A 72089-nucleotide genomic window follows, 5' to 3' on the forward strand; every position below is an offset into this window, starting at 1 on the left:
TCCTTCTCTTTGATGCCGACCCGTCAAAGAAATTAGACATTGACTTTCTATACGGGATTGGAGAAGCACAAAAATTTAAGAGGCATATTCCATTGGATTAAAAATAGAATATTTCTATACCTTTCTATTGTTGTTTCAAGTCGTTAAACACAGTAAACACGGAGAACGTAATCTTTATATAATCCATGATTTATGTTGATTGTAAATTTCGTTACTAGATAAATTTTTATAATAATATACCTCTAAAAATAAGACAATGTTATAATTATTACAATAATTGATGTAAAGATAAATTTGACAGATCCAACCCTCTCTACTAAGAATTGATTTGACCACTCAGGTCAATGAGATTCATCTCATGTTAGCCACAACATGTGAAAATACAATCACATTGCTTGCTAAGTCCAGATGCTCTTGCATTAATTGACGAAATGATGTGGCAACCCGCAACTAAAATAGTGTTTGATACCAATAGCATACTTTAGTGAGAAACTAAATCAATTGGAGAAGTTTTAAGTCAAGAATATTAGATTTTTAAAAGTTTGAATAAAAGTGTGGTGAACTCACTTCTTTCTATTCAATTCTAAAAGATTCTTAAAATTAATAATTTATTTGAAAATGACTATCTAAAAATCATGTAGAAAAGTGTAATTTATTTTACTATATAATTAACCTAAGGGGAAGCCATCTTATAATTGAATTTCATCCACACTAATATTTAATAATTTTTTCTCTCAACCATGTCATGATTTTGATTTTATTGCGTTGACACTATGGCACTGCTCTAGTGATAAGCCAACCTACAATGTTCCTTGCATTGTTACAAAGCCAGTCCATTTAAAACTACCTTCCGTACAAATCAAATCCATATACTATATGTCGCTCTCCCATCCACGTGGGAGAAGTCTCATTCTCTTAGCTCGCCACTCCATTAGGTAAATGTTGCAATTGCTATAGCATGTGTTGTCATTCAATTCAAGAAATTAAAAGTAAAAATTCTTCAAAATGTGCCATAGAAAAACTCATTGCCTATGCATTTCATTTTGAAATTAAAAATTCAAGGGAAAAATCATTAAAACAAGAAAACCCTCATTGTTAAAATCATTACTAAAAAGAGAAAGGGCATTTAGAAATTTAAAATCTCTTCTAAGAGTGAAATTTATTTATGGTAACATAACTGCAACTTATGGGCTTAATTGCTTGAATTTAAGTTGATAGGCAGAATAATTCAAGTAGAAAGCATCTTCATGCCTCCTTAATCCATGCATGACAGCTAAATTCCTCCTAAATACATGTTCATGCCATCATTCACTGTGTAAGATATTCAGGAAAGTACATTTGGAGTATGAGAAGTGGTTATATAGATAAAGACAATAAAATCTGCTCTAGTCTAAAAACCAGCTTGGATTACAATCATGTTTCTTCATGTATTTCTCATTTTTTGTGTAGTAGGGTCCATCGAAAGAATGAAACATGGGTGCTCCTTGGATGAGGAATTATTTTTTGCATCCAATGAGTATTCCCATTCGAAATTTATGTAAAACCTTATAGAGATAAGTTGAAGATACGAGTTGAAAAAGTATTTTTATTATTTTATTATTTTTTAATCTTTTTGTTTTTTAACTCCAAAAGTGGTGAATCATCCCCATGGTTGACACCACCGTATTGAATCCTATTGGTTATTATAAAGTTTATTTTGGTTGTACAATTTTCTTAGGAGGCCCATTTTAGACCTCAAAATTGCCATAATGTTTTATTTTTTAATGATTAAAAAATGTTTTTTTAATTATCTAATTTTGATTTATTTCATTTTTTTTTGAGTTTTAAAAATAATTCTTAAATTATGTTTTTTTGGAAATATGTATTTTTTCAATTAGATATATATATTTACTTTTTTAATGTTTCATTTTTTTTCTAATATTTGAATTTTTTTTTAACATTTGCAGGAAATTCTTCATCCTCCCCTTCATCAATGGTGGTCTCATAATCCTTGGGATTAGGACTAGGTGGAAACTTTGAATTTCTATTTAATGGAAATTCTTCATCCTCCCCTTCTTTAGTGGTGCCCTCATAATTGTTAGGATTAGGACTAAGTGGAAACTTTGAATCTTTGTTTATTGGAAATTAGTCATCCTCCCCCTCCCCTTCCTCAGTGGTGCTCTCACAATCCCTAGGATTAGGACTGTGTGGAAACTTTGAGTTTGGAAATCCTTCATCCCCCCAATCATCAAAGGTGCTCTCATAATCTTTAGGATTAGCACTAAGTGGAAAATTTGACTCTCTACTTACTAGAAATTCATCATCCTACCCTTCGTCAATGGTGCTCTCATGATCCTTAGGATTAGTTCTAAGTGGAATAATTGACTCTCTTTTCATAGGAAATTATTTCTACTGCCCTTCATCAATGTTGTTCTCATAATCCTTAGGATTAGGACCAAGTGGAAATTTTTTCTCTCTATTCATAGTGAAAGAATTCCTGTTATATTCATCAAAATGAATAGAGTTGTTGCATGATGAAGATGTCGATGCTAGAGAAAGTAGAACTTCACTATTAGAAGAATCCATGATCTTCAAAATTGACCCTAAAAAAAACCATCGTTGCAGTATACACACTCTTCATTTTTAGCATTGTTTTTGATGTTTTTTCGGGGTTTTTCGGCCAGAGTTCTCATTTTGAGTTTATAGTTCCCATTTCAAAGTTTACATTGTTCCCTGTACTTTTCTTTTCTTTTGTTTGCTAAATGCTTCACCTTCAAGATCCATCCTGAACCCGCAACTGATTTGTCCACTAGTCTTGGGAACACTTCCCAAACATTGTGCTTCACAATGGACTTGTACTCCTCCACCATTGCATTAACCCATACTAGTTTCTGTACTTATTCCTCGAAAGAGGATGGCTGAGTCTCTACTAGCCTAGTCATTAGAGCCATGTAGGTATTTTACCAATTTGGTGACCTTATCTTCCTCCGTTTATTTGAAGTAGCACCTACATTCACCCTCTCATTCTACATAAGTCTCTTAGCTTCCCCGATTCTCTTCCTACCTTCTCTGGTTGATTCTGCTTGAGTGGATGTCTCCACCTTCTACTCCTCAACTTTTGGTTTCTCCACATCATCTTGAGGCTCCTCCTTTGGAGCTAAAAGCTCCTCCTCTGGTGGGATCTGGAGCTCCCTCTCAAGAGAGCGCCACATGAATTTCCTCATCAAATTTGGCATTCCTTCAAACAACTGTTATTTTCAGGGATGTAAAATACAAATGGTAATTGTGGGGACATTTTGTGTAACCCAAAATTACCCCCAACTCTGTTGTAGGCTCTAACTTCTTCCTTGAATCTTTGGTGACATGGAAATAAACATAGGCTTCAGAGGTCCTGAAGTGTGACATATCAAGCTTCCTCCTCGAAAAATCCTACCTTGGTGTGATCATGTCAAGAATTTGATGAGGAATCTTGTTCTATAAATAGACCATTGTGTTGCATGCTTCAACCCATAATTGCAGAGGTAGTATTTGGTTATGCGACATCACCCATGTTGCTCCCATAATGTTGTGGTTCTTCCTCTCAGCAACCCCATTCTGTTGTGGGTTGTGGGGTGTTGTCAACTCTCATCAAATTCCTTCTTTTTGAATTTTTTTTCTAAACTCATTCGACACATACTCACCTCTGTTATCACTCCTAACAACCTTCACCTTCTTCCTCATTTCTTTATCCACCAGTTCCTTGAACTCTAAGAACATGGAGAAAGTCTCATCCTTCTTTCGCATGAAGAATATCCAACACTTTCATTAGAAGTAATCAATAAATATGACAAAATATTTGTGCCTGGAAGTAGAGGTTTTCGAGAAACTTCCATAGACATCAAAGTGGATCCTTTCAAGGACTGCATGTACTTTGGTGTCCCAATCATGGAAAGTGACTTTTTTGTACTTCCCTAATGTACACCCTTTGCATGTATCATGTTGCTCTAGTGCTCCTCTAGGGAGGCCTGTGGTATTCTGTTCCATGATATTCAAAGTGCCATGATTCAAATGGCCAAGTATTGTATGCCAAAGTTCACTGGCATCGTGACTCTACACCTTATCTTCCTTTGTGCTCAATGCAACACAATCCTCCATATCTAGATTGTAGAGGTTCTTCACACAAACCTCAATATTCTTCACCTATCCTATGGGTATGTGTCTCAGGAATTCCTTTCCTTTGTTGAAGTTCACATTGTAGCCATGGTCTTCCAAAACTACAAAAGATACAAGATTCTTCTTTAGACCCAGAAAAGACATCACTTCGTTAAGACTGATAAGGGAACCTGACTCCCTCTTAAAGGTGACTGCACAAATCCTGGTCGTGTTGTACCTTCCATGATATCGCATCTTCATGTGCACTTGGAGATCCTTCTCCTCACAATCACTTAAAAATCTGTGTTCCCTATCATGTGGAATGAGGCACCACATTCCAGGTACCATACACTTCCCATCATTGTGATGGCCATGCATGCAATGAGAGTAAAACCAACCTCGAATTGTGAAGCCAAACATTCACTTGTTGCTCCTCTTGAGGTATTCTTGTTTCTCTTCTTATGTGAACACTTCATGGAATAGCTCTCATTCATGGAACTTTGCATGTTTTTATTTGTAAATTAATAAATAATGGATACAAGACCTAATCGGTGTTGTAACACCTAATGAGAGAAGGGAATCACCCGCCTTGTTAAACATCAAATAATTTTTTGGTCCCTTATGTTCAGAGTTGCAACCATGACCGTACCTTTCATATTTACGAGGTATTTGATGGAATTTTAGTTTCGGTTGGGGAAGGTCAAGTCAAGTCTTGGTTTCCATTTTTGTTTTATAAGCATTGTCTTCATGTTTTTAATGAGTTTTGAAAGTTACATAGAGTTCTAGGCAGAAGAAAAGCCCCAGCCTTGGAAATTATGCTTTGCATGTATCCTTTTGTGTACTTCACTAAGGTAGACCCTTTGCATGTATCCTATTGCTCTAGTTCTCCTTTGGGGAGGCCTGTCGTAATCTATTCCATGTTCTTCAAAGTGCCATGATTCAAATGTCCAAGTATTTTATGCTAAAGTTCACTGGTATCGTGACTCTACACCTTCTCTGCCATTGTACTGAATGTAGCATAACCCTCCATATATATCTTGTAGAGGTTCATCACACAAACCTTAATATTCTTCACCTATCTTGTGGATATGTGTCTCAGGAATTCCTTTCCTTTATTGAGGATCACATTGTAGTCATTGTCTTCCAAAACTGCAATAGATACAAGATTCTTCTTTAGACCCAAAAAAACATCACATCCTTGAGACTGAGAGGGGAGCCCAACTCCCTCTAAAAAGTGACTGCACCAATCTTGGTCACACTGTACCTTCCATGATATCCCATCTCAATGTACCCTTAAAGATCCTTCTCCTCCAAATGACTGAAAAAATATTTGTTCCCTGTCATATGGAATGAGGCACCGCTTTCTAGGTACCATACGGTTCCCATAATTATGATGGCCATGGATGCAATTAGAGTAAAATCAAGCTCGAATTTTGAAGCCAAAACTTCACTTGTTTCTCCTCTTGAGGTCTTCTTTCTTGTCTTCTTATGTGGACACTTCGTGAAATAGTTCTCATTCATGGAACTTTTCATGCTTTTATTTGTAAATGAATAAATAATTGATGCAAGACCTAATTGGTGTTGTAACACCTAATGTGAGAAGGTAATGGCCCTTCTTGTTAAACCTAAGATAATTTTTTTGTCCCTTATGTTCAGAGTTGCAACCATGACCCGTACATTTAATATTACCAAGTGTTTGATAAAAGGGTAGTTCTGGTTGGGGAAGCTCAGGTCAAGTCACAGTTTTTGTTTTTGGTTTACAAGCATTTTCTTCATGTCTTTTATGAGTTCTGAAAGTTACATAGAGTTTTGGGCTGAAGAAAAACCCCACACTTGGAAATTATCCTTTGCATGTATCATTTTGTGTACTTCACTAAGGTACAGCCTTTGCATGTATCATGTTGCTCTAGTGCTCCTTTGGGGAGGCCTGTGGTAATCTATTCCATGTTCTTCAAAGTGCCATGATGCGAATGGCAAAGTATTTTATGACGAATTTCACTGGCATCACGACTCTACACCTTCTCCGCCTTTGTGCTTAATGCAACAAAACCCTCCATATCTTGCTTGTAGAGGTTCTTCACACAAACCTCAATATTCTTCACCTATCCTATGGATATTTCTCTCAGGAATTCCTTTCCTTTGTTGAATATCACATTTTAGCCATGGTCTTCCAAAACTGTAACAAATACAAGATTCTTCTTTAGACCCAAAAAAACATCACATCGTTGAGACTGATAGGGGAGTCTGACTCCCTCTGAAAAGTGACTGCACCAATCCCGTTCGCAATGTACCTTCCATGGTATCCCATCTTGATGTGCACTTGGAGATCCTTCTCCTCCAAATCACTAAAAAAAAAATTTCCCCGTGATATGGAATAAGGCACCGCTTTCCATGTACCATACACTTCCCATCATTATGATGGCCATGCATGCAAGGAGAGTAAAATCAAGCTCGAATTGTGAAGCCAAAGCTTCACCTATTGCTCCTCTTGAGGTCTTCTTGCTTGTATTCATGTGTACACCGATTTTACCAAGTTCTTCATGAAATTGTGTGAACCTACTCAGGTACGGTGGAATGGTCTCTTTCCTCTGCAACTTGATATTTTGAATTTCGTCCTTGAGTGCCAGTTTCCTATGGTCATTGCTATTCTGGAACAAATCTACTAGTTATTTTCACACTGCATGAAGAACCTATCTCCCATGGAGATTTGAGAAAACATGGTATCGTACTCCCTCCGATATGATTCTCCTCACCTTGGATACACACTTCTTCCATTCTACTAGATCCTTAGCATCAGATGTTGCTGGTTTTAGAATATCATTATCAATGAATTCATTCAACTGATTATCCTCTATTACTGCCTCCATACGGTACTTCCATGCAATGTAATTCGAGTTTCCCTCAACAGAATATTCAAGCCTTAGTCCATTGAAAGCCATCTTCTCAGTCCTAGAGCAAACCTACAAGATTGATCTTCAAATTTAAATCTCCTACAATGATAACTTCAAAATATCTGCTCTAGAGCGATTCCAGCTCTGATACCATTTAGAAATTAATGTGTAGATTCAATATTTCTCATCAATTTACTAAATCACAAGACTTGAAGCTACTCTACTTATCTGCAGAAGTTAATCCACCATATAGAACACAAATCATAAACATGCAAAAGGAAACATCACACACATGTATAGATATTTATCTAGGGGAAAGGAACTACTCAAAACCCCTTACTATCTATATTGCATTAATCATAGAATAGAGATGAAATATGTATGCTTACTCAATCTTGAGCACAACCTACAAGAGTATAGTCTATCCCTTTGCCTGACTAACTGACCCTAACCAACATTTAGCCAATTTTCAAGCCCCCTAAGCTCTTATTTCCTTGCGATGTTTCCTTGGAAAATTGGCCCCTATTATTTAGGAATTTCCCACTATTGAATTGTGCAATTCCCTAGGGTCCTTCATGTGACTGTATGCATTACCTGTATAGATGGGAATATGCTACAATTGATAGTACACTCCCTTGGAATCTACAACTCAAATAGGTAACTCAAATTCTCTACATGCAAAAATTATTTTGGGCTAATTGATCAGTTAACTGGTTGATCACTGAGTGTGGTTGAAGTTCCACTTCCATAATTTGACCTCCACTAGTTCTTATGATAGTTAGAACTAGTTAAACTAACAATAAATCAAATTAACTAAAATGCATCATTGCAAATTAGCAATCAAACATACTGAACTGAACTTAAGCTTCCCCGACTCGAATTACCTGAGCTAATTGAGTGACAAGTTCCATGTCATCTTAATTAACTACCTCCAAGATTTTTGTGGAAATAGAAATTCTAATTGTCTCTAGTTTGACCAAGGCAAAGTCAAACTGAGATTTTCTTATAGAAATATGTCTTTCGAATTAATCACATTATTAGGATTTGGTCTACGTTTTGAACCAACTAATGTGGTTTATCCTATGGATTTTCTTCATGCATTTTCAATAGAAAGTGAGTAACTATTACCATTTCTACACCAAAATTAATTAGATGAGTTTTTAATTATAAAACTTCAATGAAAGGAGTGTTATTTTTTCCATCTAAATTTATTTATAGGAATTAAAACTAACTAGTATAGGTCATTTCGATAACCTTTATAGGGAAGGAGACAAATCATGGCACATATTTGTCACAAAATTAATGAAATATCCATTCACTCCATCTCTATATCTCCTTTTTTCTCGCGTTATTTCTCTCTCCATTTCCCTCCCTCCCTCATTATCTCTCTCTCTCTCTCTCTCTCTCTCTCTCTCTCTCTCTCTCTCTCTCTCTCTCTCCCCATCACTATTTCTTGCTATACCTCTCCCTCCATCTCTCTTTCTATCTCTCTTCTTCCCTCTCTCTCCCAAAACTGTATCTATCTCTATATCCCTACCTATTTCTTCCCGACCTGTCTCTCTTTATCTCTCCCCTCCAACTCTCTCTCTTCACTTTTCTCCATCTCTCCCTTTCTCACCCCTCAAACCCATCTCATATTGCAAGTTATTAATAAATAAACAAAATATATTTTATTGTAAAATTTAATAAATACCCGATAAAATTATTGTTACCAAAATTTATGTCACGAGGATAATGTCATAGAGAAATCAGCATTTATTACTCATAATAAAATCAATTCATTAGAATGTCCTGATTTAGTGGAAAGAAATTCATATTTTCTTTTATGGTCGGTCGATTCGTAAATAAATAGATTGAAGTTTCACGTTTTGAATATATATATATATATATATATGGAAAATTGCGATTTGATATATATGTGAGATCATATCGTCTCAACCTAAAATTGTGTGTGCAACCTCATAGGGAGTTTTATTGATACATGATCTGAAATTGCTTAAACCACCCAAAAGTGTCTAGGTCGTACTTTTGATCATTCATTTCAACATAAAATTGTGCAATCTCAATCTCGTAGGGCAATCTGGTAGGACAGAAATTGTGCAATCTCTATATCATAGGGAAATCTGGTAGCGCAGAAACTGTGCAATCTTGATCTCATAAGGAAATCTAGTAGGGCAGGGTAGGGCATGATGGCATCAAGAGATGCAGACAGGAGGATGATCCAAGAGTCTATAGGAGATGGAGATGGAGATGGAGAGGGAGAGGGAGAGGGAGAGGGCTCCAATAGACAAGTTGTGGCACCATAAACTAATTCCACTAGGAATAAGAGAATTGAAATTAAGAAATGGAATGTTGTTGCACTCTGGGCATGGGGTATCATGTGCTCCCAACCTTGTTGCATTTATTTATTTAATTAAAACATAGTCATTTTACACCAGTCTTCAAACTATCTCTTAAACAAGAATCCTTCTCACTAAAAATTTCCAATTTAACTTGAATGATTTACTATTTTATTCTAACACAATTTTAATCTAATCATTTCTGCATGCAAACATCCAGGTCGATAATTGTGCAATGTGCAGAAACCACGTTATGGATCTCTATATGTTCTATTTATTTATTTAATTTAATAGTAGAAAATTGAGAAGATGGATTGTTTTTTGGAGATTTTTCAATCAGTTTGACAAAATTTTATGAAATGTGAAAAAAATATTATTATCTTTATTTTCATACATACATGTATAGAGTTTCAGGCAAATCAAGGAACTGAGACCACTGAAGAATGCACAGTTGCATCGGGTATGTTAAAAATATGTATTATTATTATTATTATTATTATTATCAAATGGATAGAGGCTAGAGTAGTTAGATACTGAAGAGTGCAGAGAATGATCGACTACAGTGCAGAAAGGCAGAGTCAGTAGAAGCACAAAGTTTTCAATTGACAAAGGCAATAACAGTTAGAGACTTTGATGATAGATGCATCATACTGATTCAGGTTGGATATTCTTTTTGTTTCTGGAGCTGCTGGAGCAACAACACTTGAGAGAAGTGTTGCATGCATAACATTCCAAAGGTTTAGGATCGAGATCGAGTTGAATTCCTTTCTTGTTAAGAGGGTGTGTTGAAAATAGCAACAAGAAATGATAAAAATAGAATCCTGAATATTCCAATTTTAATTTGTCCTTGAATTAAAATTGAGAATTCAAATTCAAATTTAGTCTCACCAGCTACCTGAAAAATAATTAATTAATTCATCTTGGATTAATTGGTTGGAGAAATTCAAGTTAGAAGTCTTTGTAAATTCACGCAACAATTATCCCTTAAATTAAGGAGATTATCACATAATTAAGGAGATAAGATTGAGTTATATTTGAGTTGTAATTAATTAGCTCAGTTTACTGAGTTAAGTCCAGTTAAATTAGTTCCAAATTGTTTGAGGAACTAATTATGAGTTATCAGTCAGTTGATGCATGCATGCACTCATAAAGTGTACTCCGGATAACTGAAGATTCCCTCATCATAAACTCATGCATGTCTATTCTGAGAAAGACCTAGTTGATCTAAATGTCAAGGAAAATGTACTATCAGTTGCATGTTTTCTCCTATAAAGGAAACTCATGCATGCAGAAGGACTAAGGTTCCTTGAGTATTGCACAGTTTTACTGTAATATTCCTAATTAGCCATGGCTAATTGGAATATTCAATTTTGTTCAATTTTTTTCCTTCTATAGTTATTTGTAAATAAAAGGTGAGGAAGGGGGGACATAACTCACTTTTAGAATAAAAAGTCACTTCCTAGTAGCACAACATTGTGACTTAAAGGGGAGCCAAGGGTGCCAAAAGGGGACGCAGAAATGGAGCCCACGCAGACACATGGAGGAACTGCGCAGGAGGAAAGGAACAGGTGGCAAGTGGGGAATCACACAGGAGGAGGTAAGCCTTGGGATTAAGAGAGGCAAAGGCCATAAAAGAGAAAGGATCCCCCTCATTTTGATCGTTCTGGTTATTAGCATTGGTGATAGTCATTTCGACTTAGAGCACATTGGCTATTTAGCTAGTCTGCAACATTGTTTAGTACATTGAGTGTCTCCGTTTAGATATCTCATCCTTAGCCCCGAGGGACTTCAAGTGCCTTCTTAGGCAAGGTATTTCCATTGGCATTCCAACAGTATTTTCATCAGCATTTCAGCAGTATTTTCATCAACGTCTTTGAGGAGTTGCACAGAACCCCAAGGGGGTGATTTTTTGGGGTTAGCCATTTCAGAAAAGCTTTCTGGGTTTTGTTGGGTTTCTTGAGTAGAGTACGAATCAAAAGTTTCGGCCTTTTATTAGAAGGGTAGCAGCTGCAAATACTCATTCGATTTCCACCAGCAGCAGGAGCACATTAGTTTTCCAGCAGCTGGGATGCAAATCAGTGTGAGGTCATTCCTTTGTTATTCTGAGTGTATTTCTTCACTTTCCTTGTGAAAGTCGAGGTGCCATCCTTCTGATCACCTCTATACTCATTCCTTTACTCAGTATAATAAAATGGCTTAGTATTCCTCACTGCATTTCATGTGTATCTATTTATATTTCATATGTTCATTATTATTGTTGCACTACTATTATATCTCTATCATTATATCTCTGTGATTTCCTCTGCTACTATACCACTTGTGCATTTTCCTGGTTGAGATTTTGATAGCGTTTGAGGAATATTCTGGGTTAGGGATATTACAGTGGTATCAGAGCTAGGTTCTGGCTCAGCCTGTGGAGCTAGCAATATATGACACCGGGGGAAAAACCCTATATCTATTACAGAAGTTAGAGATACAGAGACATTGGGCATAGGTTGGAGAACACTTACAGAGAGGGAGACTGTGCTCTGGTGGTGGACGTAGAATAGGAGCCTGTGGTGGACGTGGAGCAGGAGGATCCGATGGAATATGATGATGGGAAGAGATTTGTAGATACGCTCCTCAAATCCATGCAGGATCTATTGAGGCAGATTGAAGTGATGGGCCAGAGATTCACGGTAGTAGAGGCCACACAGCATGAGAGCCCATGATTTTTTTTGGTTGGTGAGGGATCGGGTGTATCCCACCATTTTCCAGAGCAGCGTGATACTGCGCAGTAGGTGGCATCACATGCCCCTACACGCTCTACCATGACCACTTTCTTAGGAGCTGACATGGGGGCCGTAGCCCAGCAGGAGGCAAAGCCTGGACATATGGGTGATTATTTTGTAGAATACTAGGCCTATGGGCAGGAGATCAGGGAAGCCCTGTCAGTTAGAGATTTTTTCTAGCTCCAACGGGATAGTAAACCCCATGACCATCACAGAGGGTACCGGCATTACCATGATGGTGACACCCACCGTGAAGCGAGTAGATTCCACTTGCCTATGTTTGATGGTTCACCAAACAGTTTGGCAAAGTCTTGGGTGGAGAAGCTGGACATTTATTTCCAGCTTAACCAGATGTCCGAGACAGAGGCCATCAAGGTGGTAACATTGCATTTGGACGGTGAGGCCCAGGATTGGTGGTTTCATGGGATGGTCACACTAGGGCACTCCACAGTGATGACATATGCCAAGTTTACCAAGAGACTGATGGAGCAATTTGGTCGGAGGGATCCAAAAAAGCATTTTGTTGAGCTAACAAGGGTCAAATAGGCAGGGAGCCCAGAGACCTACGTTGCAGATTTCTTGAAGGTCTCTATGATGGTGCCAGTCCTATCCATGGCACATAGGGTCTATATGTATTTTGAGGGGTTAGTAGAGCCACTTTATGGTTTAGTCCAATCAACTAGACCAGCCACACTCTAGGACGCTATCAGCAAGACCCGAGACTTACAGGATGTCTTACCTAGGACCCAAACACCTTACCCCTAGAGACAGACTTTCCAGTCTAATGGGAAGGATGTGAGGATTCCACCTCCAAAGGGGAATCCAGGATGAGTACAGCTTGAGGATGATGAAAGGAGGGAGGTGAAGAAGAAGAAGTTGTGCTTCACTTGTTAGGAGCCATGGGCACCAGGACATAAATGTGATGCTGGTAAAGCACATTTTATTGAGGTCTTCTCTGAGAGCAGTGGAGAGGAGGATGACGAGGATGATGTGGAGGCAGGAGATAGCCATGCCGTATAGGGTCCTTTGCCACAACCACCACCAGTAGTAGGTGGTGCATATTTTGCACCCACCGGAGGGGCCTTTGCAGCATTGCGAGGAGTTTCCAAGTATTTGACGCTACGCATACAAGGGACAGTACATGGCCAGAGAGTATCAGTTTTTGTTGACAGTGGGGTGACCCACAACTTCATTGATGCCCAGATGGTTGAGCAGAGAGGTATACAGACAGAGAGCTTCAATGGGTTTTCAGTCTTGGTCCTAGGAGATTCGACCATGATATGTGGTCATTATGTTTCAAAGCTTTCAGTGACAATGGGCACCTACACATCGAGTGACCACTTTTTCGTGGTCGATATTCCGTACACCAACATAATATTGGGTTTTCAATGGCTTATCACTCTAGGGAAGGTCACGAAAGATTGGAATACCCTAGAGATGGAGTGGGATGATGAGAAGAGAGGGAGGCATGAAAAGATACAGGGATAGCATACATATCTGCCTCAGATTGGTTCGGCTCATCGAATGCAGGTAGTCTTCTGAAAGGGAGACAAAGAGTGGGCAGTGGAGCTACGTGCATCAGAGGTAGGGACTACAGGATAGACGATACACCCAAAGATATAGTCTATCCTTGATTGGTATGCCATAGTGTTTGGGGAGATTACACGAGGGCAGCCACCCGATCGGTGGTTTGAGCACACCATCGAGCTGGAGCAAGGCATATAGGCCATAATTACCACCCCCTATAGGCACCCTAAGGCCTATCTTGATGAGATTGAGCGGGCTATCTAGGAGTTGTTGGCTCTTAGGCATATTTGACCAAGCACAAGTCCTTTTGCTTCTTCTGTCATGTTATGAAGAAGAAGGACAGTACATTGAGGATGTGCTTTAACTATAGGGTCCTGAATAAGAAGGCCCTAAAGAAAAAGTACCCCATACCCAAGATCGATGAGTTGATGGACAAGTTGAGAGGGGCACATTACTTCTCAAATATTGATTTGAGATCTGGGTGCCACCAGATTCGCATGAGGGAGCAGGACATTCCCAAGACTGGCTTCAGGTGTCACTATGGGAATTTTGAGTTCTTAGTGATGCCTTTTGGGCTAAATAACACCCCAGCTACATTTCAGTCCTGCATGAATCGCATCTTCTGTAGTCACTTGAGGAAGTTTGTGTTGGTATTCTTCGATGATATTCTCATTTACAGCAGGACTTGGGAGGAGCATCTCCAACACATTGAGACAATATTGTGTATCTTACAGGAGCAGCAGTTCTATCCCAAACTCTCCAAAAGTGAGTTTGGGTTGACAGAGATGTTGTATCTGGGACACATCATAGGGGTAGATGGAGTGAGGGTCCACGAGGAGAAGATTAGGCCATCAGAGAATGGCCAGAGTCGAGAAATGTGACGGAACTTCAAGGATTCACTGGCATTTGTACTTACTACCAGAAGTTCATCAAAGGTTTCTCACAGCTTGCTGCACCGCTAACATATTTGACGAGGAAGGGGGCTTTCTGTTGGTCAAATATAGCGCAGCAAGCCTTTGATAGGCTCAAGGAGGTTATGAGCAGCTGCCTAGTGCTTGCATTACCAGATTTCACACAGCCATTTGTTTTGGAGTGTGACATGTCGGGATAGGGGATCGACATAGTATTGATGCAGGGAGGACACCCTATAGCCTTTGAGAGTCGGAAGCTCCTTCCGCACGAGAGGTTGTATTCCATATACGACAAGGAGATGTTGGCCATCATGCATGCATTGGCTAAGTACGGGTAGTATTTGGTGGGTAAAAGGTTTAGAGTGAGGACTGATCACAACAACCTCAAGTTGTTTTTGGAGCAGAATAAGCTACAGGAGAGGTAGTAGAAGTGGATCAGTAAGATCCAAGCATATGACTTTGACATTGAGTATGTCAAGGGTAAGAACAACGTGGTAGCAGATGTCCTTTCACGTAAACCAGTCACATTGTCTCTTATGAGCTTGGATACAGATTGGAGGGCTCAACTCTTAGTAGAGTACTCCAAGGACAGGTTTTCATGTGAGGTTCTAGATGGGCAGGTGGCAGATGACACGTACAGGGTGGTCGATGAGATCATCTATTACAGGGACCAGATCTTCTTGACTGAGGGGTCGAAGCTCAAGAAGAAGATACTCCAGGCATCACATGATTCACCTTTGGCAGGACATCAGGGGTTTACCAAAACCTACAGGCCCATTAGAGAGAGGTTCTCATGGAAGGGCCTCAAGGAGGATGTACTCCAACACATCTGGGAGTGCAATGTTTGCCAGAGGAACAAAGGAGAGATGAGCCATCCTGTGGGTTTATTGCAACCTCTTCCCATTCCAGAGGGGAAATGGGAGAGTATTTCAATGGACTTCATCACACGGTTGCCCATGGTATAGGGAAAGGATTGTATCTTTGTTGTCGTTGATCGACTGACAGAGTACGCACACTTTTTTGCCATATCCGCACACTATACAACAACACAGATCACTGAGCTATTCTTCAGAGAGATCTTCAGGCTACACGGTCTTCCTAAGACCATCGTCAATGACAAGGACAACCATTTCATGGGTGGGTTTTGGCAGGACCTTTTCCGGTTGGTGCGGATAGAGTTGACACCGAGTACTAGTTATCACCTACAGATGGATGGGTAGAGAGAGATAGTTAACAAGTGGCTGGAGGGATACTTGCATAACTATGTCAGTGGGCAGTAGCGCGCATGGTTGAAATGGATGCATCTAGGGGAGTATTGCTACCATATTTCACATCACATGTCCATTGGTATGTCACCATTCTATGCCTTATATGGGTATCATCCTTTATCTTTTGTTGACATGATTTTTGGTGATAACAGGGCTCCTAGAGCCCAGATTTGGACCCAAGAGAGTCAGGATATCCTCCGAGCTCTCAAGGATAACATGGCTACAACACAGAACCAACAGAAGTTGTATGTCGATAGGGGTCGGGTGGAGAGGTTGTTCAAGGTAGGGGACATCATGGTCTACCTATGATTACAACCATACCAACAGTTGTCACTGAAGCAGAAGCGGGTTGAGAAGCTCAAGCCCCTCTTTTATTGGCCATACAGGGTGATACGCAGGATTGGACAGGTTGCATATGAGTTGGAGCTACCCTAAGGCAGCAAGATTCATAACATTTTTCATGTATGATGCCTGAAGAAGGCATTGGGGTAGCATGTGACAGTGACATATGAGCTACCACCCATGGATGATGAGGGACATTTGGTATTGCAGCTAGAGGCTATCATTGATACCAGGGAGAGGCAGCTGCAGAGGAGGACGGTCCGGGAATTCTTGGTGAGAAGGGTGATTGGGTAATGAAAATGGAAGTGAAAGACAATTAGAGAAGGATTATTGGGTAATTTTGATACTACAAACTTAGAAGCTATCAACACTCAAGAAAAAAATTGAATCATAAACTAGCTCCGGAATTTTACTTACAAGCAACCTGTATGCCCTAACTCCAATGTTTCCTTCTGTTATCGTGTAACCTTGTTAAAGACATTAATGATGAGAGGTAACTCTTAAATCCTCTAATGAGATTGATATCCCCATATTGAAGGGTTTACATTGGAAAAGATAATTTACTCATAGAAGTGTGCGTCCATTCTTGAAAGTGCTAAAAAATTCAAGTCCATCCTCAAAAGTATGTGTGTGGGGCTTGGTGCAGCATTGGTATACAACAGTAGGATTGAGTGCATGTTTCCAAAAATGATTAGATGCAAAAAAAAAAATCTATGTACATAACTTTATTAAATGCAAAAGTGCACCTAAAATATTTTTTATAAAAGCTCATTCTCATTATACCACTATTCATTATACTACTATCCCATGATATAGTAGGGAATAAAAAGAATGTACCAATAATGCTAAATATTATTGCTAAAACAAAATAATATTACTTCAAAATAGTCTAAGGATTGAATAGGAAATCATAATAAAAAGAAAAAAATGTAGGATGAAGTAAATAAAATAAAAGTGATTTCTTAAAAATAGAATGTGATTTTCTCAAAAACTAAGAAACAAAGATAAAGAAAAATAAAATATAAATATCTATACTAAGTTATGTGTGTTGAAACAACGAAAGAGGGAAAATAAATATAAATATTTATAAAATGATATGTGTGTTGTTAAAGATACTCATATACAACATCTGTCACAAAAATAAATAAAAATACAACGAACTCTATTCTCAACTCTATTCTCAATTCTTTTCTCAGCCAATAAAAGAATTGAGAAACACTAAATCAAATTTGACATCCCTTCGAACATCTGTCACTCTGAGCGATGGAAAATACAAATGGTAGTTTTGGGGATTTTTTGTGTAACCCACAATTATGCCCAACCCTTTTGTAGGCTCTAACTTCTTCCTTTACTCTTTGGAGACATGGAAACAAGCAGAGGCTCCAAAGGTATTGAACTGTGACACATCAAGCTTCCTCCATGAGAAATTCTACTATGGTGTGATCATGCCAATAATCCAATGAGGATTCTTGTTCTTTAAATACACCATTGTGTTGCATGCTTCAACCCACAATTGTAGAGGTAGGATTTTGTCATGCAACAGCACCTGTGCTACTCCCATAATGCTATGGTTCTTCATCTCAGCAACCCCATTCTATTGTGGGTTTTGGGGTGTTGTCAACACTCACCAAATTCCTTCTTTTGCACAAATTTTTTTAAACTCATTTGACATGTACTCACCTCCATTATCACTTCTAATATCCTTCACCTTCTTTCCTGTTTCTTTCTCAACTAGTGCCTTGAAATCTAATAAATTAGAGAAAGTCTCATCCTTCTTCTACATGAAGAAGACCCAACACTTTCCTGAGAAGTCATCAATAAATATGACAAAATTTGTGTCTAGCAGTGGAGGTTGTCGAGAAAGGTCCATAGACATCAAAGTGGATCCTTTGAAGGACTACATGTTCTGTGATGTCACAATCATGGAAAGTGGCTTTTGTGTACTTCGCTAAGGTACACCCTTTGCATGTACCTTGTTGCTCTTGTGCTCCTTTGGGGAGCCCTGTGGTAATCTATTGCATGATCTTTAAAGTGCCATGATCAAAATGACCAAGTATTTTATGCCAAAATTAACTCTCATCGTGACTCTACACCATCTCTGCCTTTGTGCTCAATGAGGCATAATCCTCCATATCTATCTTGTAGAGGTTCTTCACACGAACCTCAATATTCTTCACCTATCATGTGGCTATGTGTCTCAAGAATTCCTTTCCTTTGTTGAAGATCACATTGTAGCCACAGTCTTCGAAAACTGCAATAGATATAAGATCCTTCTTTAGACCCAGAAAAAACATCACATCCTTGAGACTGAGAGCGGAGCCTGACTCACACTAAAAGGTGACTGCACCAATCTCAGTCACGATGTACCTTCCATGATATCCCGTATTGATGTGCATTTGGAGATCCTTCTCCTCCAAATCATTGAAAAAATATTTGTTCCCCGTCATATGGAATGAGGCACCGCTTTCAAGGTACCATACACTTCCCATCGTTGTGATGGCCATGCATGCAATTAGAGTAAAATCAAGCTCGAATTGTGCAGCTAAAGCTTCACCTATTGCTCCTCTTGATGTCTTCTTATGTATCTTCTTATGTGTACACTTCGTGGAATAGTGCCCAAATTCATGAAAGTGAAAACACTTGATTAAGTCTTTCTTCTTTCCCCCTTGGCTAGATTCTGCTTTTGATTGGGATTTCTTCCCTTCCCCTTTATTTTCATTTACATCCAAGGCACAATTATCCCATCCTTGGCATTGGATGAAGTCCTGTCTCTGGTAAAGCGCCTTATTTCCTCCTGTAGCAAATCAGACCATAAGCATTACCAATTTGATAGTTTCTTCATCCCATTCGCTGGATCTTGGTAGTTGTGCCAACTCTTAGGAAGGCTTAGAAGGGATAGGCCCACCAAATCATCCACTTCTATAGTAACAAAAATTTTACCAAGATCTTCACGACATTGTGTGAAGCCGCTCAGGTATGGTGGAATGGTCTCATTCCTCTGCATCTTGATATTTCAAAGTTTGTCCTTGAGTGCCAACTTCTTATGGTCACTACTATTCTAGAACAAATCTATCAGTGCTTTCCACATTGCATGCAGAGTCTATCTCACATGGAGATTTGAGAAAATATGGTATCATACTCCCTCCCATATGATTCTCGTCACCTTGGCTACACACTTCTTCCATTATACTAGATCCTTAGCATCAGATGCTGCTGGTTTCAGAGTATCATTATCAATGAATTCCTTCAACCGATTATCCTCAAGTACTACCTCCATGCGGTACTCCTAAGCAACATAATCTGAGCTTCCCTCAAGGGCATACTTGAGAATTAGTCCATTGAAAACCATATTGTCAGTCCTGGAGTAAACCTGCAACATTGATCTTCAAATTTAAATCTCCTGCAATGAAAAATTCAAAATATTTTCACTAGAGTGATTCCAACTCTAATACCATGTAGAAATTAATGTGTAGATTCAATACTTCTCATGAATTTACTAAATCATAAGACTTGAAGCTATTCTACCTATTGGCGGAAGTTAATTCACCATATAGAACACAAATCATAGACATGCAAAAGGAAACATCACACACATGCACACATATTTATCTAGGGGAAACCAACTACTCAAAATTGCTTACTATCTATATTTCATTAATCACATAATAGAGATGAAATATGTATGCTTAATCAATCTTGAGCACACCCTGCACGTGTATAGTCTATCCATTTTCTTGACTGATTGACCCTAACCAACATTTAGCCAATTTTAAGCCCCCCAAGCTCTTATTTCCTTGCGATGTTTCCCTAGCAAATTGGCCCATATTATTTAGGAATTTCCACTATTCAATTGTGCAATTCCCTAGGGTCCTTCATGTGACTACATGCATCACATGTACACATGGGAATATGCTACAACTCATAGTACACTGCCTTGGAATCTCCATCTCAACTAGGTAACTCAAATTCTCTACATGCAACAATTATTTTTGGTTGATTAATTAGATAACTGGTTGATCACTAAGTGTGGTTGAAGTTCCACTTCCATAACTTGACCTCCACTAGTTCTTATGATAGTTAGAACTAGTTAAACTGATAATAACTCAAATTAACTAAAATAGATTACTTCAAATTAGCAATCAAACATACTGAACTGAACTCAAGCTTCCTCGACTAGAATTAAATTACTTAACTGAGTGACAAGTGTCATGTCATATTAGTTAAGTACCTCCTAGATTTATGTGGAAATAGAAATTCTTACTACAGTTTCAACAGAAAGTGAATAGCTATTCCCATTCTACACCAAAATGAATTAGAGGATTTTTTTATTATGAAATTTAAATCAAACCAATGTTATTTTTTCCAATTAAATTTATTTATAGGAATTAAAAATGACTAGTATAGGTCATTTCGATAACCTTTGCAGGGAAGGAGACAAAACATGGGACATCTTTGTCACAAAAATAATGAAATCTTCATTCACTCCATCTCTCTATCTCCATTTTTCTCGTGTTCTTTCTCTCTCCCTTTGCCTGCCTCCCTACCTCATTGTCTCTCTCCCTCTCTCCCCCATCACTATTTCTCTCTACAGATCTCCCTTCATCTCTCTTTATGTCTTTCTTCTTCCCTCTCTCTCCCCAAACCATATCTATCTCTATATCCCTATGTATTTCTTTGCGATCTATCTCTCTTTATCTATCCCCTCCAACTCTCTCTCTCCATTTTTCTCTCTCTCCCTTTCTCATCCCTCAAACCCCATCTCTATATTTTGGGTCTAAGTCTTGAGATTCTTTGCCTAATCATGGTAAAGGCCACCTTGGACACCTCAATTGTTTTTTGGGACCTATTGCATTAAATTATTCCATAAATCATTTCTAGGGTCCTATGAGACATAAGTACTAGTGAAAACCACTTAGTGGCATGGGATCCATAATCACAAGCCAAACACATCTCTAAGAGCCCATGTGTGGTTTTTCAAGGCATTCTTCTTGGCCTAGATGGATAAAATCTTTGTTTGTGGTTGAAAGTCCATGTTTCCATCATAGCCATGTCCTGGGATAGAAAACCCATGTTTGAGCTAACATTATTATCCATAGGTTCCTAAAGAATTTCTTTAGGGCTTAGGGCTAGGTTCCACACCTCCATCCATCCCCCAACCCCAAAAAAAATTTCATGGCACTATGACCTAAATCTATTGCTAAAAACCTTCTAGAGGACTCCATACTTTCTCTTAAAGGAAAAGCATCCCACAAAAAGGTCCAATTGGTGGTTCAAAACCCCATTCCTGTCCCTTTACCTTTAGAAGCTATCTTTATGGTTTTACGATTGAGTTTCCTCCCCCAACCATGGCCAAGGCTACCTGGGATGAATCATAACTTTCATCATGACTTATGCATGCCTTCTTCCCTATATCATTTCTAGGGTTCTGGGACATGTAGCTACTACTAAATACCACCTTGAATTGAAAATTACATGGTCACTTCAATAATTAATTAATGGTTGATGATTAAAGATACTAACCATAAATATACATAAATGAATAAATAATTTTGTAATGTGATTTAATAATTTTTTATTATTTTTTAAATTTAAAAAATATTAAACTAATATATTTTAAATAATAATATTTACTAAAGTATGGGGAATCGATAAAAAACGAGCTCTGCAACTCAAACCCTAATGGCGGCAAAGCGGTGAAAACCTAAGGAAGTCGGGACAAAAGTGTGGACAACCGACGCAGTCTAGTCCAGCAGAACTGTCAACGGACAAAGCAGAAAAGGAATGCCAGGAAATGTCAGGAGGGGATAGATCCCCTCCTACTGAGAAGTGGCGGCAGGAGACAAACAAAGCAACCACGAGTCAGAGAAATGGAAGAGCACGAGGCCGATGCTAGGAGCGGCCTGGCAATCAGGCCGCAGAGGAAAGTGCCTGCCATGTACAATAGAGAAACCCAGATATGTGATCCCAGCGAACAAGCTGGAAATGTACGAAGTTACATGAGGGACCATGCCCTTATCTACAAGTTTTTCGGAGTCTGGCCATCAGAAAGGGACCTCACCAAGTGGATACAGTAGAAATGGCAGCCTCAAGGCCACATTGAGCTCAAGCTCGGAGCGAAAGGCTTCTTTACGGTAATCTTCTTTAACCTGAAAGATAGAGAATGGGTTTTTGATAGCAGCCCATATTTTTATAATAATGCCGGTCTATTCTTGCATTTTTGGGAAGACTGTTATAACCCAGACAAAGAAACGTTTCTGGCTGCTCCTGTCTAGGTCTGTCTATTTTGGCTCCCCATAGACTTCTGGGACCAGGATATCCTGGAAGGAATAGGAAACTCAATAGGAAGCTTCGTGAAAATAGTAGATACTACAAAGAAAGGTAGATACACCTCGTATGCCAGGATTTGTGTCTACATGAACCTAGCAAACCCCATCCCCGACACTATAGAGCTTGAATACCACGAAGAGATATGGCAGCAAAGCATAGACTATGAACATATTTAGTTTAGGTGTCATAGATGCCATACCGATGGCCATCTAGCAAAGAAATGCCCAATAACCTGGGAGGAAGAAGAAATCAGAGGATCCCAAGGAAACAAGAGAGAGTCGGATCAGGAGGAATTCCAAGAGGTGAGAAACAAAAAGAAAGCCAACAAGGAAAACCCCCAGAAAGATAGGAAAGCAAACAACCTGACACAGCGAAACCAAACAGTTTCGCTATACTGCAGGTAGAAGAGGATGAGGAAGATCAGCACATGGAACATCAGGAGGATAAAGGATCACATTGCAGTGAAACTAGTGAAAGGATCCTAGCTAAAAAAAAGGCCCCGAGTGAGACACAAGAACAGGAGAAGGAAACAGAGGAACAAACGGATCAGATGGAGACAGACCAGGAGTCCAGTAGGGAGGACTTAAGCCAGGACAAGGAAGTGTTGGGAAATTTGTTGCATGAATGGAAGAACCTGGATGAGAGGTTTATTTCCGAAGATCAAAAGAAGTTGTATACTGAAACCTTCCAACAATACAAAACCAAATTAGAAAAATGCAAATCCCGAATAGCAGAAAACCAAGAGACTCAAAAAGAAACCCGATTAGATCAGACTGGTCAAAATAAGGGGGGGGGAGAAGAAGAAGAAACATCAAGGAAACCATACAACTCATGGGAGAAACCCTAGTCAACACTAGAAAAGTAGTCCCGATATCAGCGGTGTTCCAAACCCTCTCTCAAGTTAAATCAATGATTTTGATGTCATGGAATATCAGAGTCTTAAATAGTAAAGGAAAACAGAGACATCTTGAAGCACGACTCGAACAAGACAAACCTTAGATCATGCTTCTCGAAGAAACCAAAATACCAGGACAGAAAATGGAGGAAATCCTAAATAAAATAAAACCAAGATACGAACATGTCACTATAGACCCCAAAGGCAGTGCAGAAGGAATAGCTATCCTCTAGAACCTAGTTGAAGTCCTCGCTAACTGGAGGATAGGAATGCCAAGAATCCTCACCGAGCGATTCAGACTAATAGGACAAAGTGAATAGGTCGCAATCTCAGTTGTATATGGGCCCCACATCTGAGCAGACAGAGACATGTTCCTCACTCAGCTGACTAAGATCTGAAGTTTACACCAAGAACAAAGATGGATCCTAGCTGGAGACTTCAACTTAATTTCTTCTCGAGAAGAGAAAAAAGGTGGAATAAGCAGGGAAGACACAAAAATGGAAAAATTCAGAGAAGTGCAGACAGAATTAAGAGTAGTGGATATCCCAACCATCAACGGAAAATTCACATGGAACAATAGAAGAGGCAGTTCCAAACAGATTACTTTAAGACTGGATAGATTCCTCATCTCGGAACACATAATTGAGCTGGATATCTTCTATGAAGCCTCTATCCTACCCTCAGCAGGGTCGGATCACTGGCCAATAAAGCTGGAAATAGCCTTAAATAATTAGAGCAAAAGGAGACCCTTCTGGTTTGAGTCCTTATGGCTCTGAGCCCCTGACTTCCTAGACAAAGTAAGAGGCAGGTGGCAGGACAGAAAAAGTGGAAAGGAGGGCCTCAGAAAAATGCACTCATTTCAGAAAAGGCTCAAAGAAATTAAAAGCAAAATTAAAAAGTGGAACAAGGAAGAATTTGGCAATATCCGGCAGGATTAGGGCAAACTCCAAGCCATAATGGAAAGAATCCAGCAGCAAATCATCTTAAAAGGGCGAAGTCAGGCACTGGCAAAGGAGGAAGGTAGAGTAATCACCCAATTCGAGGAAAGGAGAAAACGGGAGGAAATCCTATGGAAACAAAAATCCCGAATCCAATGGCTCAAAGAAGGAGACAAAAACTCCAAATTCTTCCATAAAGCCATGATAAATCACCGCCAACACAACAGAATTTTCTCCTTGAAAGATAAGGAAGGAAACAGAGTGACTCAGCAAGATGAAATTGAACATCTTTTGGTGGAGCATTTCAAAGGTATTCTCTCTGAACCTAATATCAACAGAGCTGAGGACATAGACAAAATCAGCCACCATATTCCCAAGAAAGTCTCTAGAGATCAAAACTTGGCCCTTCTTCGGATAATCTCCAAGGATGGACTGGAGGAAGCAATAAACAAAATGGCTAAAAATAAGGCCCCAGGACTTGATGGTTTTACCATCCAATTATATCAGGCCACTTGGAGGTTCATGTGAAATGATCTACTTGATCTAGTGGAGGAATCCAGATGCTCCAAATGCATGCACCAAGGTTTGAATGCCACCTTCTTGGCATTAATTCCAAATTTTGGCTGCTCAGATGAACCACAGGGTTTTAGGCCAATCTCCCTATGTAATGTGGTTTACAAAATTCTTGCAACTATCATTGTCAATAGGCTTAAGCCTATCCTGCCGGATCTCATTGCCCTAGAGAAAACTGGCTTTGTCTAAGGAAAGCAGATCACTGATGGCATTATAGTTGCCCAGGAAGTGATCCATTCCCTGAAAAGCTCTCGAGCCCCAGGCATGCTTATCAAACTGGATATGGCCAAGGCGTTTGACAGGCTAAGCTAGACCTATCTGGAAGGTATCCTAAAAGCCTATGGATTTGATCAACGATGGATAAAATGGATCCTGTCTATGGTTAGATCCCCCGTCCTATCAATTCTCCTAAACGGCTCCCCCTCTGAAGCTTTCACTCCATCTCGTGGGCTAAGGCAGGGCGACCCCCTGTCTCCTTTCCTCTTCATCTTGGCTGCAGATGGCCTAGGCAGACTGGTTAAGGCTTAGGTTTCCAAGGAACAGATAAAAGGCCTACACATCTACGGACAAGATATTCCAATCTCCCACCAGCAATTTTGGATGACGTAATGCTTTACGGTCAGGCCAACCTAAAGGAGGCCCAAAGAATTATCAAATCCCTATCTCAATTTAACAGAGCCTCCGGGATGGAAATTAATAAAGATAAATCGGAAGTGTTCTTCTTTAACACCTCCTTGGCAGTCCAAAGGTTCCTTTCTCATACTCTAGGCTTCAACAGAGGATCCTTCCCCTCCAAATACCTGGGAATCATGTTACATGAGCACCAATTCCGGTCAGCCAACTGGAATTTGCTAATCAAGAAAATCCGCAATAAAATGGAGAACTGGACCCATCGCTCACTAAATGCCCCAAGTCGGGTAACCGTATTGAAATCTGTTTTGCAGGCCATCCCAAATTACCAGCTCTCATGCCAGGAAATTCCTAAAGCTGCGAGCCAAATGCTGGTCTCACTGTTCAAAAATTTTCTCTCGCAAGGGACTAGCAAAACTAGAAAGTGGGCCCTTATCTCATGGGAGTGGCTCTACTGGCACCCTAAAGATGGTGGTCTTGGACTTCACGACCCCTTCATCCTAAATCAAGTAATGGTCACGAAGCTCTGGTGGCGGTGGCTTCAGGAGCGCCCTGAGTTGTGGAAGATACTCTGGGAAAGAAAATATGACGAGAAAGGGGAAATTGAAGACAAACTGAGAAGCACGACAGAGACCAGAGGTTTTGCAATATGGAACCTAGCTAGAGGCAACAAGGATCTGAGAAGGGAGCACAGCTTCTGGGAAATCCAGGAAGGAGACAAAGCTAGATTCTGGGAGGAATCTCGGCAGCAAAGAGACCATCTCATTCAAAAAGACAACCTCCATGCCATCCTTACCTTTTCGACCCAGGTAGTGGCTTCAACTGTCGGCAACTTCTGGAAGCCTGACGAGGTAGGATACTGGCGAAATTGGAAATTTAAAGAAGACTGGGCAGGTGATGAGTCCCAATTTTTGGTACAATTTGGGCTCATTTGGCCTACTTGCTCTGCTCAAACCATTCATTTTTTATTGATTATGCATTCATTTCTTGGTTTATTCGTGTTGTTTGTAGGAAGAAGGGTAGACATTCTATCTACGTGACTAATGCATGATGCTTTTAGGTTTTTGGCATTAAAAGGGAGAAAAAACCACGAGAAAGGAGACAAGGAGACAATGAGGTGGCACTGTTGGTTTTTAGGAGAGGATGTCCACGGTCTTGGGGACCTTCCTCGTGATTCCCACCATAGCTCCGAGCTCCAATCCATCTCCCCACCGAGCTTAGAAGCAGCCAGCTGTTCTACAGGAACAGCAGTTATAACTGTTCTACAGGAATAGCAGTTATGACTGTCCTACAGGATCAGCAGTTTAAACTTCAGTTGGACAGCCGAGCTCCTCAAATCAAGGACACCTATTGGATGATCATTTTGCATAAATACTGAGGCCGTAGCCTTGGATAGAAGCTTTTTGAACCTTGGTATTACTCTTGTAATTTGGAAGTACGAGCTACAGCTCGGTTTTTGTTCCTTTTGTAAGCCAATTTTGGCATGTCATCAGACTTTCGTTTATGAATAAAGGCAGTCAGATTTTGATCTCATTCTGAGTTTCTAAGGGAGCTATAGCTCTCAGGTTAGAGCCCAACCTGAGAGCAACAGATCTCCTCGGTGTTGTAATGTTGTTGCATTTCGTTCCAGCACTTTGAGTTTTTACTTTCACATGCAATTCGAATTTACAGTTTGTTAATTTAGTCTTTTTCATGAGCTTAGATAGGATTAGTTTAGGGTGAATTTGTTTCCAGTTGCTTAGGTTAGAAGAGGATAGAAATAATCTATTGGAGCTCCAGCAAAAGGTTGTTAAGGCTCACTGCCATCTCTGTTAGGGATTGGGGTGCAGTCCATAACCAACCATCAAAAAGAAACGCAGTTCTTCTCATTTCCATGCAAGCTGCAACATAGACATTCTCGTTGAAGATCCATCCATGCACTGTTGACATTGAACCATACTTCTACATTTCACTTCCATGCACAAGTTTCATTTCTTGGTTTTCCATTGCTGTTCATAGGTTTCATGGCACAGTCATCATAGGTTAATGAATTTCTCGTTTTTGGTGCATAAGTCATTTGTTTCATTTACGCTGCTCCTTATCATTCCACCTTCTTCTTCTTCTTCTTGATCTCTCCTCAATCCATCTACTCAGCCTCTGTCCAACTCATTTACCCTCCAACTCATCCATTGATCACTTAGATCCATTTACTTCAACTTTCGTTGATCCCATCCTTCCAACCGTCAAACCACTGCATACACTCTTCCTCCATCTGATTTCTCTGCTCCTGAGCCATCACCAGCTCCATCTCCATCTCACCTATCCTTCCACACCACTCCAACACTCCTCCATCTCCCAAAACCTCCACGGCCAAACATCCTGTAGAATTGCACAGACTTCCTGTAGAAACCCCTGAGTTTCCTGTAGGATCCCCTGCAGACTTCCTGTAGAAACCTGCAAACTCGGTTGCTGAGCATCCGAACGTGGTAGGCTTCTGTGGACTGATGCTGGAGACCCTCTGGGACCTCCCTTAGCCATCCTGACCTTGCCCATGCTTTTCTTCCATTCCAACCGCTCCTGCACAACCAAACCCTAATCAAAAGCATCATCACAATAAATCCAACCACTTAATGAAAAAAATACAAAAACATGTCTTTTCAGATGCAAGTAGCTTAGATGCATGTATTTCAGCTCACTACAAGTAATGGCATTAGTGGTAGTTGTTTCATTCACAGTTTTGCATAGTTAGGGTCTAGCTAGTTAAATTAGGGTTTACTAGGGTTTTCATGCTTTATTGGTTTTCAACTACTTTCTGCAATTAGACTAGTCTCCTTTGAGTTAGCTTTCGTCCATCATTCATAAAGCTTCTTCTGTGAGCCTATAGAAGTTGGCTTGAGCCCTAGCGGACTTGTGCCAGCTGACCAAGTGACAGCTGCGACAAGAGCTAGTACTTGTGCATACAGCACTGTCGCTTCCAAGTTTGTACGAACTACCGGGTTGATAAAATTAGAGATAGGAAGCTCCAGGAGTTGTAGCATTATTGCTACAATACTGGAGCCCACCATACTTTTGGCGCCGTTGCCGGGGAAGCGTCAGAGTATTAGTAATTGTTGCTTTTCTTCTACTTCATTACTCTTACCTTCTGCTGAGTAGTTTACTTCATTTCCATTCTGCAAAAGTAGCATAGACATTTCCTGCTTTCATAGATTAGCATTTCCTGCTTTCATAGATTAGCATTTCCTGCTTTCATAGATTAGCATTTCCTGCTTTCATAGATTAGCATTTCCTGCTTTCCTAGATTAACATTTCCTTTCTGCAAGCGTAGACTAGCATTTCCATTCTTGCAATTTCCTTTGAGCAACGTAGATTAGTTCTTTCCTGCTTTCAGTTAATTTTGCATCTTTCATAGTTAGTTGTAGATCAATCTGTCTCAGTTTTGCAGGTACCAAAAGAAAAGCAAAGCAAAAGCAATCAAAAAGAAAAAGAAAGTCTTTTCCATTTCATGCCTCGTAGGAACCGAGATAGATCAGGCAAATTCCTACCAAACACCCCCACCACATCACTGAGTCACCCTTCTCTCTTCTTTGGTGACAGTGACCCAGAAGAACCTATAGGTGAACAACCTGAGATATCCAAAGACCCTATAGTAGAAGAAGAGTTAGAGACCAATCCATCTGAAGCTATGGCTGACAATAGAAGAGAAGATGAGAGAATAGAAGGTGCCTTCCCCATCCGAGAGACCAATGGAGAGATGAAAATGAAGAACATTAGCCCCTCTGCCTTACCTCACTTCCATGGGCTGACCACTGAAGATCCAGACACCTTCCTGTTTGAGTTTGTTGTCCTTTGTAGAACCTATGACTATACTGAAGATGAGCAAAAGTTGAAACTTTTCCCTTCCACTCTCAAGGATGCAGCACTACGCTGGTTCATGGGCTTACCTGGGAATAGTATCACTACTTGGGCTTAGATGCAGCAAGCTTTCAACACCAAGTACCGGGATTACTGTAGGTCCAAGGAAACAAAGGGGGAAATCTTTCGGATGTCCATGGGAAATGATGAGTCCTTAGAGGATTATGAGGAGAGGTTCCAACTAAGCTACAAGCGGGCCAGGTGCACACTTGACCCTGAATCCCTCAAGTTGGTCCTGCTCCGAGGAGTCCCTGATGACCTCTTAGATACCCTTCACATGTTAGCTGGGGGGGACATTTACCAACTGCCTTATGAGGACATCAAGACTTTGTTTAGAAACCACTCCAGGGCAGCTCGGAAACGAGGTAGAGGAAACCACCTCTCAACTAGTGTCCCTTTCTCCAAACATGAGCTTGCAAATCAATTAGAAGATCTTAAGAGTGAGGTGAGACAAACCATTGCCATGCAGCTTGACACATTCAGGATTCAGCAAAAGAAAGAAGAGGCTGAGAGAGCCTTGGCTGTCTTCTGCCCTAGGTGCACAAGGAGGCACCCTAAGAACGAATGTCCATTGCATTCGGTTGAAGTGTGTTTCGTTTGTGAGGAGGACCATCCCACAAATCAGTGTCCAACCTTACCTGGGTTTAAAGCCATGTACCAAGGGACAGAAGCTCCCACAGAGCCTCTCTATTACCTCAACCAAAGGAGGCCACAGGGATCTAGACCTTATCAGCAGGGGATGCAAGGGGCATCTCAAGCTTATTACAGCCCCAACCAATCAACTCCTATGCCTTCCTGGGGTCCCCCTGCTCATCCTTCATGGTCCATGCCTCCTCCATGGTCTTATCCACCTCAGTACCCCTCTCAACCTACTTCTCATTCATATCACTCACATACCCAGCCACAGCCTCAATGGAATGCACCTCAGTCGGGGTGGAGGCCCCAATACAACACTCCTCCTGCCATCTTGCCTCCACCACCAGTTCAACCTCAGCCATTACCTCCTGCTCCTCCAAGGCAGCCTCAAATGCCTGCTCAACCGAACCCGAACCCCAACAATAGACAGGCCCAGCAGGTATACACTGGGGAAACCTCATGCCCTACCTATGCTGTGGAGATCCAGGAGATCAATCTTCGATCTGGAAAGACTCTACCAGATCGCCAACCTCCTCCCCCAGAGGATGAGGAAGATAAACAGGAAAGTGAACCAAAGTCTATTCCACCCTTTCCTGAGAGACTAACAGCCACCACACAACCCAACCCAGAGGAGGATGAACTTCTGGGTGAGCTCAAGCAGTTGTGTGTAAAAATACCACTTCTCCAAGCCATCAAGGATGTGCCGATATACAACAAGCTGGTTAAGGAGAAGTGTTTCAAACACCCAGGCAGACGAAAGAAAGATGCCTCAACTATCAATGTCATAGGACAACTGTCTGACCTTATGTTAGGACAAGTCATCTGCCCAAAGTACCTAGATCCTGGAAGTCCTGTAGTAGATGTTCACATCAATGGCACTATTATACCTCACACCTTGATTGATCTGGGGGCTGCCATTAATGTGATGACCAGGGATACCATGCTTAAGCTTAATCTTCAGGGTTCCTTGAGGAAGACCTCGACACTACTGCAATTAGCAGATCGCTCCACCATGACTCCCGAAGGGATTGTGGAGGATGTCTTGGTCTCTATTGACTCTTGGGAATACCCTGCAGACTTCCTGGTTCTGCAACCAAAGGCCAAGCTTACTGGATATCCTCTCATTTTAGGAAGGCCTTGGTTAGCTACTGCAGATGCTTACATAAGTTGTCGTGCAGGAAACATGACCATCAAAAATGGTCCCATGTCCAAGCAGCTAGTCCTATACCCTCCTGCCCAACCCTCCTTAGAGCATGACTTACCACTCTGGTTGGAAGAAGGAGAGGAAGACGAGGTGTACTCAGCACCTCTGTGCACCTTAGATACCACTAGAAGAGACCCCCCAACCGAGGATGACTTGATCGAGACCTTGATCCAGAATCCACCTTCCAGTGCACTACCCTTAGAGAAATTGGTGGAGGATGCCCAAGCTAGCACCTTAGTGGATCTTTGTACAACCAACCCTGTTACTCCCAGAGTCAAGAATGTGGAGTTCGGCCCTGAGAAGGCATTGAAGATCAGCTCCTCCCTATCTCCTTCCCAGGAAAAGGAGCTGTGTAGTCTGTTGGCCAACCACCTGGATGCTTTCGCTTGGAGCTATAAGGAAATGAAAGGAGTCCATCCTTCGGTCTGTACCCATCATATATACATCAAAGAGGATTGTAAACCGGTTAGGCAACCTCAGAGGAGAATGAATCCAGCCCTTAAGGACATTGTTAAGGAAGAATTGAAAAAACTGTTGGATGCCGGATTCATTTACCCCATCTCAGATAGTGAATGGGTGTCCTCTCTAGTGTTGGTTCCCAAGAAAAATGGGAAATGGAGAATCTGTGTGGACTACCGAGAACTGAACAAAGCTACCAAGAAGGACCATTTCCCTCTACCTTTCATAGATCAAGTGTTGGATGGACTGGCAGGAAAGAAGTTCTTCTCTTTCCTGGATGGGTTTAGCGGGTACAACCAAATCCAAATCAGCCCGGAAGACCAAGATAAGACCACCTTCACTTGTCCTTGGGGTACCTTTGCCTATCGAGTCCTTCCCTTTGGGCTATGCAATGCTCCTGCTACCTTTCAGAGAGCTGTCTTGAGCATCTTCTCGGAGCTGGTCCATGATGCAGTAGAAATCTATATGGATGACTTTACTCCTTATGGGGCCAACTTCTAGGAAGCATTGTCCAACCTGGGAAAAGTCCTAACCAAATGCACCGAGATGAACTTGTCCCTTAGTCCTGAAAAATGTGAATTCCTAATGACTGAAGGGACCGTGCTAGGCCATACCATTTCTTGCCAAGGATTGCAGGTGGATCCTAACAAAATTGCTCTCATCAAAAGGGTTCCACCTCCTCAAAAGGTCAGGGATGTCTGGAGTTTCTTGGGATTAGCAGGATACTACCGGAGATTCATTAAAGATTTCAACAAGCTAGCCTCGCCATTGTTTGGCCTGTTGGCAAAAGATGTGGAGTTTAATTGGACTGACGATTGTCAGAGGGCTTTAAATGAATTGAAGGACAAGTTGGTGTCAGCCCCAATCCTGAGAGGTCCAAACTGGGCCCTACCTTTCCACATCCACACTGATGCCTCGAACAAAGCCATCGGTGCAGCTTTAGGACAAGTTGAGCAGAAACTTCCATATGCCATTTACTTTGTTAGCAAAAACTTGTCCAAAGCTGAGCTGAATTACACTGTAACCGAGAAAGAATTCTTGGCTGTGGTCCATGCATTGAACAAGTTCCGACATTATATTACTGGTTACCAGACCTTTGTACATACTGACCATGCTGCTATTAGATATTTAATGAATAAACCAGATGTGAATGCTCGTATTATTAGATGGTTACTTTTATTGCAGCAGTTTGATTTGACCATTGTTGACAAACCAGGTAGAGAAAATGTTGTTGCTGACTTTTTATCTAGATTGGATTTGTCTGCAGATGAGGATGGAACAGTGGACGACCAGATGCCTGATGAACATCTGTTTGCTATTTCAGTACTCTCTCCATGGTTTGCTGATATAGCAAACTATCTTGTTTCAGCACAGTTCCCTCCACACCTATCTTCCAGAGAGAAGAGCAGAATCATCAGAAAAAGTGCCTCATTCACTTGGATCGGGGGCAATTTGTTCAAGCTTGGCCCCTATCAGATCTTAAGGCGTTGTGTAAGGGAGGAGGAAGTCTTTGATATCATCCTCACTTGTCATGATGGGCCTTGTGGAGGACATTTTGCAGCAAAGAGAACTGCCTTCAAGATCCTGCAGGCAGGCTACTATTGGCCCACACTTCATCAAGATGTCAGAAGATATGTCAGTCAGTGTGACCAATGCCAAAGAATGGGGAAACCGACCCAAAGGGATGAGATGCCTCTCCAACCTCAAGTGACTCTTGAGCCATTTGAGAAGTGGGGCATGGACTTTGTGGGCCCAATCAACCCCTCTTCGAGGCAAAGGACTTACATCATTGTGTGTACTGACTATTTGACAAAGTGGGCAGAAACCAAAGCAATCAAAGCAGCAACAGAAGAAAAGGTGGCCGAGTTCCTAAGAGAGAACATCTTCTATAAGTTTGGCTATCCAAGAGAGCTGGTCACCGATCAAGGGAGCCAGTTCACCTCCAACCTGGTTGAAGATCTCCTAGCTCATCACAAGATCAAGCATAGGACTTCCACCCCTTATCACCCTCAAGCAAATGGGCAGGTGGAAGTCACCAATAGAGCATTAGAAGGGATCTTGACTAAAGTGGTGAGCAGCAGCAGAAAGGACTGGGCAGATCGCCTGGTTGAAGCCACATGGGCTTACAACACCACTTGGAAGACCACCACCGGCTTCACACCGTATGAGCTGGTCTATGGGAAGAGAGCTTTGCTGTCCATTGAGTTTGATTACAACACTTTGAGGATGGCAGCTTAGCTGGATCTAGATCTCAGCCATGCACAACAAGAAAGGTTGCTGCAGCTGAATGGCCTGGATGAGCACCGAATGCAGGCCCTCCTTCACTCAGAAGTGGTTCAACTTCAGAGAAAGGTGTGGCATGACCAACATCTCCATGACAAGCAATTTCAGCCGGGAGATTGGGCTTTGTTGTATGACTCAAGATACAAAGATTTCAAGGGGAAGCTGAGAACCAGATGGCTAGGACCATATGCAGTGGAGAAATGCCATGACAATGGATCTGTCCTCATTCGAACCATTGATGAGGAAGCCATTCCCATGCTTGTCAATGGGCATCGTTTGAAGATCTACAGGAGACCTCTCTCAAGACAAGAGTTCATCAAAACTATGGAGAAATCTGTATTGGTCATAGAGAAGGGTTCTGCCTCTGCCTCTGGCATACCCTGAAGAAAAAATGAAAAAAGAAAAAAAAAAAGAAAAAAGAGAAAAAATAAATAAAGATCCTTGGGTGAAAACCTCTCTGAGGCGCCCAAGGCAGGTAGTAGGGGTGAAAACCTCATTGAGGCGCCCCTATTGTCTTTCAAAAAAAAAAAAAAAAAAAGGTTGAAAAAGATCCTTGAGTGAAAACCTCTCTGAGGCGCTTAGGGCAGATGGCACGGGTGAAAACCTCTTTGAGGTGCCCCTGTTATCTTTCAAAAAAAAAAAAAAAAACAATAAGCAAAATATGGTAAAATTGCATGCAGGTTGCAGATGTTCTATGGAGGAGAGGAAGCCCTTCAACTCAGCCAAGGGTCCTTATCATGCTCACAAGCACCTCCTCTAAGAGTACCCATGTTTTTTTTCAAGGTATGTGCAATTTTATCATGGTTTGAATCTTCTACAGGAAGATGCTGTCTTTCTACAGGAAGGTGCAGATTTTCTACAGGAAAGTGCAGACTTTCTACAGGAAGGCCGAACTTTCTACAGGAAGCTCTGTGTTCTACAGGAAACTTCTTGTAGGAGTTTTGGATGGCCAGAATTCATCTTAAAAGGAGATTTAGCGACTATGGATTGGTTTGGATGCATGCAAGCCTCTGTTGGCATCCTTGCACATTGCTGTCACCTTTCTCCACCATCCTTGTCTTCATGCGACCAAGTTCCCTGCACCAACAAAGAAGATCGATGAGCTCTCATGGGAAAAGCCATTTTCAAAGTTAAACAAATGTTGGGATCTCATACCGCATGCATCAAAAGCTCCGGGAACGTGATTGAAACGCCAGAACCTCCGTCGTGCAGCATGCACCCAAGGAGAAAGGACTGTTACGAGACACCTCGCGGGAATCCTGTAACAGTTCAACCTGCTCGAGTGGATACCATTCACAGCACCGCCATCTGAAATGAAATGCGGGCGCATGCAAGCAAAACATCCACTCCATCGTTGGCAGCCTGTAACCACGAGCCTCCGGGTCTATGTAAGTCGCATGCAGCAGGTAGATCCACTCACCATCATCCAAGAACTGGAAAAATCGTGTGCAGCCACGCAGGTAAGTGTCTCAACCCTTCCTTCCATCAAATCGCATGAATCTTACCTTGAAATTGTTTGCAAAGCGTAAAATTGAATGGTTGAGCGGCCGTATGGCCAGTCGACTGGCCACGTCGGCTAGTTAAAGTGTAATTGGATGTTTGGGTGGCGGCCACGACAAGGAGAATGAACGACACGCACGTGAGAACACTCTCGTCAGAGCATGAGTTTAACAGGAAAAGGCGGCGGCAAATCTGTGGGAATGGATGCGGCAGCAAGTGAATACGCAGGCGGATGATGGATGACGTCGCCCAACGGTCCGGCGGGGATAGCTCATCCCCCGCGCCACAGATTGCGCCGATTCAAAATCTAATCGGCTAGATCATGCGCATGCATTTATCATCCAACACTTCAAACTCGGGTGGCTATTCTGATTTCCTCTGCACTTTGATACGCCAAGATGTTGGCTACCAGAACGCCGGTAAAGCACACCTCGAGCGCGGGCCAACTACAGTCCTCCCCGAGAATTGCGCACTGCTTCTACAGGAACGCAGTTCTACAGGAACGCAGTTCTACAGGAACGCAGTCTACAGGAACGCAGTCTTCTACAGGAAAGCGGGTGCCTCACGAAAAAGGTGGCCAATTAAAGAGGTAACCCTGAACTCTTCATGCAACTGGTTAGTAGAAGTGGCAAGACCATCGTCCACAGTCGGGTCATAAAGATATTGGTGGAATTGTTGTTTGTTGTGCCTATGCTGTCGTTCTACAGGATGTCAGTTTAGGTAGACTGTGTTGAATTTTGTGGATTATATGCATGCTCTGCCTTAATAGACCAAATCTCTTTTGCATTTGCCACCTTTAATTAAAACGACCATGTTCATCATGCCGGGTGGGTTTATAAGACGGGAACCCACTGATTCAACTAAACTAAGGAGAAACCCGGCAGTGGTAGAGCTCTTCACCAGAGCACAATGGATGCCTTTTTGTGATAAGCTGCAGGGCTACGATGATGAAGTGGCCGAAGAATTCTTGCAGGCTCTGAAGCCTAAATCTCAGACACTGGCCACAGTGAACTTCAGAGGTCTAAGCCTCAAGCTCACCCCAGAACATATCAGTCGGATCACAGAACTTCCTATGGGTCTGCCGTGGGATAAAGAGGAGAGAAAGCTGAGTCAGCAGGCAAAGAAAGAATTCTTTCCACCTGAGGAAGAATTCTCGGAGGACAAAAACGGGGTGCGAAGAACGAGCCTGTCGCCACCTTGGAACGAAGTCAGTTTGCAAATCATGAAATATATTACTTGTGAAGGTCGTTTTAGCATCGTGTATGCATATCACTTTCGGCTGCTCACTAAGTTGAGGCACCGAATTGACTTTCCTGTTGAACAAAAACTGAGCATCCCCTATTACCTCCTGTAGTCTCTAATGGAGTGTGCTACAAAGCTGAAAGAGGGTATACCAGATCAGATAGCCCACCATGGGTTGATCAAGCTTCTTGTGGAAGATGCATTGCACTCATATAAGGTCCCCCTCTCATGGGAATCCTTCCGGAATTTAACAAAAGATGGGGACATTAAAATGTTGATCGAAGAAACGGGTTCCTCCAGCAGTGAGGAACACAAAGCAGTGGCCGAGGAACAGAGAGAAGAAGGCCAAGAGACCCCGACAACAGTACAGAAGGGAGAACAGAGGAAGAAGCATGAGGGAAAGGAGGACAAAGAAAAGGGTGGCACACCTATCCTGTCAGCAAGGGAAAAGAGGATGAAGAGCAGAATGGACAAAGCAGAGGTGGCCCACGTCAGCCCAAGTACCTCAACAGCACCTGCAACCAAAGTAAAAAGCAAAACTCAGGCAGGCAAGCAAGCAGAGGTGGAGACACCTGTGTCTACAGGAAAGCAAAAACAGGCTTCTACAGGAAGCCCGAAAACACAAACACAGGCTTCTACAGGAAGCCCGAAAATCATTGAAAAACAGGCTTCTACAGGAAGCCCAAAAACAAAAACAAAGGCTTCTACAGGAAGCCCGAAGATCAGGGAGAAGCAGGCTTCTACAGGAAGCCCAAAAGCAAAGACCAAGGCTTCTACAGGAAGCCCGAAAATCATTGGATAACAGGCTTCTACAGGAAGCCCAAAAACGGAGACAAAGGCTTCTACAGGAAGCCCGAAATTGCAAAAACAGGCTTCTACAGGAAGCCCGAAGACAAAGACAAGGGCTTCTACAGGAAGCCCGAAATTGGAAAAAGGGGCTTCTACAAGAAGCCCGAAAGTCATTGAGACACAGCCTCCTACAGGAGGTCTGAAGATAGAGAGAGGGCCTTCTACAGGAAGCCCGGGAGTGGCTAAAGCCGGGTCTTCTACAGGAAGCCAAAAGCGGGAAAGAAAGAATCTTCTACAGGAGGCCCGGAAGTGGGCAAAGCAGGGTCTTCTACAGGAAGCCCGAAATCTGAAAAGGAGGGGCCTTCTACAAGGAGCTTGAGAGAGCAAAACACAAGAAAGAGAAGGCTGGCATTCTCGAAAAGGAGGCAGCAGCGGCGCTGGCCGCCCTCATTACACCTCCAAAACCGAAGGAGAAAAGGGAGAGGGAGACCCCTCTACCATCTGAAGCCAGGAGAAGCAAGAGGATGACCACGGGCAAGCCACAGCCTCCACCCAGTAGCCAAACCATTTTAGAGGATGTCCCTACTTCACCCAGTGCAAGAACCCCCTCTAAAACATCAGCCACGCCTGAGAAGGGAAGCCCAAAAATAACTTCCTGGACACGAAAAATAGGCCAGTCGCCTTCCGAAGCCCGGCTCAAGGAAATAGGAAAGGGGGAAGAAGCATCAACTTCGTCACCACCAGGGGCAGCAAAGGCAGGGCCGCCAAAAACGAGAAAGGAAGAAGCGCCACCCTCGGTAGAAAAGGCAAGGCCACCAAAAACAGGGAAGGAAAAGCATGCTCTGGGCTCTAGTTCTCGGCCAAAGATGAGGAGCCAAGGCAAAGTTGCTCAAGGATGAGCAAATAGTTTAGCTGGGGGGTGATGATGAGCCCCAATTTTTGGTACAATTTGGGCTCATTTGGCCTACTTGCTCTGCTCAAACCATTCATTTTTTATTGCTTATGAATTCATTTCTTGGTTTATTCATGTTGTTTGTAGGAAGAAGGGTAGACATTCTATCTACGTGACTAATGCATGATGCTTTCAGGTTTTTGGCATTAAAAGGGAGAAAAAACCACGAGAAAGGAGACAAGGAGACAATGAGGTGGCACTGCTGGTTTTTAGGAGAGGATGTCCACAGTCTTGGGGACCTTCCTCGTGATTCCCACCATAGCTCCGAGCTCCAATCCATCTCCCCACCGAGCTTAGAAGCAGCCAGCTGTTCTACAGGAACAGCAGTTATAACTGTTCTACAGGAACAGCAGTTATGACTGTCCTACAGGATCAGCAGTTTAAACTTCAGTTGGACAGCCGAGCTCCTCAAATCAAGGACACCTGTTGGATGATCATTTTGCATAAATACTGAGGCCGTAGCCTTGGATAGAAGCTTTTTGAACCTTGGTATTACTCTTGTAATTTGGAAGTACGAGCTACAGCTCGGTTTTTGTTCCTTTTGTAAGCCAATTTTGGCATGTCATCAGACTTTCGTTTATGAATAAAGGCAGTCAGATTTTGATCTCATTCTGAGTTTCTAAGGGAGCTATAGCTCTCAGGTTAGGGCCCAACCTGAGAGTAATAGATCTCCTCGGTGTTGTAATGTTGTTGCATTTCGTTCCAGCACTTTGAGTTTTTACTTTCACATGCAATTCGAATTTACAGTTTGTTAATTTAGTCTTTTTCATGAGCTTAGATAGGATTAGTCTAGGGTGAATTTGTTTCCAGTTGCTTAGGTTAGAAGAGGATAGAAATAATCTATTGGAGCTCCAGCAAAAGGTTGTTAAGGCTCACTGCCATCTCTGTTAGGGATTGGGGTGCAGTCCATAACCAACCACCAAAAAGAAACGCAGTTCTTCTCATTTCCATGCAAGCTGCAACATAGACATTCTCGTTGAAGATCCATCCATGCACTGTTGACATTGAACCATACTTCTACATTTCACTTCCATGCACGAGTTTCATTTCTTGGTTTTCCATTGTTGTTCATAGGTTTCATGGCACAGTCATCATAAGTTAATGAATTTCTCGTTTTTGGTGCATAAGTCATTTGTTTCATTTACGTTGCTCCTTATCATTCCACCTTCTTCTTCTTCTTCTTGATCTCTCCTCAATCCATCTACTCAGCCTCTGTCCAACTCATTTACCCTCCAACTCATCCATTGATCACTTAGCTCCATTTACTTCAACTTTCGTTGATCCCATCCTTCCAACCGTCAAACCACTGCATACACTCTTCCTCCATCTGATTTCTCTGCTCCTGAGCCATCACCAGCTCCATCTCCATCTCACCTATCCTTCCACACCACTCCAACACTCCTCCATCTCCCAAAACCTCCATGGCCAAACATCCTGTAGAATTGCACAGACTTCCTGTAGAAACCCCTGAGTTTCCTGTAGGATCCCCTGCAGACTTCCTGTAGAAACCTGCAAACTCGGTTGCTGAGCATCCGAACGTGGTAGGCTTCTGTGGACTGATGCTGGAGACCCTCTGGGACCTCCCTTAGCCATCCTGACCTTGCCCATGATTTTCTTCCATTCCAACCGCTCCTGCACAACCAAACCCTAATCAAAAGCATCATCACAATAAATCCAACCACTTAATGAAAAAAATACAAAAACATGTCTTTTCAGATGCAAGTAGCTTAGATGCATGTATTTCAACTCACTACAAGTAATGGCATTAGTGGTAGTTGTTTCATTCACAGTTTTGCATAGTTAGGGTCTAGCTAGTTAAATTAGGGTTTACTAGGGTTTTCATGCTTTATTGGTTTTCAGCTACTTTCTGCAATTAGACTAGTCTCCTTGGAGTTAGCTTTCGTCCATCATTCATAAAGCTTATTCTGTGAGCCTATAGAAGTTGGCTTGAGCCCTAGCGGACTTGTGCCAGCTGACCAAGTGACAGCTGCGACAAGAGCTAGTACTTGTGCATACAGCACCGTCGCTTCCAAGTTTGTACGAACTACCGGGTTGATAAAATTAGAGATAGGAAGCTCCAGGAGTTGTAGCATTATTGCTACAATACTGGAGCCCACCAGCAGGAGCACCAGAAACCGACAGATGGTAGGATTACTATACATAGATGGCTTCTCGGAAAATAGCAAATAAAACAGGGTCTGACATTCTTAGGTGGGGCAAACGCATACAAGGAAATTTCACTACAGCAGAAGCCCACCACCTTCATAGCAACATCAACCTTCATCTGGAAAACAATCAATGGAAAAATCTCTAGGAAATTAAGCATTGGCCTAAAATTTCTTTCTTCATTTGGACAGTTATACACGGTAGAGTGCTCACCTGGGACCAAATTCTGCGGAAAGGTAGCCAAGGCCTGTCCCACTGCGCCCTTTGCCTCTCCCAAGAGGAAACCATGGAGAATTTGATGAACCTCTGCTCCATCAGCTCCTCCGTGTGGAATAACCACCGAAATTTGTTTGAGCGACAGCATCGTAACCAGCAGAATATCATAAGCACTATCATAAATTAGCCAAAAAAGCCTTACCTGAACCCGGTCGTTAACCGTGCCTGGCTCCTCTCTGCCAGATTCCTCCTATGGAATATCTGGAAAGCCTGGAATGGGGCCATTTTCAAAGCAGAAACCAGAACTACTACAGTAATTTGGGAACAAGTCATCAGAAACTTCAGGGAAACAATCCTTTTGGAATGTTGGAAGGACAAAGACTAGAAAGTCTCAAATACGGAAGAAACCATCCTGGAAAAATTAGAGGTCAGATAGAGTATGGTAAACCACAGGGATTCTCGAGCAGATAAGGCCAAAGAGGTGACTGAAAGCAACCAATACAGATGCCCTCCACATGGATTCACAAAATTAAACTTTGACAGAGCTGCAAAGCACAACCCAGGCGAGGCCAGCATTGGCAAAGTCTTTGGAGACGTAGAGGGCAACACTCTCAGAACTTTCACGATGGACTGTGGAGAAGCTTCGAACAATGAAGTAGAGTTGCATGCCCTAAAACAAGGACTGGAAATAGCTCTCCGGGCAAACTTTAAATCACTCCAAATCGAGGGGGACTCAAAGTTGGTAATTAACATGGTCAGAAAGCTCAAGCAGCAAATCCCAGCGGAAAGAATCAGCAAAAGCTGGAGAACCGCTTGGCTGGTAAGTGAAATTGGAAAGCTCATTCCAAAAATTGATTATCTCCTCTCGACCCACACCAGGCGCGCAGGTAACAAGTCGGGTGATTGGCTTGCGAATTGGGGTTTCTGGAACTGGGGCAAGGAAATTAATAGCGAGGGTCTACCACATTTGCATCAGGAGGAGAAAAACCAACTCCAACAACTGTTAAACGATGATGCAGGAGGGAAAAGCATGGGAAAAATGAACGGCCAAGACGAGGCGACACGCAGCGGAGGCAGAGATAATCTTCATCAACAAGGCTCAGACAACTCCTATGTGGGGAAAGGCAGAGGGGTAAGGCAGGCACATGACAGGCAGGTGACAGGGCATGGCCAGAATGGCCGAACAAACGGAGGGGACATTCGAGCTGAGGCATCATTAAAGAAAAATCTAGAACCAGCTCCAAAACTCGAGATAATGGGCAGGGGAAGGACAACAGGTGGCAACAGGAGTCAAGTTAGGCTACGACAAGAGCAGCCTGACAGAGAAAGGAATGATGAAGCATGAAGTGAAAAGGACAATCCACGCCACTTTCCGAGATGAAAAAACCGGTTGGCGTGACGGAAAAATAAATGGACAAGTGGAGGCCGGAATTTTTATAAGCCAAGTGGTGGCATGCTCGGCACGACATTGAGTTAATAAACTCGAGAAAATAGATGGCAAGCCCATTCTTGTCGGCAAGAAGAATGACAAAGAATGGAAAGATGCCTGCTCACCTCTACGACCAGCCCTCCTCATCGGCCTCAGCAAGAAAAGGTGGTATGTTTCCTTCTGTCCTCGTCCCTCAGACATGTATGCTTGTTTCTTTGGTCTCTTGGTCTGGCTGGATATGCTTTGGCCCTGTAAGCAGACCCCCTGTCGTTGTGATGTTAACGATCCCTCGGGCTCCTTCTGGTTTCTCCTTTCCCAGTCCCTGGATGGGGAAGATTTGATTTATGGTAGTGCTACGTCCTGCTCCAAGAGTCAGGCAGTTTGGGGGGCTTCGCCGAGCTACGCCATCCTTCTGGAGGGTCCTAGCACCCCTATTATTCTCTTCTCTCTGGATTTCTACCGTGGTTGGCTCCAATTTTGTTCCTCCCCTCCGCTGATCAAGGCCATTTGGTCTCTTTGCTCTGTTGTTTGGGGGGTTCTCCGGACTCCTATAAGAAGGTGGCGGGTCTATAACCAACATGAACATAATGGCACTTTTCTAATGTAACGTGAGACTACCCATGCTAAGCTCATCGCCAAAATGGAACAGACCCCGACGAGGCTCTATATCTCTTATACTGACTCTCGGCTTTCTGCTGTGACAGGTAGGCCCAGAGGAAAAATGGCTCCAAGAAGGACCACTTCTAAACAGAAGAAGGAAGCCGACACCAGTAGTCACCCTAATAAAAGAGGCAGAAAGCTCGACTTCGACAAACTCCTTCACCTGATTGATGGGTACATGACTGGTATTTCTCTCGAGGTCCGCTCTCTCATCCATGAATGGGAACGCGAGCTGAGGGAAATAAGTGCGAACCAGGAGATTCCCCATGAGGACTGGGCTATAATCTCCGACCCAGGCACTTCCAGAGGCAGAAACTCGTTATTCAATAGAACGTTACAATTCTACTAGATCATGAAGCATGTGGTTGGCAGGGCCATGGAGGTTAACCAAGCGGTGCGCGAAGAGGAAGATGAAGAACGCAAGCAAGCGGAGGAACTCCTCAAACGCCAACTAACGAAAGAATTAGCGTCCATAAAGAACATTATCTTAAAAGAACTTGCGGCAGTCCAAGTACAAGTTTCCAGAAATTATCTGCTGCTAAAAAACAATGAGCAAATGACGCTGGAGCTCAAATAGGCCATTGAGCAGAAGATCCTGAAACCGGGTGCCAACGACTCTAAGCCTGCCCCGATGAATCTGTCGGATGAAGATTAGTGGTGTGTTTATTTTCTTTACTGTTTTGTGATGAACATGAACTATATATGGGTACCTTTCTCTGTTACAGTAGTTAGCCTCGCTTTGAATAAGCAGAACAATGGTTATGATAGGAAGAAGGAGTTAAACATTTTTAAATTTTGGTTTGGTTTTCAGGCCAAAAGGTGGCGGTCTCATTTCCCTCGGGCAAGCCAGCCACCCGAACTCTAGTTTAATTGTATTTTGATGTTTTATGGAATGAAGAATGCCTAACCTTACCAAAAAATAATAATAATATTTACTAAAATGGTTGGGTTTAATTTTATTCAAACTAATTATCCAAAATAATTAAAAAGACAAAATATAGTAATACATATAGTTAATAAATCAATAATTTGGTAGATAAATTACAATAAATATAGAGAGAGTTATTCATATTGCAAGTTTTTAATAAATAAACAAAATATAGCTTATTGTAAAAATTAATAAATATCTGTTAAAAATATTGTTACCTAAATTTATGTCAATAAAGAAAACAACAATTATTACTCAATAAAATCAATTTATTAGAAAGTCCTGAGTTAGTGGAAAGAAAGTCATATTTTCTTTTTTGGTGGGCTCATTCGTAATAAAATCTTGAAGCACCAAAGGGCACGTATAAATACATTGAAGTTTCACATTTTTAATATATATATGTATATCTGTGTTTTATCTGAAATTGTTTAAACCACCCGAAAGTGCGTAGGGCGTATTTTGATCGTTTGTTTCAACGTAAAATTGAACTGTTGAATCTCAATCTCAATCTCGTAGGGCGTACTTTTGATCGTTCGTTTCAACATAAAACTGTGCAATCTCGATCTCGTAGGGAAATCTGGTAGGGCAGAAACTGTGCAATCTCGATCTCGTAGGGCATCAAGAGACGCAGAGAGGAGGAGAGGGAGAGGGAGAGGGCACCAGTAGTCAAGCTGTGGTACCATGCACTAAGAAATGGAATGCTGTTGCACTGGGGTATTATGTGCTTCCAACCTTACTTGTTGCATTTATTTATTTATTCAAAACAGAGTCGTTTTACACCAGTCTTTAAACTGTCTCTCAGACAAGAATCCTTCTCACTAAAAATATTCAATTTAACTTGAATGATTTACTATTTTATTCTACACAATTTTAATCTCATCATTTCTGCATGCAGACATCCAGGTCGATAATTGTGCAATTTGCAGAAACCACATTATGGATCTCTGTATGTGCTATTTATTTATATAATTTAATGGTAGAAAATTGAGAAGATGTATTGTTTTCGGGAGATTTTTGAATCAGTGACTAAATTATATGAAATTTGAAAATAATATTATTATTTTTGTTTTCGTACATATAGGTATAGAGTGTCAGGCAAATCAAGGAACTGAAACCACTGAAGAATGCAGTGTTGCATGGGGTATATTATTATTATTATTATTATTATTATTATTTTAAGCTCTAGGTTATCAAAGTTTTATATGTTTTTTTTTGACATTTGAAATAGGAGTTTGCAATTATGCCTTTCATTTTCACTGCATAAGCCGGTGGCTTAAGACCCATTAGGTATGTATTTTAAACTTCCCTCTTGTGCAATTAATCTTTAGGGCTGCATTTTAGTAGAGTGAAATTATTTTGAAATGGAAACATGAATCTTTTTAAGGAAAATTATGGTTAGTTTTTTTTTTTCTGTTCACTTTATCTTTGGTTGGAAAATGAAAGAGGAAGTTTACTTTGAATATTCATTTGAAATTTTATTTTACACCTCACTATGTATATATTGCTGGAGATAATAGTGAGTGGGAGTTCCAGAAATATGGACATTAAAGCTGTGATCACCACCTGTGTCGTATTTTTTTTTTGTAAATTCATTTGTATAATGTTGTTGGTTTGTAAATCAAATATATAATTGGTTGGTTTGTTTGTTTTCATAATTTAAAGTTTTCTTATTAATAATGTGACGTATTTTTGGAAAATGATTTATTATAAAGAACAATTTACAATGTAACCTGCAGTATATTCACTAGCTTTGTTAAATTCATGTGTGGATGGGGTATTCTTGTTCCTTGATATTCCATGTTTTTAATGAAATTCTTTCATTTTCTTGAAAGAAATTGCCTTTCATTTTATATTAATGTCTTATTCACTATTTTTCTGGCATTTTATATTAATGTCTTATTCACTATTTCTCTAGCTTTGTTACATTGATGTGTGCATGGGGTATTCTTTTTCCTTGATATTCCATGTCTTTTATGAAATTCTTTCATTTTCGTGAAACACTCCATCATCTTCTTTCTTCAACATAATGTTACTCTGTTGTGTTTAGAAAACATGAAATATTAATAGAACTCAAAATCTAGAGTGACATCAAGAATACCTTCAACCATACCCTTAGCATATAATGTTTCAAGGTCCTTATTCTATATGCCTTGGTATTCTAAATTCATTTGTATAATGTTGCTGGTTTGTTTATCAAATATATAACTGGTTGGCTTGTTTACTTTTGTAATTTAAAGTTTTCTTACTAATAATGTGATGTATTTTTGGAAAATGATTTATTATAAAAAACACTTTACAATGTAACATGTATGCATTTTTTCTTTTCCCTACAATTTATGTCTTAAATCTCCTTGCATTTTATATTAATGCTTATTCACTATTTCTCGAGCTCCCTTACATTACATTGAAGTGTGTATGGGGCATTCTTTTTCCTTGATATTCCATTTTTTTATGAAATTCTTTAATTTTCGTGAAACACTCCATCATCTTCTTTCTTCAACATTCTTATTGTATTCTCTATATGATTATTTACATGAGCCTTAAATTCTTTAAATTTATTAATGACATATTTCTTTTGGAGAGAAAAAATCCATATGAATCTTGAGAAATCACCTCTCAATATAGAATAATATATTCACATAATGTTACTCTGTTGTGTTTAGAAAACATGAAATATTAATAGAACTCGAAATCTAGAGTGACATCAAAAATACCTTCAACCATACCCTCAGCATATAATGTTTCAAGGTCCTTATTCTATATGCCCTGATATTTGATGCCACATCATTGTCCTTGCTCTAAAGATAATGGGGCATCTATATGATTCATTTCCACCCTTGGGTATTTCTCATACTACAACCTTAGAAGCAATCAACATTCAATTATAAGTATTTTTTTTTCATTCTAGATTCATTTCTATAATGTTGTTGGTTTCTTTATCAAATGTATAACCGTAATTTGATTTTTTTTATCAATCCCCTCCACTGGTGAGAAGACTTTGGCTATAAATTTGGCCTTGTGATTTTCAATATTGCTACTAGTTACATGTTTCACATTATACACCCACTTGGAGCCAATAACATATTTTCCCTCATGTCTAGGAACAACCTCCCAAGAATCATTCTTCATGATGGAGTCATACTACTCCACTACGGCACCTACCCACACCTTCTGGGAAACAACCTCTTCAAAAGAAGATGGCTCAAAATCAATCAACTCTTACATGAGTTCCATATATTCGATATATATGTATGGTGACCTCCTTTGTCTAAGTAAGTAGCTAGGGGCTCCAACATGTTCCCGAGCTTCCTACACCAGCATGTCTTTCTTGCTGGACCTCTTCCTCCCTTCTCTAGAAGGCTGTGTGTGAGTGGGTCCCCTAACTCAGCCTACTCTCTTCTCGTCCATATGTGGCTACTCCACAACATCTTGTTGATCTGATTGAGGGTCCTCTTTTGGATCTAGAAGCTCCTCCTTTGGCAGAGTGCTTAACTCACACTCTAGAGAGCTTATCATGGTTTTCTCATCGTCAAATATCACATCCCTCCTTATAGAAGTCATCTTGAGTGATGGAATCTACACCTAGTAAATATGATGGGTCTGTTAGGCCCCTATACTACTAGGGTAACCCCTTATTGTTTTTAGTAAAACCCCCTTATTATATTGATGTACCCATGTAGTGCCTATATTGTTACTAGCGTGCCCCATATAAGCCCACTATTGTTATTATTGTGCCTTTACATTATTATTGTTATGTCAACTTTGATTATATTATGACCCCATAGACTCCTATATATAGAAAGTAGGGCTTTTCATTTGTATCATCCAAGAATTATTTTCTATCTTTTCGTTAGCTGGTTTCATAACATTTAGTATCAGAGCTTTAGATTCTAGGGTTTCGTTGCTCCAAATAGGTCATCGTGGCATTTTTGCTATAACGTTTTTTCTATGATGTTTCAGAAGCGATGAGATGAAATCGTAGTGAACCTTGGGTCCAAATTTCAGAGATTTTTGCATTATATTTGCAGAGATATGATCTGAGAAAGTTGCTCTTTTTGCAAACTCCTGATTTACATTCCAAACAGGTGACCTAGGGAAAATCATCATAACTTTCTCTCTCTATATTTTTCAAAGCCAAAGGTTGAAACAGTGACACGTGGCACGTTGTACAAGTTTGCTCTATTGAACTAGTATATAATTAGGTCAATGTGGGATATTTGGCATAACTCTTCCTTGGAGAATCGAATTTGGATTAGAGTGGTGCTATTGGAAAGATGATGCATAGGGATACTGCAGGTTGCAATTTCAAAATTGGAAGAAAACTGAAATTACAGAGTATTTCGAGATCGAGCTCCTAAAATCAAGAAAAGGTGATATGAGAAAGTTTGATGGCAAGAATCCGGTAAATTGGATATTTTAGATGGAGCAATATTTTTATCTACATGATGTAACATTGTTACAAAAGGTATGTATTACATCTTCATATTTAGAACCGGATCAATTTTTATGGTATAAAGGGATTTGTTCTTGTAAAGAACTTGTTACGTGGTCAATTTTCATGGAGGAAAGAGTAAAAGGGTTTTGTTACATTGTGGAAAGTAAAATTATGGCAACAAGGAAGTCTACACCTCATAACTATAAAGATGGAAGTGTTTTTTCTGCTAGCCTTCCACAACCTTCAAAGGTTACACCACAACAATTGGAAGAGAAAAGAGAAAAAGGGCTTTGTTGCAATTGTGAAAGCAAATGCACTAAAGGTCATAAGTGTGTTGAGAAGAAGTTATTTTACATAGGGTATGAAGAGGAGGAAGAAAAGGATCAAGAAACATCAAAAGGAGGGGATATACACTACGACCCAACCCTAGAGAAAGAAGAAATGAATCAGACCATATCTTTTAAAGCATTGGCAAGAATTACCACTCTTCAAACTCTCAAGATAAAAGGACATATCAAGAAGAAAAAGGTGCAAGAAGTGAAAGATCACATCGAGAAAGAAGAAATGAATCCAACCATATCTTATAATTCATTGGTCAAAATTACCACTCCTCAAACAATCAAGATAGAAGGACATATCAAGAAGAAAAAGGTTCAAGCAGTGAAAGATCACATCGAGCATCAACAACAAGCTTTCCAACTTTTAAAGGATAACACCACTTTGGTGAAAAATTGAATGAAGCAACAGATAGATCAACATCATAGTGAAAAATGTTTTGATGTAGGTGATTGGGTAATTTTACTGCTACATCTCAAGCAAGCTATTTATGAGAAGGAAATGTTGGCAATACTACATGCACTTAAGAAATGGCGACCTTACCAAATGGGAAGACACTTCAGGGTAAAAATGGGTCATGATAGTCTTAAATACCTTTTAGAACATCTATTATTTCTAAAAGAATAGAAAAATGTGTCACAAATATGATGGGTTATGACTTTGACATCATCTATAGAAAATGGAAGCAAAATTTTGTTGCATATGCACTCTCAAGAAAGGATGAGGATGACGAAGCATTGTTTTGCGCTATTTCTATTATCCAATGAGATTGGATAAACGAAGCAAGGGATGAATGGAAAGGGATGAAGAAGTATGGCCACTTATTCAAAAGTTGCAAAAGATCCCAATTCAAATAATATTGCTAGAAATTGAAGAGGAAGGAAAAATCATATTGGAACCTGGAGTAGTCACAGAAACAAGAACCCAACAACTACTAAATCGATAAATTTCGGAGTATCTCATCAAGCGGAAGAACTTACACGCTGAAGATTCCACATGGGAGGACAAGAATTTTTTACATAAGCATCAAGAACTACTCAAGCATTGAGGACAACACTTTTTGAAGGAGAGCGGCATGTTAGGCCCCAATACTACTAGGGTAACCCCTTATTGTTATTAGTACAACCCCATTATTATATTGATGTACCAATGTAGTGCCCATATTGTTACTATTATGCCCCATAGAATCCCACTATTGTTATTATTGTGCCCTTACATCATTATTGTTATGTTGGCTTTGATTATATTATGACCCCTTAGACTCCTATATATAGAAAGGAGGTTTTTTCATTTGTATCATCCAAGAATTGTTCATTTATGTAATGTAAAGGAGGTTTCCCCCTTAGAGAGACTGAATTCTAAGGCGTTGATCAATCTTTTCTATCTTTTTATGAGTTGGTTTCATAACAAGGTCTTTTTGTAGCCTACAGAGACCCCCTATCTCTTGTGGGCTCCAACTTCTTCCTACTATCTCGGAGACATGAAAATAGACCTAGTATCCAAAAATGTGGAAATGGGAGACTTATGGCTTCCTCCCATAGAATGTCTCTTTAGGTGTGATCATTCCAAGAATTTTTTTTAGGGCTCCTATTTTACAAATAAACAATTGTATTGCATGCTTCTTCCCACAAGTATAATGACAGTCCTTGGTCATGCAACATTTCTCTTGTAGCCCCTACAATGCCTCTATTTTTAATCTCTGCCACCCATTTTGTTGTGGGTTGTGAGTGCATTCAAATCCCTTCTAATAATCTACGTGGCACATAATTATTTGAAGGCATTAGACATACTCTCCTCAATTATCACTTCTCAGGGATTTAATTTTCTTTCCAATCTCATTTTCAGCTAAGGATTTAAATTAAACAAACTCTGAATAAGCCTCATGTTTCTTTCCACACACATATGAGCGAACTCACTGCAATATGGCTTCAACTCTACTATCTCAGCCCTGGAAGGAGGATTTAAAATATTTTCTATGAGTGAATCCCTTGCAGACATAATGTTGATCAAGGGTGAATCTTGGAAATCGAATGGTGATCCATTTCATTATTTTCAAAACTCCATAGTGTAGGTCTCCCACACGCCTATGCCATAGCTCTCCAACATCTCAACCCTAAACATGTTCTTCCTTGCTAATCAATGCAATGCGTGCATCCACCTCTAGCTCGTAAATATTTTTAACCCAAACACCATTTCTTTTACTTTTCTAGCAACAACACACTCTAGATAAGCCTTCCCTCTTTTGAACACCAAATCATATCCTCTATCTTCCATAACAACTACATAAATTAATTTGTTTTTATTATATCAAATGAGACAATGATCAATTACAATGACAACTTCAATCATTGAATCTCAATTTGCACTACAATACTAATCTCCTGCTTTTCCCACATGAACATCACTTAGCTAAAATAGGCCTCCAAATTCCTCCTATTTCCTTGCACAATTCCTTCTCCGAAAGAATAGATAGCTACTATTTCCTTACGCGATTCTTGAGGAAATTCGCTCACTTGCTACATGCAAACATTGTACACTCACTTGTATAGAATAATAATTACATTCATGCCATTTTTTCCTCCACTAAACTGGGCAATTCAAATTTCATGCATGACGAGCTATTTTTAGTACATTGACTAGTTAACTAAGAGATCAATGGGTTAAAAAACAATTACAACTACTCAACTAAACTCATATTGACTCTATTCATTATTATAGCTCATATAACTAGATTTCACTAACTATAAATCTACTAGAGTGCTATATCTTATCAATCAACTCATACAAAACTCTAACTTTTGTCCACAAACTCAAATTGGTTGGCTTAACTAAGTCACTTGGCCATGTCACTCTTGCTAACTGCAACTCAAGTCATCCTACTGATGTGGAAATTCAAATTTCTCCATTTGACTAAGGAACAATTCAAATGAATCCTTTTCTTGCTACAATTAAACACTCCCTCTTAGAAATAAATGGGTTTTGAGCAACCCCAATCCTTCTCTTATGGAACTTAGACTTGCCTCTTGAAATTTTTTTTTTCAATATGTCTACATCCTGCTCCTCTATAGGAATTTACTGTAACATAAAAATCCTCCTATGCACACAATTTCTTAGGTGATCATACCTAATTGTACCTATCATAAAATATTGGATTTTCAAAGAGTTTTATACAACTCTAATTGTCATAGTTGATAAATGTAGGCTCCATCCCATCAATAAAGAGTTCAACCAGGATCTTTCTCATCAAAATATTCTCACATTTTACTTGACTAGAAACCATATACTCAACCTCTACTGAGCTAAGTGCTACAAATCTGTGTTTCCTACTGTAACAATAAACTACTCCTAACCCAACACCGAAGACTACTCTCGATGTGCTCTTACTATCTGTGGTTCTCCCTGCCTAATCTGCATCTGTGAAGCCTTGGAGTTTCACTCCATCAGTCTTCCTATACCATAAACCAAGTCTATTGTGCCTCTGAGATATCTTAGAACATGTTTTGTTGCTTTCTAGTGAAGCGTGGAAGGACACACCATAAACTGACTAAGTTGATTAACTGTAAAAAAGATGATAGTCCTTTTTTTCACCAAGTACATCAAGGACCCTACCAACTATCTGTAGATAGTTGCATTTACTACCTCTCTTGTAGAATCATTATATTTCCTCCAGTTAGTAGCTAGAGGAGTTTATATGGGTTTGCAATCATGCATATGGAATCTATGAAGGAATTCAGAGGTGTACTTCTGTTATTGACCAAATAGCTCTCCATCTCCCCACCAAACCTCCAAGCTAAGAAGGTAGTGCATCAAACCCATGTCCTTCATCTTGAACTCTGTTGTGAGGTCCTCCTTGCAATATTGGATCAACCTCTCATCTCATGTCAGTATCGAATCATCAACATACAAAACTAAGATGAGAAGAATGTCATCTACCAAAATTTAGTAGACATTGGGATCTACTTCACTCTTAGTGAAGCCCACTCTACTAAGGTTAGAATCTATACGAGTGTACCAAGCACGAGGTTCCTACTAAAGACCATAGTGGGCTCTTATGAGTGTACACACATGTGCTTCCCTGTAAAATGTCCCAAACCCTTGATTTTTATCTACGTAAATTTCTTCCTAAACCACTCCTTTGAGGAAGGAAGTTTTCACACCCATTTGGTGCATCCTCCACCCAAACTGTGCTGTCAATGAGAGAATGGTCTTGATAGATGAGTATCTTGCCACAGGGGAAAATTTCTCCTCATAATCTATCCCCTCCACCTATTAGTAGCCTTTGGCCACAAATTTGGACTTGTACTTCTCAATACGACCATTAGCTACATGTTTCACCTTGTACACCCACATGTAGCCAATAACATATTTTCCCTCATGTCTAGGAGCAAGCTCCCAAACATCATTTATCAAAATGGAGTCATACTTCACCATGGAATCTACCCAAACCCATTGGGAAATAACCTCTTCAAAATAAGATGGCTCATAATTAATCAAATCTGACATGAGTTCCATATATCTAATATATTTGTCTAGTGATCTCTTCTATATGTGCAAGGATCTAGGAGCTCCAACCTGCTCCTGAGCTTACTACACCAACCTGTTTTCCTCCCTGGTTCCCTTCCTCCCTTCTTTGGAAGGCTTTGTGTGAGTGGGTGACTCCATTCATGCCGCTCTCTTCTCATCCACATATGGTTGCTCCACAACATCTTATGGATTTGACTAAGGCTCCGCCTTTCGAGCTAGAAGCTTCTCCTCTGTTGGAATGATCAAATCTCACTCTATAGAGCTTCCCATGGCATTCTTCTCACAAAATCTCACATCCATCCTCATAATAGCCATCTTGAGTGAGGGCATGTACAATTGGTAAATATGAGGTGTCTCCGTGTAGACTTCAAATATCCCCTTCTTTGTAGTGGTCTCCAACTACTTTCTGATATCTTTGGAGACATGACAATAGACCATGGATCCTCCTAATGAAAGCCTCTTCAAATGTGATCATTCTAAGAATTTTGTGAGGGCTCTTATTATGTAAATAAAATATGTATTGCATGTTTCTTCTATAGATATGGTGGTAGTCCTTCCTCATGTAACATTTCTCTTGCAGCTCCTACAATGCTTCTATTTTTCCTCTTTTCCACCGCATTTTGCTATGGATTATGAGGTGTTTCAACTCCTTTCTAATACCCTCCTTGGAACATAATTATTTAAAGGAATTAAAAACATAGTTACCAATCGAATGAGAGATATTACTACAAAATGAAAATTCTATGCCAAAACACAAAAAAACATGAAAAAAGAACCCAAAAATGGAAATTGTGTATGTGAGAACAATGTTTTTTTAATGGTATATTTTCAAAATTTCTTTCAAATAGAAGTAAAAACAATTTTATTTTTTTTCAAAATGGATGAAAAAAACACCCTCAAAACAATAGGTATTGATGCTAGAACCAAAAAAAATAGGTTACAGTTTTGACACTTTTTAGCAACGGAATTAAAGATAAAATATTAGGACTTTGACACACCATTGAATGGGTGGGTATTTGTGGCGTACTAATGTACTTCAACAACTATAATATCTTCATTTTATTTGATGACCTTTATGACCTGTGAAAACCATAATGGAAAGCTAAGTGGATCTCCATCTGCTAATACTGCTATCATGCAACCCTCCTAGATGCATGCATGCACATATCAAGGGAGCGTCTGGGAGTTTAATGGTTCAAAAAATTAGTGGGACCCAGGAGATGGTTACCTAAGAGTTCAAGATGGTTCCTAGGAGTCCTATTGATGATGTGGAAGGTTTGTATGGTGTGTTTTCGTCAATTCCACTTCCTTAAGGTGACTTAGGACGTTGAATCATATCATAATAACTTCTCGTCACATGTTTATCTCGGTTTAACGGTTACATGGGTAGATGTTCAAGGAGGGTGTTACACACCCCATTTGAGCAGCCAAAGCAAGGATTGATCTGATGGATGAGTACCTTGCTATAGAAGCAAAGGCCTCCTCATAGTCAATCCCCTCAACCTGAGAGTACCCTTTGACCACAAATCTGTCCCTAACAATGTAAAATTTGAAACGGGAACTCATACTGTTACTCATTTTGTAGAGATAGCAAAAAAGTTACCCGATTTTGAAAATTGGTGATGTAGAACACACGTAGTTTTTAGAGCATAGTTTTTGGCACTATAATTTTTTTTATGTACATTGCATTTTAGAATGGTAGTGTTTTTTATGCTGATTTAAAAAGGTGGTAATTCTACACCAGGCCCTTTTTTTAAAATGCTTTTTTAATTTTTCTTTTTATTTTTTAATGTATGAAATGTAAATAATTATATTGTAAATTTAATAATTTTTGAATCGGTCGTTTTCTTCATATTTATTTTTTTATTATTATCATTTTTTAATTTTAATTTTTTAGTATTGAGGTTTTTATTATTTTGCATTTTTTAAATTAGAAGGTCGATATTTTGAATTTTCGATATTCTACATATTTATACATCGTTAATTAATTTTTCAATCCACATGAAATAATTGTTTCTAAAAACAATATTTTTTAACAATGGACATAAAAATAACCATTTTTAACATAAATATAACTAAAAAACTACACGTTTTGATAATTTTTTGCTAGAATTGACATGTCAAAATCACAATTTTTATACGAAAATTTTAACTAAAAATAGTTAAATAATAGTTTTTTTTATGAATTTCATGTCAAGAAAATAATAATAATCACTTTTTTCTTCAAAAAATAATGATCAACTTAAAAATTAATGTGAAAATCGCATATTACAAATATTGAATGCATAACAACCTTAATTGAATGTTTATTCTTCTCATAAAATGTCAAAGTCAAGACATTACAATTATAACTACTTAATAGTTACAAAAAATGAGCTTGATTTCCAAGCATAACTTAAATTTAATCAACAATGTGATGTAATCCAAACTCTTCATCCTCTAGAGTTTCATCATTGTCTTCTTCCACAATATTTTCTGCTTCCTTTTGCTCATTTTCCTCTTCTAATGGATTTTTGATGCCTGCGAATCTCCCAATGTATGTCTTTCCAAGCATCCCATGTAATGGTGGTTGGGGTTCCTTTACCTTTTTTGCCACACGTGATTCACTAAAGTCCCCTTTCTTCAACCCAATTTCTTGCATTGCATCTAAAGAAATTGAAGAGCATTAATTCTTTGTTGAATGAAATTGCACTATATTGGATATTTTTCAATTGCAATGAAATTTCTTCCTTTTTGAAGGCAACATGCTAGTGTTGTACCTAATTATCAAGCACAAAAGAAATAATGAGGTAAATTAGTACAATGACATATTAATTACAAAATAACATATTGAAATTCAATTCAATATAATAAAACTTACTTGAGCTAGAAAATAAATCCAGAACCCACTCTCCTTCATTTGAACATATGTCTATAAGATAGTTAATCAATAATTGTGGTTTTTCATAAATGTTAACTATCTCTCATTTTGCTTCTTTGTCTTCATATGTTATTTTTCTCACAACAGCATCATAAGTCAGTATTTGGCTATGACTCTTTCTGTCTACCCGATTAAAAATCATAGACATATAGCTATCATCTTTTGCCCAACTATCAATATGAATGAACTCACAATCATTTATAAATTGTTGATCTTCAAGGTTAAGAAGATTTGACTTTTGCCTATAACATGAAATAGTAAAAGTTCAACTAACTTGTACATAAATGAATTTTTCAACATTAATCAAATGTACATTTTAAACGTCTTACCATGTAAGCTGCATCCTTGAATTTGTTTTCCCCTTGAAGCTTGAGAATATCATTGCCAATTGTGTGTCTGAATGAAATATCACAAATATCCATAATGGTGATGACGTGCCTTCTACAAACCCCGCAACCACTTTACTAAGAGCTTGATAAGTATAAGGGTCACTATCATAGTCAATGTTTGGAATATTGAAACCATGGGGAATATCTATAATAACTAGGGCATAATCCATTTTAGGTGTGAGTTTAGCAATGTCTTCATAGTCGCCTTGTATTACTTGATATTGAATAGTGTCTAGCCGATTCCAAATGAAGTGAGTTAGAGTTGGATCAAGTTCAACATTCTTAATACGTTGCATCCACAGTCTTTCGATCTTTATTTTTTCAATAAAGGTTCTAAAACTATCCGGTGCTCCATTATCATCTTTCTTTATCTTTTATAAAATAAACAAATATATGTGTAAGTTATAAATTAAAAATAGTACACAGATGAATAAAAATGAATGTATAAATCAAGATACATTTTTAAATGCAAGATAAAAAGCTTTTAATGTTGATGTAGAGCTTGAATCTAGATAGTTGCATCCAACATCATCCCAACTATCCTCATTCAACTATTTAACCATTTGTTCTTGAATTTTCATGTAAACTTTGTGACTACATAAATAAAGTAACAAAAAGTTAATATAATGATAATTATAACAAATACTACCAAGAACAACATGTTTTATTTAAAAGAAAACTTTAATCTAGAAATAAATAAAAATAATTCAACAAACTTACTTTTAAAATTCCTTAGACATTTCCTCCAATGATAATTCCCCCGACCTCACATGAGATAATCTTGTTTTGACAATTTTTTCACCTTTCACTCCTTGCATTGCTCTCCAAGGTGTGATAGTCATATCTTCTAGAAGTTGCTTCATTTCAGGAACTGATTTACTGCTACTACATATCAATGGCTTAAACTTTTTGACCTTCTGGTTTTTAATGTCAATGTTTTCCCACATGCTAAAAATCTCATCAATCAACTTCCAAACATTTCCAGTTTTAAATGCTAATTGGAAAATGTTATCAACACCTCCGAATAAATCACTAATTTTGTTGCCTTTTCCACCTTTCGAATTGGTATTCTGTTCAATTTGATAGCCTATTCCCATACAACATTCCTTTAGGAAATCTACAGTAACATTTATCCTATTCCTACCACATTTTTCTTGAAATTCACTATGAATAAATCTAACCCATTGATGAAAGTCATAGACATCCTATATTCATTATCTGAATTATGATCCCATGCCACTAACTTGGCTTATGTATCTGATAAACCAGCATAAATGATACATTTCATTGTTTCAAAATGTGGGTTATTAGGATATTCCTCCATCAATTGTCTTTATAATTCCATCCTCTAAATCAGCTCCTGGTGTAATGATTTCTCTGCTTTCTTTTGAAGTTTCACTAGGTTCTTGACTACTGGTAATGACTACTTCAAAATCTTTAACTTTACTTTTCTTCGTCATAACATTCTCAACAGATTTATTCTTGGGCATTGTTACTTTTGGCTTTTTATAACTCTTCTCAGTTCCAATGTCATCTTCAGTAATGGCAACATATGTTTCACTGTCAGTTTCAACTTCATCGTCCTCAAAAGTAACTTGTCTACCCTTGCTAGATTTATCCACTAGAAGCCTTTTTTTCTAATCCTTTGGATGTAGTTTTGTAGCATCATCAATTACTACATTTTGCTTGTTTTCCATATCTTCTTCTGACACTGAGTAAAAACTGCTGAAAACTTTCATGATATAATGCTCTATGAAATGAATGCCTCCCAACCTAATTGAACAACTTTCAACAAAATTCTGCCAAACAAAATATCATATGTCAATAAAAACAAAGTTAAAAAATATAGCGAGACACTTTCAAGAACGCCAAATACAAATATAAATAACAATACTTACGATGTTTTGTTTCATCTCATTTATGATTTGTTTATTGTAGATACCTCTCTCGTGTCATACAATGAATATGATAGTCGGTATTTAATCCTTTCATGTGACTTGGGTGCTATCCAAACACATATCTATGACTCTTCCCATCACCTCATAAATTCTATTATCATTCGGTATATCAATATATAGATATATATTCACATTTTGGCTTTCTCTTTCTTTCACATACCAGATTCTTGATGGAAATTTCACCTGTTTTGAATTCCTCTAATATGAAGTCATATTCTTATCATTTGAGGCACTAGAAAGATTTGTAGCCATGAGCTCATGTGGAGTTTGTTCACCAATCTTTTTGGAAGATGCACCTTTAAGAGTCTTTGGTCCAGAAAGATTCACAAAAATCTTCTTTGATGCCATTTTCCTGAAAAATAGAAACATATAAATCAGTAAATAATGAAAACATATTAACTTAAATTAACAATGAAAATATATCATAAATTTTTAATTTGTATAATCAGATAATTGAAATTAAAAAAATATTAACACTAAGAAAATCGCCTGCCACCCTGTGGGTAGGTAGGCCGTTGGGGTGGTCCACGGGGAGGCTGTGGCAACAACTTCTACCATTTGTCCCCACATTGATCTCCTTCTCCGTCTTCAATGTACCCCTCAAGCGGAAGGGTCGCCTGCCCAGGTGGAGGCAGCAGCCTCCCCCCGCGCCACCCCGATGGCCCGCCTGCCCACGTGGAGGCCACCAGGGTGGTATGGGGGGCTGCCACAACCTTCCCCCTAGGCCACCCAGGCAGCCTACTAGGCGAGGAGGCATTAGGGAGGTTGCGGCAACAACTTCTACCATTTCTCCTAATATTGATCTCCTTCTCCGTCTTCAATCTACCCCTTGGCATCCCCCTTGAGGAGTAGATTGAAGATGGAGAAGGAGATCAATATCAGGAGAAATGGTAGAAGCCACCCAACACCACCCTTCTTATCTGTGGAGTGGCAGGAAATTCCACAAATTGCACAACCCCCATGGACGGACGGGTGGGCTGACATGGTGGCGCAGGGTGTGGTTTCGGCAGCTCCACACTGCGCCACTGCGGTAGCCTGCCCACACCTCGAGGGTGGATGGGCGATCCTCAGAATTGCCTAGCCACTCTCGGCGGATGGGCGCCCGGCAGGTGGGTAGGCAAGCGGGTGGAAGGGTGGGCGGGCAGGTGGGGGAGCGGCTGGGCAACCCTGTGGGTGGGCGAGTGGGTGGGTGGGCACCGGGTGTGTGAGTGAGCTGGTGGGCACTAGACGGGCGGGCGAATGGGTGTCAGGGGATCAGGCAGGTGGACAGGCGATCGGGTAGGTCGGTGGGTGAGTAGGTGGGTGGGTGCCATGTGGGAGGGTGAGCGGGTGGGCACCAGGAGGGCGGGAGGGTGGGCAGGCGTGTAACCTTATGGTTGGGCAGCGGTGGGTGAGACGGGGGGTGGGCATTGGGTGGGCAGATGGCCGAGCGAGCAGGTAGGCAGGTGGGAAACCCTGCAGGTAGGCGTCGGGTGGTCGACCGGGTGGGTGGGCGCCAAATGGGTGGGCGAGTGGGTGGGCGAGCAGGTGGGTGATTCTCGTAATTGCCCAACTCCATGGTCGAGCGAGTCTGTCACAAGGGTGGCGTGAGTTGTGCCTGACCACCCATGCACAGACCCACCTGCCAACCCAGCACCCACCCATCTGCCCGCCCACCCGTCACCCACCCGCCCACTTACACCGACTGGCTTGGTTGCTCGCTCGCCTACCCGCCTGCCCGCCCACCCACCCACCTACCCAGCGCCCACTCGTGGGGTTTCCCGCCTGCCCGGTCGTCTGCCCATCTACCTGCCCACCTGCCCGATGCTCACCCACCCACCCACCCACCTACCCAGCACCCGCACAATTGCCAACCCACTCACCCGGCACCCACCCACCCGCCCGCCCACCCGATGACCACCTTCCCGCCCACCCACTCGGTGCCCACCTACCCACCAGCCTAGCGCCCACCCACTCTTCCCGCCCAGCCCGACACCCACCCACTCACCCACCCACCCACCGGGCTCCCACCTACCGCTCACCTGCCCGACGCCCACCTGCAGGGTTTCCCGTCCACCCGCCCGCCCACCCACCCGCTCTCCCACTCTGAGGTTCCACACCCAGCCACCCATGTGCCCACCCGCTGACCTTCCCGCTCGCCCACACAATGCCCACTCGCCCAGCGCCCACTCGCGAGGATTCCTGTCTGCCCACCTGCCCGACGCCCACCCGCTTGTTCGCCCCCCTGGCGCCCACCCGTGGGGTTGCCCGCCTGCTCGCCCGCCCAGTGCACACCCGTGGGGTTGCCTATCTACTCGCCTGCCGAGGATGGCTGGGCGATTTTGAGAATCCCCCAGCCACCCCTGGGGGTTGGGTGGGCTGCCCGGGTGGTGCGGGGTGGGGTTGACGTGCCCACCCCATGCCACCCCGGTGGCCCGCCCACCCCCGGGGGGCGTGGGCCTTCGGGGTGCTACTAGGTGGGGTTGTGGCACCCACCCTGCACCACCTTGATGGCCCGCCCACCCGTTCGGGATGGTTGTTGGCTGATTCCCGAAATCACCCAAAAGCCTACCCAGTGGGTGGGCGGGCCACTATGGTGCCACGAGGTGGGCTGCCATCGTGAGTTTTATCGGGCCCACTATGCTCATGAGAGACGTATTGGTTAATTTGGCTCACAAAAAGTATTAATTTAAAAAAAAAAAATCTACTTCATTAAACTAATTTAATATGAAAATTTTCAAAGAAAAAAATTTAACCTTTCAATTGCGATAATTCTTCGTTGAATATGTTGTTGATAGCAATGTAGCTGCTCCACAAATTCGCTCAAGTCTTTCAACGAACCTCAGAAACCTTGATGTGATGTGAGTAACAGTGATAATGGAATTTAGTATATAGGTGAAATTATGGAGATGTTTTACTGTACAGTTAATGTGGGATAATTTGTTTGAAAAAAAATTAACATGTTAATTTTTTTATGGCAACAAAGGAAAATATGATAAAGAAAATATTATGGAATTTTTTTACAGTGGGGTGAATATGGTATTAATTTGTTTTAGAATGTATTATAAAAATTAAAAAAACATTCAACTTTTTAGTAAATATTATATACTTTAACTATTAAAATAATTAATGTAGAAGTTGTTGTTTACAATTTTAACTCTAATGATTTATTTCATAAAAAAATTAGTTTACTTTTTTCAATAAATTGTAGAATAATATAATGAAGGGAAATAAATCTAACAAACTTTTTGGAGGGAAAATTTCATTCTCTAAGCTATATAATATCTTTAGGAGACTCTCCATTTGTATCATTCAACATCTTCTATTTCAGAGGGATGGATTTTCCTGATAGTGAAGTTTCAATTTATACAACATTAACATGGTCATCATGTAACAACTCTCTTCATATTGATGAATATAGCAGGAATTCTTCCACTATCAATAGAGTGTCAATTATTTCGCTTAGTCCTGATCCTAAGGACTATGAGAGCAGCATTAATGAAAGAGGGGATGGAGAATTTCAAATAAATAAAAGTTACAGATTCCACTTTGTCCTAATTCTAAGGACTATTAAAGCAGTAGTAATGATGAGCTTGATGACAAATTTCAAAATAATGGAGTATCACAGTGTCCACTTAGTCCTAATTCTAAGGACTATGAGAGCAACAATGATGAAGAGCATGATGGTGAAGTTCAAAATAATGGAGTGTCACGGTGTCAACTTAGTCCTAATTCTGAGGACTATGAGAGGAGCAGTGTTGAAGAGCATGATGACGAATTTCAAAAGAATAGAGCGTCACGGTGTCCACTTAGTCCTAATTATAAGGACTATGAGAGTAGTAGTGCTGAAGAGCATGATGATGAATTTCAAAAGTATGGAGTGTTACAGTGTCCATTTAGTCATAATTCTAAGTACTATGAGAGTAGTGGTGATGAAGAGCAGGATGATGTATTTCAAAATATTGGAGTGTCACAGTGTCCACTTAGTCATAATTCTAAGGACTATGAGAGCAATAGTGATGAAGAGCGTGATGATGAATTTCAAAAGAATGGAGTGTCATAGTGTCCTCTTAGTCCTAATTCTAAGGACTATGAGAGCAACATTGATGAAGGAAAATATGATGCACTTAGTCCTAATTCTAATGAGTATAAAGGTAGCAGTGACAAAGGACAGGATGTAGCATCTTCAATAAGTAAACAATCACATTTTTTACGTAGTCCTAATTCTATGGACTATGAGAGTAGCACTGACAATGCACATGAGGAAGAATATACATTAAACATCAAGTCAAATTTTCCATTCATTCTGAATTCTAAGGACTATGACAGTAGCACTAAACAAGGGAAAGATGAAGAATATCCTCCAAGTCAGTATTTGAAAAGCATAGCTTATCATGGTGTGGATAACATTCCTCTTAATGATGATGAAAATCCTTATAAAAATGATGATCCAATGATGGAGATGTTGCCAAGAAATATTGTATTGAGGAGTAGGAGCAGACCTTTTCGTATCAATGGTAGATGTTCTAGTTATACAAGGGGTAGAGCAGAATATCTTACGAGAAGAAGTTCTATCAGCGCTCTCATTTCAAGTGAATGTTGCCAAAAGGATTGCTTGAAACATATGGATGTCAAATCTGCATTAGAGAGTAGGAAGAAATATTTGTCAATGAATAAAAGCATGCAAAATTCACATTTAGTTGGGTGCATGCAATCGACATTGTCAGGTTATGATTATCATATTAGGACTTTATTTATCTGTAGATATTTCAAAATGTTTCATTCGATTGGGAATTTTCGTCTCTCGAGAATTCAAGAAAATTTGGAAAAGGATCCCACATTTTTTTTAGAAGTACATCATAAAGGATAGTTTGGGCCATTATCAAACACTGCAATGTCATGGATGAAAGATTTATTTTCAAAGCATGGAGAGTGTATTCCAAATTGAGAGACAATACATATTCCAGATAATTTTTCAAGACGAGAATTCTACAACTTATGCAAAGAATATGCAGAAGGTGATGAGGGACATGGCCGGTTTATTACATATCAATATTTTGTGAAGGTATGGAAGAAAGAATTCGACAATGTCCATATTCCTAAGAAGACAAGGATGGGGATTTGAAGTACATGTGCTTCTCTTAAATAAAAAAGGGACAAATGTGAAGGGTGAGAAATAGGTAAGCATTCATAACTTTAACTTTTAAAATTGTATAGTCATCAACTATGAAAACATATTTCTTAATGGCTTTCTTTTATGTTGTGTAGATTCAATTGTCAAAGAACTTCAGGAGCATCACGAACAACAAAAAAACGAAAGGAAAATGTTGTACAAGCATCGGAAGAAGTGTTATGATAATCTGAATAAATATTTGGGTTTGATAATTGACGGTATGGACCAGAAGAAAACACTTACCACATTTTTTTCACACACCCAAAAATTTACAGGAGGAAGATTTTATTCAGTATCACTTGGTCAATTGTATGGTCTTCAATGGGAAAATGTTGCCAAGGGTGTACTTCACAGCTCCAAATATTCATAATGATGTAAATCTTACCATAACCATAATTCTTGATGTGCTTTCTCATTGGTTTGGTAATCTTCCTGAAGTTTTGGTATCTACAATTGGAAAAAACTTGCTGTGGAAACAAAAATCATGTTGTTTTTGGATATCTAAACATGCTTGTTGAATTGAGAATTTTTCAAAAGGTTGGTTTCCTTCTTGTTGGGAACACTCATGACCATATTGATCCGATGTTCAGTCATTTTTCGGTCACATTGAGGAGGAAGGAAGTTGGGAGCCTGCGATCATTAATTGAATGTATTAAGAAATCATACATGCGAGAGCCTATTTTTGATGTGTTGGAAGAAACTATTGACATGCGAAGGTTTATTCTAGGATCATATGGTGAGGGGAAATGCATTGAACAACTTAATGACATTAGCTTCCAACATCAATTTCGTATCAAAAAGATTGATGGGAAAACAATAATATGGGGCAAGAAGTATTTAGCTACTACAGAATGGGCACCATCATTAGGTTTGAAATTTTTGAAGTTCATTCCAGATCATCCAATATTTTCATAAAAAATATTTTTATTACAATCAGTTGGTGAAGTTCATAATGCACGCAGACAAAATAGAGATATAAATTATTCTGATTTCCTAGAAGAAATTAAAAAATATATTAGATATACATATGAGTACTTTGACATTGTTGATTCAGTTTGGTGGGAGTCATTTTTCAATAATCAAGGTGATATCATTTCAAAAAAAAAAATGAAGATATACCTTTGAAAAATCCATTTATTTGGCTACAAAATGTGTCGAATGAACATGAGGAGATAAACATTGTTGAACAACAACAATCTCAAGGTATTATTAATTCTTCACAGGCAGAGGAAAGAGAGATGTATATTGGTTGCAGAAAATCTCGTGCACAACGTGAAGCCATGGAAGACCTTTATAGGGGTTTAATACAAAATATTAAGGAGGGTTTCATGATCACATTGCTAGCAGATGTAGATCCCAATGGCTATCCATTCTGGGTTGCTAAAGTTATAAAGGTCTTTACAGAAAATGAGGATGTTACAAGTGTTGAAGCGCATTAGTATGCCACAAATACACACCCATTCATTAGTTTTTATAAGCCAGAGATGGTAGCTGACAAAAAAATGGCAGAAAGAGAAAAGGAAAGGGTACAAATATAAATCGTCGCCACAGAGACATATTAAAATTGGAGGATGTTGACATACTTGTTTATGACTTCAATTTAAAAAAGAGAGGAACTCCTCACTTCAAGATGATAGAGATTTTGAAAAGGTTGTTACCAGAAGGAACAATGTTGAGATGGGAGTCTGCTGAAACCAATCGTAGATCTAGAAGAATTTTGAAACCTGAAATGGTGGGCATGCGTGTGGACTCAGATGGGCCACTAGTTGATGAAAGAGAAGAATATGGAACATCTTCATGAGCATCCAGTCACTCATCTGAAGATGTGAATTCTGATGGTGTGTAAGAAAATATGAGTGATTTTGAATAATTGATTAAGACAGTTTATATAATTGATGTATGAATCATGTCTTGAAATAAAATTTTTGATTTCCATATGGTGTTAAATGAGAAGTTATGAGGCATTTTTATGTTGTTGGATTATATGTTTTGATTATGATAATTTTTATTGTTTAAAATATCTACAATGTAACATTAAATTAGAGATATAATGTATGTTTTATTCAATATACAAATAATGACTTTTGAATTCATTTAGTGATGTAATTTTTTCATAATGTCATGGTTTTTTAATTTTATAGTTCAAAAATTTTCAATTTCTTTTGTATCTAGCATGTTATGGTTAAGAACATATTGAATTTATATGTAGGAAAGAAAAATGGTATTCTACAAAAAACATTAGTGTGTTTTTTCCCTCATAAACAACTTTGTTTGGCACATAAAAATTTGGTTTTACTACCATTTTTTAAAATTTTTGAAGATTGACCCTAAAAAAAAACCATAGTTCTAGTATACACACTTTTCGTTTTTAGCACTGTTTTTATGCTTTTTACGGGGTTTTTTGGCGAGAGTTCTCGTTTTGAGTTTATAGCTCCCATTTCAAAGTTTACATTGTTCCTTGTACTTTTCTTTTCTTTTGTCTGCTACATGCTTCACCTTCAAGATCCATCCTTAACCCACAACTGATTTGTCCGCTAGTCTTGGGAACACTTCCCAAACAATGGTCTTCACAATGGACTTGTACTCCTCCACCATTGCATTAACCCATACCAGATTCTGTACTTATTCCTCTAAAGAGGATGGCTGAGTCTCTACTAGTGTAGTCATTAGAGCCATGTAGCTAGTGTACCGATTTGGTGACCTTATTTTCCTCCATTTATTTGAAGGAGCACCCACATTCACCTTGTCATTCTACATAAGTCTCTCAGCTTACCCAGTTCTCTTTCTACCTTCTCTGGATGATTCTACTTGAGTGGATGTCTCCACTTTCTACTCCTCAACTTTTGGTTTCTCCACATCATCCTGAGGTTCCTCCTTTGGAGCTAAAAGCTCCTCCTCTGGTGGGATCTGGAGCTCCCTCTCAAGAGAGCGCCAAATGAATTTCCTCATCAAATTTGGCATTCCTCTGAACAACTGATATTCTGAGGGATGGAAAATACAAATGATAGTTGTGGGGACATTTTGTGTAACCCACAATTACCCCCAACTCTATTGTAGGCTCTAACTTCTTCATTGAATCTTTGGTGACATGGAAATAAACAGAGGCTTCAAAGATCCTGAAGTGTGACATATCAAGCTTCCTCCCCAAAAAATCCTACCTCGGTGTGATCATGTTGAGAATCTGATGAGGAATCTTATTCTATAAATAGACCATTGTGTTGCATGCATCAACCCACAATTGCAGAGGTAGGATTTGGCTATGCAACATCACCTGTGTTGCTCCCATAATGTTGTGGTTCTTCCACTCAGCAACCCCATTCTGTTGTGGGTTGTGGGGTGTTGTCAAATCTTATCAAATTCCTTCTTTTGAATTTTTTTTTCTAAACTCATTCGAAACATACTCACCTCCATTATCACTCCTAACAACCTTCACCTTCTTTCCCATTTCTTTATCCACCAGTTCCTTGAACTCTAAGAACAAGGAGAAAGTCTCATCCTTCTTCCGCATGAAGAATATCCAACACTTTCATGAGAAGTCATCAATAAATATGACAAAATATTTGTGCCTAGAAGTAGAGGTTGTCAAGAAACGTCCATAGACATCAAAGTGGATCCTTTCAAGGACCGCATGTGCTTTGGTGTCCCAATCATGGAAAGTGACTTTTTTGTACTTCCCTAATGTACACCCTTTGCATGTATCATGTTTCTCTAGTGCTCCTCTGGGGAGGCCTGTGGTAATCTATTCCATGATCTTCAAAGTGCCATGATTCAAATGGCCAAGTATTGTATGCCAAAGTTTACTGACATCGTGACTCTACACCTTATCTGGCTTTGTGCTGAATGCAGCACAATCCTCCATATCTAGATTGTAGAGGTTCTTCACGCAAACCTCAATATTCTTCACCTATCCTATGGATATGTGTCTCAAGAAGTCCTTTCCTTTTTTTAAGTTCACATTATAGCCACGGTCTTCGAAAACTACAACAGATACAAGATTCTTCTTTAGACCCAGAAAAGACATCACTTCCTTAAGACTGATAGGGGAGCCCGACTCCCTCTTAAAGGTGACTACATGAATCCTGGTCATGTTGTACCTTCCATGATATCCCATCTTGATGTGCACTTGGAGATCCTTCTCCTCCAAATCACTGAAAAAATCAGTGTTCCCTATCATATGGAATGAGGCACCGCTTTCCAGGTACCATACACTTCCCATCATTATGATGGCCATGCATGCACTGAGAGTAAATCAAGCTTGAATTGTGAAGCCAAAGCTTCACTTGTTGCTCATCTTGAGGTCTTATTGCTTGTCTTCTTATGTGGACACCTCGTGGAATGGTTCTCATTCATGGAATTTTTCATGTTTTTATTTGTAAATTAATAAATAATGGATACAATACCTAATCGGTGTTGTAACATCTAATGTGAGAAGGCAATCACCCGCCTTGTTAAGCCTCAAATGATTTTTTTGTCCCTTATGTTCAGAGTTGCAACCATGAGTTGTACGTTGCATATTTACCAGGTGTTTGATGGAATGTCAGTTTTGGTTGGCGAAGGTCAGGTCAAGTCTTGGTTTCCATTTTTGTTTTATAAGCATTGTCTTCATGTTTTCTATGAGTTTTAAAAGTTACATAGAGTTTTGGGTAGAAGCAAAGCCCTAGCCTTGGAAATTATCCTTTGCATGTATCCTTTTGTGTACTTCACTAAGGTACACCCTTTGCATGTATCCTATTGCTCTAGTTCTCCTTTGGGGAGGCCTGTGGTAATCTATTCCTTGTTCTTCAAAGTGACATGATGCAAATTTCCGAGTATTTTGTGCTGAAGTTCACTGGCATCATGACTCTACACCTTCTCTGCCATTGTATTCAATGCAGCACAACCCTCCATATATATCTTGTAGAGGTTCTTCACACAAACCTCAATATTCTTCACCTATCCTATGGATATGTGTCTCAAGAATTCCTTTCCTTTCTTGAAGATCACATTGTAGTCACAGTCTTCCAAAACTACAATAGATATAAGATTCTTCTTTAGACCCAAAAAAAATCACATCCTTGAGACTGAGAGGGTAGGCCGACTCCTTCTGAAAGGTGACTGCACCAATCTTGGTCATACTATACCTTCCATGATATCCCATCTTGATTTACCCTTAGATATCCTTCTCCTCCAAATCACTGAAATAATATTTGTTCCCCATCATATGGAACAAGGCACCACTTTCCATGTACCATACACTTCCCATCATTGTGATGGTAGTACATGCAATGAGAGTAAAAACAAACTCTAATTGTGAAGCCAAAGCTTCACCTATTGCTCCTCTTGAGGTCTTCTTGCTTGTCTTCTTATGTGGACACTTCGTGGAATAGTTCTCTTTCATGGAAATTTTCATGTTTTTATTTGTAAATGAATAAATAATGGATGCAAGACCTAATTGGTGTTGTAACAACTAATGTGAGGAGGCAATGACCCTTCCTATTAAACATCAGATAGTGTTTTGGTCCCTTATGTTCAGAGTTGCAAGCATGACCTGTACATTGCATATTTACCAAGTGTGTGATGGAATTTCATTTCTAGTTGGGGAAGGTCAGGTCAAGTCTTGCTTTCCGTTTTTGGTTTACAAGAATTGTCTTCGTGTTTCTTATGAGTTCTGAAAGTTACATAGAGTTCTAGGTGGAAGAAAAACCCCAGCCTTGGAAATTATCCTTTGAATGTATCCTCTTGTGTACTTCGCTAAGTTACACCCTTTGCATGTATCATGTTGCTCTAGTTCTCCTTTGGGGAGGCCTGTGGTAATCTATTCCATGTTCTTCAAAGTGCCATGATGCAAATTGCCAAGAATTTTATGCCAAATTTCACTGGCATCGTGACTCTACACCTTCTCTCCCTTTTTACTCAATGCAACACAACCCTCCATATCTAGCTTGTAGAGGTCCTTCAAACAAACCTCAATATACTTCTCCTATCCTATGGATATGTATTTGAGGAATTACTTTCCTTTGTTGAATATCACATTGTAGCCACTGTCTTCCATAACTGCAACAAATACAAGATTCTTCTTTAGACCCAGAAAAAACATCACATCCTTGAGACTTAGAGGGGAGCCCGACTCCCTCTGAAAGGTGACTGTGTCAATCCCGGTTGCATTGTACCTTCCATGATATCCCATATCGGTGTACACTCAGAGATCCTTCTCCTCCAAATCACTAAAAAATCATTGTTCCCTATCATATGGAACAAGGCACAGCTTTCCAGGTACCATATGGTTCCCATCATTGTGATGGCCATCCATACAATGACAGTAAAATCAAGCTCGAATTGTGAAGCTAGAACTTCACTTGTTTCTCCTCTTGAGGTCTTCTTGCTTGTCTTCTTATGTGGACACTTTGTGGAATAGTTCTCATTCATGGAACTTTTCATGTTTTTATTTGTAAATGAATAAATAATTGATGCAAGACCTAATTGGTGTTGTAACACCTAATGTGAGAAGGTAATGGCCCTTCTTGTTAAACCTAAGATAATTTTTTGGTCCCTTATGTTCAGAGTTGCAACCATGACCCATACGTTGCGCATTTCCAAGTGTTTGATAGAAAGTTAGTTCTGTTTGGGGAAGGTCAGGTCAAGTCATGGTTTCCTTTTTTGGTTTACAAGCATTGTCTTAGTGTTTTTTATGAGTTTTGAAAGTTACATAGAGTTTTTGGTAGAAGAAAAACCCCAGACTTGGAAATTATCCTTTGCATGTATCATTTTGTGTACTTTGCTAAGGTACACCCTTTGCATGTATCATGTTGCTCTAGTGCTCCTCTGGGGAGGCCTGTTGTAATCTATTCCATGTTCTTCAAGGTGCCATGATGCAAATGGAAAAGTATTTTATGCTAAATTTCACTGGCATCATGACTCTACACCTTCTTTGCCTTTGTGCTCAATGCATCACAACCCTCCATATCTAGCTTGTAGAGGTTCTTCACACAAACCTCAATATTCTTCACTTATCCTATGGATATTTGTCTCAGTAAGTCCTTTCCTTTGTTGAATATCACATTGTAGCCACGATCTTCCAAAACTATAACAAATACAAGATTCTTCTTTAGACCCAGAAAGAACATCACATCACTGAGACTGACAGGGGAGCCCAACTCCCTCTGAAAAGTGACTGCACCAATCCCAGTCGCAATTTACCTTCCGTGATATCCCATCTTGATGTGCACTTGGAGATCCTACTCCTCCAAATCACTGAAAAATATTTATTCCCCGTCAGATGGAACAAGGCATCACTTTCCATGTACCATACACTTCCCATCGTTATGATGGCCATGCATGCAATGAGAGTAAAATCAAGCTCGAATTGTGAAGCCAAAGCTTCACCTATTGCTCCTCTTGAGGTCTTCTTGCTTGTATTCTTATGTGTACACCAATTTTACCAAGTTCTTCATGACATTGTGTGAACCTGCTTAGGTACGGTGGAATGGTCTCGTTCCTCTGCAACTTGATATTTTGAAGTTTGTCCTTGAGTGCCAGTTTCCTATGCTCATTGCTATTCTGGAACAAATCTACCAGTTATTTTCACAGTGCATGGAGAGTCAATCTCCCATGGAAATTTGAGAAAATATGGTATCATACTCCCTCCAATATCATTCTCCTCACCTTGGCTACACACTTCTTCCATTGTACTAGATCATTAGCATCAGATGTTGCTGGTTTTAGAATATCATTATCAATGAATTCATTCAACCGATTATCCTCTAGTACTGCCTCCATACGGTACTTCCATGAAACATAATTCGAGTTTCCCTCAAGGGAAAGGCCACTATGAAATATCTTTAAGCTTCTACAAGTTTGATAGTAGAAGCAAATTATAGTATTTTTCTTTGGTATATTACATTTCTATATGGTCTAAGAGCAAGATTTGTAGAGAATTTGCAGAATTTCTTCACAGTTCTCCTCATCCTCACAATTGGATGAAGTCTTGTCTCTGGTATTGCACCTTATTTCCTCATGTACCAAATCATACCATAAGCATTCTAAATCTGGTAGTTTTTTCCTCCCATTCATTGAATCTTGGTAGTTGTGCTAACTCTTAGGAAGGGCTAGAAGGGATATGCCCACCAAATCATCCGCTGCTACAATAGCACCAATTTTACCAAGTTCTTCAAGACATTGTGTTAACCTACTCAAGTATGGTGGAATGCTCTCATTCCTCTACATCTTGATATTTCAAAGTTCATCCTTAAGTACTAGTTTCATGTGGTCACTGCTATTCTGAAACAAATCTATTAGTGCTTTCCCCATTACATGTAGAGTCTATCTCCCATGGCGATTTGAGAAAATATGATATTGTACTCCCTCCAATATGGTTCTCCACACCTTGGCTACACACTTCTTCCATTTTGCTAGATCCTTAGCATTAGATGTTGCTGATTTCAGAATATCATTATCAATGAATTCCTTCAACTGATTATCTTCCAGTACTGTCTCCAAGAGTTAATCTAAACCTATAATAT

The 72089-nt window shown here is 40.0% G+C and overlaps 1 pseudogene; it reads left to right on the forward strand.

The window, feature by feature from the left end:
- The first annotated feature begins 9190 nt into the window (after positions 1-9190).
- LOC149203382 (uncharacterized) lies at positions 9191-45425 on the forward strand (annotated as a pseudogene).
- Positions 45426-72089: the final 26664 nt, after the last annotated feature.

The sequence above is a fragment of the Pinus tabuliformis genome, chromosome 2_1, assembly GCF_031772625.1.
Source record: "Pinus tabuliformis cultivar Carrire ecotype Pingquan chromosome 2_1, CPIR1, whole genome shotgun sequence".
NCBI classification, from domain to species: domain Eukaryota; kingdom Viridiplantae; phylum Streptophyta; class Pinopsida; order Pinales; family Pinaceae; genus Pinus; species Pinus tabuliformis.